At 44.6% G+C, this 72,089-nt stretch overlaps 2 protein-coding genes across 3 annotated transcripts in view; both read right to left on the bottom strand.

Annotated features, from left to right (window-relative positions):
- The window catches only part of LOC117732101 (sodium channel protein type 4 subunit alpha B-like), a 47,284-nt gene extending 35,677 nt beyond the window's left edge, over positions 1-11,607 (bottom strand). The window contains exons 1-3 of the mRNA XM_034534769.1: positions 11,433-11,607; positions 4,394-4,571; positions 4,104-4,238 (exon numbers count right to left, since the gene is read on the bottom strand). Of these exons, the coding sequence (XP_034390660.1) occupies positions 4,104-4,238; positions 4,394-4,571; positions 11,433-11,536 (417 nt within the window). The 5' untranslated portion in view covers positions 11,537-11,607. The remainder of the gene's footprint in view (positions 1-4,103; positions 4,239-4,393; positions 4,572-11,432) is intronic.
- A 5,100-nt stretch (positions 11,608-16,707) lies between these two features.
- On the bottom strand, positions 16,708-68,026 carry lamb1a (laminin, beta 1a). Of its 2 annotated transcripts, XM_034535901.1 has the most exons (34): positions 67,700-68,026; positions 65,869-66,083; positions 58,534-58,672; positions 57,897-57,970; positions 52,846-53,034; positions 52,635-52,698; positions 52,336-52,538; positions 51,960-52,080; positions 51,189-51,377; positions 49,433-49,609; positions 48,514-48,626; positions 48,076-48,155; positions 47,454-47,589; positions 46,896-47,054; positions 45,612-45,739; positions 44,770-44,890; positions 42,428-42,626; positions 41,804-41,947; positions 41,235-41,466; positions 40,226-40,386; positions 39,402-39,626; positions 39,019-39,236; positions 38,761-38,857; positions 35,818-36,187; positions 34,129-34,313; positions 31,342-31,583; positions 29,794-30,003; positions 29,516-29,660; positions 19,564-19,771; positions 19,298-19,439; positions 18,867-19,043; positions 18,509-18,668; positions 17,298-17,483; positions 16,730-17,259 (listed from the first exon to the last, which is right to left on the bottom strand). In XM_034535901.1, exons 1-33 carry the CDS (start codon positions 67,728-67,730, stop codon positions 17,344-17,346), a joined length of 5,394 nt encoding a protein of 1,797 aa, XP_034391792.1. In that variant the 5' UTR covers positions 67,731-68,026; the 3' UTR covers positions 16,730-17,259; positions 17,298-17,343. The 2 variants fall into 2 exon arrangements, with proteins under 2 accessions (XP_034391791.1, XP_034391792.1); XM_034535900.1 differs by having other exon boundaries at positions 16,708-17,483.
- Positions 68,027-72,089: the final 4,063 nt, after the last annotated feature.

Genomic DNA, 72,089 nt, shown 5'->3' with positions numbered 1-72,089 from the left:
ACAGACAGGTCAGAGAGAGAGAGAGACAGAGAGACAGATAGGTCAGAGAGAGAGACAGACAGGTCAGAGAGAGAGAGAGACAGAGAGACAGATAGGTCAGAGACAGAGACAGACAGGTCAGAGAGAGAGACAGAGAGGTCAGAGTGAGAGACAGACAGGTCAGAGAGAGAGAGAGAGAGAGAGAGACAGATAGGTCAGAGAGAGAGACAGACAGGTCAGAGAGAGAGAGAGACAGAGAGACAGATAGGTCAGAGACAGAGACAGACAGGTCAGAGAGAGAGACAGAGAGGTCAGAGAGAGAGACAGGTAGGTCAGAGTGAGAGACAGACAGGTCAGAGAGCGAGACAGAGAGACAGAAAGGTCAGATAGAGAGAGACAGAGAGACAGACAAGTCAGAGAGAGAGAGAGACAGAGAGGTCAGAGAGAGAGACAGAGAGACAGACAGGTCAGAGAGAGAGACAGAGAGACAGACAAGTCAGAGAGAGAGAGACAGAGAGGTCAGAGAGAGAGACAGAGACGTCAGAGTGAGAGACAGAGAGACAGACAGGTCAGAGAGAGAGACAGAGAGACAGACAAGTCAGAGAGAGAGAGACAGAGAGGTGAGAGAGAGAGACAGAGAGACAGACAGGTCAGAGAGAGAGACAGAGAGACAGACAAGTCAGAGAGAGAGAGACAGAGAGGTCAGAGAGAGAGACAGAGACGTCAGAGAGAGAGACAGAGAGACAGACAGGTCAGATAGAGAGACAGATAGGTCAGAGGTCAGAAGATGTTTCCATTAGTTTTTCTAATAGATTATATTATACTGTATTCATCCCCAGGGGGAAATTTCTTGAAGCAGCAGAAAAACATTTTTTACAAATATACAATACAATAAAATAAAATAAAATAAAAATAGCAAATTAAGAATTAAATAATAAAGGAAATTAAAATGTAAAAAATAAAATAAGAATTAAAGTGTATACAGTGTATCTAAAGTATAAAGTGACAGTGGTGCAAGGTTTGTTGATGTTCAGATTCAGGAGGATCTGGCCAGAGGAGATTTATTATGAAGTCTAATAGCAGTGGGCAGGAATGTTCTCCTGGATCAGGAATGTTCTCCTGTATCTGTCCTTGTGACAGTGGAGCTGAATCAGTCTGTTGGAGAATGTGATCCGCTGTCCCTGCAGCAGGTGGTGGAGAGGGTGGTCCGGGTTATCCAATATGGACAATAGTGTCTTCAGTGTCCTCCTCTCCACCACCTGTTCCTGATAGTCCTGTTTGCAGCCAATGATGGATCCGGCCTTCCTCACCAGTTTGGTGAGTCTGTTGGTGTCTCCGGCTCCAATGCTGCTCCCCCCCATCAGACTACGGAGAAGTCCAGAGCACTGGTCCAACAGCTGGTAGAACATCTCCAAACATCTCAGAGCACTGGTCCAACAGACTGGTACTACATCTCCAACATCTCAGAGTACTAGTCCAACAGACTGGTAGAACATCTCCAACATCTTGCTGCAAACATCGAAGGATCCAAGAGTGTTGATGTTGGCCTTCCAGTTCAGTCTGTTGTCGATGGAGACACCCAGGAACCTGTACTCCTAAACCATGTCCACATCCTCCTCCATCATGTCCACATCCTCCTCCACCATGTCCACATCCTCTCCCAGAACTCTCAGCAGTTGTGGAGCCGTTGTCTTCCTCCCGAAGTCCACCACCATCTCACTGGTCTCTCTGGTCCACATTCAGAAGCAGGTGATTTCTACCGGCCCGCTCCACAAAGTCATCCACTAATGCCCTGTACTCCACCTCCTGTCCATCCTTAATACACCCGACCACTGCAGTCATCAGAGAACTTCTGCAGATGCAGATGAGTTGTACTGGAGGTCAGTGGTGTACAGGGTGAACAGGAAGGGAGACAGAACAGTTCCCTGTGGGGCTCCAACATCACTGACCACCGTCCCAGACAGCACAGGACCCAGTCAGACATACCGTGGTCTGCCTGTGAGGTAGTCGGTGATCCAGGAGACGGTGGACGCGTTGACCTCCACCACCCACAGCATCTCACTCAGCAGCAGTGGTTGGATGGTGTTGAATGGAGAAGTCAAAGAAAATGATTCTCTCAGAGCCACTGGTTCCATCCAGGTGGACTGGGTTCGCTGCAGCAGGTAGTTGATGGCGTCGTCCACTCTCACACGAGGCTGGTAAGCAAACTGCAGAGGGTCCAGTGAGGATTTCACCTGAGGTCTAAAGTGAGCCGAGACCAGCCTCTCCAGCACCTTCATCACATGGGATGTGAGGGCAACTGGTCGGAAGTCCTTGACTTCTTTGGAACAGGGATCAGGCACGACGTCTTCCACAGCACCGGGACTTCGTCCTGTCTCTCAGGCTCAGGTTGTAGAGATGCTGCAGGACATCCGACCTGGTCACTCGTCACAGAGAAGGGGGGGGGGGGGGGGGGGGGAGTGGAAGAATCCTTTGTGCAGTTCACCAGGAGGGACAGTAGGGGAAGGTGTGTTGTGTGGGGGAGACAGATGAGGAAGAAACAGTTTAGCCCGTTGGCCCTCTCCAGGGATCCCCCTGGTTGTCTCCCTCCAATCTTGAAGCCAGTTATTTGCTTCATCCCGGTCCACACCTCCCTCACATTATGGTGGAGTTTGGCCTCCAGCTTCCTCCTGTAGGAGTCCTTGCACTCCCTGAGCTTCACCTTCAGGTTGCGCTGGACTCTCCTGAGCTCGTCCCTGTCCCCAGACCTGAAAGCTGCTTTCTTCTTATTAAGAAGTGCTCCCAGGTCACTTGTTGTTCGGGAAGCAGCGTACAGTCCGGGATGGTCCGTCATGCTGTTGATGTCCTCCCCATGTGGTCCACACAGCACATCCAAGTCTGTTGACTCAAAGCAGTCCTGTAGGGCGTCATTATCCCCCAGAGACCCTCTTCTAACAGTCATGGTGGTCACAGGCAGCCTCTGCACCAGAGGAACATACAGTACTTGGGTGCCAACAGGACCAGGTCGTGATCAGACCTGCCAAGGGGGAGAAGGGCAGGGGCACTGTATGCATCCTTAGCATTTGCATACAGTAGGTCCAGAGTTTTATTGTTCCGTGTGGGGTAGTCAACATACTGGTGAAAAGTGGGCAGGGCTTTATCCAGGTTGTACCAGGATGTTGACTCAGCAGTCCAGACACAGTAGAGTGGATGGTGTCCACTGCTTCCTCTGCGTCAGCTGATGGAAGCACGTAACCAGACACAGTAGAGTGGATGGTGTCCACTGCTTCCTCCAGGTGATGGAGGCACGTAAACTGCGACAATAATGGTGGACATGAACTCCCTCGGCAAATAACACACACGCATCCCCACAGCTAACAGTTCAATGTTCGGGCTACAGAAGCACTCCTTCACATACGTGGTCGGGATTGCACCACCTGTCGTTCACAGACAATGCAACCCCGCCACCTCTTACCGCTCTGTATAGCATCTCTGTCTGCCCGAACAGTCCTGAAGACGGGCATCGACGCACTGTGATCCGGAAAGTCCGCGTGCAGCCAAGTCTCCGTGAAACACATGAGGCTCCACGTACGGAAGTCCCTCTTAGTCTTAACCAGCACGCAGAGCTCGTCCGTCTTATTCGCCAAAGACGTCACGTTCTCCATTACAATCGCCGGTATCAAGGGTTTGTACTTCCTCGCCTGAGCTCTCCATTTAGCACCTGACCGGCAGCCTCAAACCCTTCTCCGCAGCTCCTCTGGGATCTCAGGCCTGGCGCCGGGCAGAAACTGCAGTTTGCTCAACGCAATCAGCTGATTGCGGGAATAGAGCATGGCCATTACGTGTAGCTCCCCGTTATAACCAGAAAGTAACAGAAAAGCCACGAAAAAAAAGTTACGGTCTGTTTTCCCACCGTAATTTAAACCAAACGTGAAAGAAAAGAGCGGAAAAGTGAAAAAAAGACAATAAATTAAAACACACACAGGCAGCCGCTGCGACAGGCAGCCGCTGCGACAGGCAGCCGCTGCGACAGGCAGCCGCTGCGACAGGCAGCCGCTGCGACAGGCAGCCGCTGCGACAGGCAGCCGCTGCGACAGGCAGCCGCTGGCACGGCGCCATCTTGCATTTTTAAGAGAGCGACTGACCTTTGATTGGTAGAAGGGATCCAAATCCTCCAATGGGGTGTTCAGAAGCTCAGGGGGTGGGTTTCCGTAGAAGAATGGGAGGAGCTTCCCAGCCTCCAGGTCAATGGCTGGTTTGGCCTGGTTGTTCTTTGTTACCTGTCAACCAGAGAGCCAGACAATCAGAGAGGAGGATTTGGTTTCACGTGTTAATGAACTGTAATATAAATGTACATTTTTAAACTTAAAGATATCCTTCTTCAGGCATTAGTCAGCATTGAGTTTGGACTCCTTGTGATTGGTGTGTTTTGCACCTCATTGCTTCTCCTCGTCTGTAGCTCCACCTCCTCAGCTTCACATTGTTGTTGTATCTTCCCAAGTGAAGCCAGTGTCAGGCGTCTGAAGACCTCCGCACCAACAGGGGGCAGCAGAGACGCCGTCCTGGTGTTCTGCAGCGCTGCTCGAACCCCACTGTCCCCCAGCAGCAGCCTCCTGTGTGGAGACAGACAGCTTCACACGGGACATGGACAGAGGTCTCCTGGACCAACACCTGTGTGGACTTTCTGTACCCCCTACCTGTATTTAAAGGGAACGTGTTTGAAGGCAAACCGCTGTCAAAGTCCCAGAGCGCAAATGAGATCCAAGCGCGTAATTTACTTTGATGAGCCTTTTACATCACAGCGTGAACTTTTAACCTCCACAAGTGGGCGGAGCTAGTCACCACCGTATCTCTACATCTAATTGGACTAAAGTTGCTAGTAAAGATCGGTCAATAATTACAGAAAATGGGGGAACCAGTCTGAGGCTGACCACAAGGAGGTAACGAATACATAGCTTCTAAAACCTGATTATTTCGTAGGTGATTGGTGTTACATAGTTTATCATGTTCTTTGCTTTACAGTTAACTACGTCATTTTAATATCTCTCTTTGGGTTAACACGCCATCAGAAGACCGTGAAACGGCTGTCCGCTGTGATATCCAGCCAATCCAAAGACGAGGATTGTAACCAATTAGATGTAGAGAAACAATGGTGACTGGCGGCTCCGCCCACTTACTGTCAAATAGAGAAGTTTTGGGAGCGAGCAGGCTAAAAAGTGCAAGCGACTTTTGCTCGCTTGCATTAAATAATCATTAATTAATTATATTAAAAGCGAAGAGTGCATATAAAATACTTTCAGTTGTCAAATAGAACCGTTTTCAGCCTGGATTTAAACATTGTCAGAGTTGAGGCCTGTCTCATATATTCTGGAAGACTGTTCCAGATTTTAGCATAAAAGTGAAACGCAGCCTCTCCGTGTTTAGTCCTGACTCTGGACCAGCAGGAGACCACTCCCTGAGCTTCTCAGAGCCTGAGATGGTTCATATGGCTCTAACATGTCACCCATGTACGTTGGTGCTAGACCATGAAGAGATGTGTACACAAGCAGAGCTGTTTTAAAGTCTATTATCTGAGCAACAGGAAGCCAGTGCAAAGACCTGAGCACTGGACTAATATGGTGGTATTTCCTGGTTCTAGTCAGGACTGGAGCAGCAGCGTTCTGGATGTTCTGCAGCTGTCTTACAGTTCGTTTAGAGCCCAGTGAGCAGGCCGTTACAGTAGTCTAACCTGCTGGAGAGAAACGCATGGATTAGTCTCTCCAAGTCTGGTTTAGACACTATTCCTTTGATTTTGGCAATGTTTTTTAGATGGTAAAAAGCTGTTGAAGTTATTGATTTAATGTGGCTGTTAAACTTCATTTATATAGTCCAATATTACCCCTAGATTTCTAACCTGATTTTTAGGTTTTAGAGAGAGTCTCAAGGTGACTGATAACACTTTCTCTTTGTTTCTGTGGGCCACAGACAATGATTTCAGTTTTGTCTGAGTTTAGCTGGAGAAAATAGTTTTGCATCAACACACTATATATATATATATATATATATATATATATATATATATATATAGTGTGTTGATGCAAAACTATATATATATATATATATATATATATACTATATATATATATATATATATATATATATATATATATATATATATACAGTATATATACACTGATCTGTTCGATACAGTGACAAAGTAAATCTACAGGCCCATATTCACCTGCCGTCAGTGAGACCTCTGTAATAAGATCCCATGGTCAACTGTGTCAAAGGCAGCGCTCAGGTCCAGCAGAACTAAGACTGAGACTTTGCCTGCGTCTGTGTTCAGGCGGATATCATTTGTCACCTTGATCAGAGCTGTCTCAGTGCTGTGGTGGGGCCTAAAGCCTGATTGGAAAGTATCAAAAGCATTGTTAGACAGGAGAAAGTCAGTAAGCTGTTGGTATACAACATTCTCTAGGACTTTGCCTAAGAATGGCAGGTTTGATATGGGCCGGTAGTTGTTCAGTACTTTGGTATCCAGACTGCTCTTCTTTAGAAGAGGTTTAATGACAGCAGTTTTTAAGGACTTTGGAAATGTTCCAGTCTGGAGTGAGATGTTGACGAGGTGAGCGAGTTGTGGTAACAAACTGCTCAGCACAGACTTTAGAAATCTAGTGGGTAAGTCATCAAGGCAGCACGTCGATGGACTCAGACTGCAGATGATCTCTTCGACTCTGTTGTCAGTGACAGGTATGAAATGTGTCAGCTCTAGGTGTCTAGCTGGCTGCAGACTAGATATTTGTGTCGTGGAATTTATGGCATGTTTAATGCCTTGAAATTTGTCATTAAAGAATATTGCAAACTTATTACACTTAGATATAGAATTGAGTTCTAAGGGCAGTGAAACAGGAGGGTTTGTTAATCTGTTTACTGTAGCAAACAGGTTTCTCGAGCAGTCCAGACGCTTTTCTGCTTGCTCCTCATTTTTCTACATTTTTTTCTGCTTTCTGCTTTTATTTTCTGCTTTCTGCTTTTATTTCTCTTTCTTTTTTGTGAAAATCTATGAGGGGATTACTCAATCTTCTCAACATGCCTGAAGGAGTAATGCAAACAAAGTCTCCCTGTGAAAGCTGTTGGATATGTCAACAAGAAATGTGTGCGCTACAGGGACGGATTTTTGCCTTAGAAACCGAAAAAGGACTTCAGGAAATGCTCCCAGCGGAATCCAGTGGTAAGAAGTCCACATTTACTTCCAAAGGAAAGGGTGAAAAAACTGCCACTTTCAACCTAAATCTAAATGATACTGTGTCTTTACCAAGACTCTGTAAATACACTTATAATGGACTTGGTGCTAAGCCGAAGCGAAGTCAAAATGTTGGTATCAATGGAGGATACGTAACATCACCCGGAATAAAGTTGACGAACAGATTTTTACCACTGTCAGAGCCAAATGTGACTGAGTATTACAAACAGAGAGGAAACTATAAAACCACTGAGAACCATGAAGCCAGTACAAAGCAGCAGATCGATAGAATAATTGTGCCGAGTGTCAAGGTCAAAGATACTCTTGTGCTTGGAGATGGAGCCATATCTAATATAAACATAAACAGAACAGCTACTTGCAGCTATCCAAGTGTCTCTGACATCACAAAAGTACTTCCTGAGGAACTGGCAAAACACCAAGGGGTGAAACAGCTGGTTGTGCACGTGGGTTCTGTGGATACCAGAAAGGATCGGTCTGAAATCTTAAAAAAAGACTTTAATAAACTATTTGAGAGTCTTGATGAAGTGGCAATACCCACGTTCATTAGTGGACCTCTCCCAAACGTCGACAACAGGATAAACAAATTCAGCCGGCTGCTTCAGTTGAACACATGGCTGTCCAAAGTATGCAAATCCAGAGGACTGCACTTCATTGACAACTTCAATTCTTTCTGGCAAAGAGGCGATCTGTTTAAAGGAAAAGGCCCACACCTGAACAGAGGTGGAGTGAGACGACTGACAGATAACCTCCTCCACGCTCTGAGGCGTCAGAAAAGGCCTAGACCGGATCCTGTGCTGCCATCGAGAGAAGAGGGGAGCGAGAGAAGGGCTCCTGCCTCGCCACCCAAGGCCCCAGTGAGGGATTCGATCTCAGCAACCACAGCAGCTCCTGCAGCATCCCGAACACAGGATTCAGATGCAGCAGCTCCTCCATCACCTTCACCACGGCCCTCACCACAGGCCTGGAACCCACCTACTGCATCTACATCCTCCAGAGACGCTTCACTTTTGTTCTTGTCTCCACCGTCACCCATGAAGCTTCCTGATTATCTTGAAAGCTTGGTAAAGTCAGGGATTAAAATGGTTCCCCTCACTCCAGACATGGCAAGATCAAGGATTCGTTGTCACACATGTATGTCAAGTTGGGTTTTTGTCCTGTCTCCATGTTTGTTTTGTGACTTCCTGTTTTATTTTGGAAATTAACTCTCCTCTCGTTTCAGGTTCCTTGCCCTTCCTCATGTGTCACCAGTCCGATTGTCTTCCCTGATTCCTGATTGTGTCCACCTGTTTCCCCACTTCCCTCATGTGTACTTATAGTCGGTGTCTCCTCTTGTCCTCGTCTAGTGTGTCAGGTCCTTCGTCCTGCACACACGCCTTGTGTCATGGTCAAGTCCAGGTCTCAGTATTGTCTAGGCCGAACCTAGTTATAGATTATTATTTTCTCCTTCCATCGCTGCGAGAGGGTTTTTGTTGGCTTCCCGTTTTGTTTAGCATTTCCTCGTTCATCCCTCTTCGGAGGAATTATTTGTTTCCAGGATTTTCCCTGTGATTTTCTGTTGAAAATAAATGATTGTTAGGAAAACCTCTACTCTGCGTCCGAGTCCTCCTCAACAGTTCCCGCTCCGTGACATTCATTCCCCAAAAAGGAATCACGCCCCTCTCCCTCCTCAGCCTCCTCCACCAGCCAAGACCACCCCAGCTCGGCCCCCACCACTGGTGCCCACAGCTGCTATTAACGGCGTCAATGCTGTTGTCTAGGACGCTGAGGGCCTCTGCGTTGCTAAACCCCATATCAACCGGAGGTCCAGGGAGAGAGTGTCTAAAACAATAACTACTGTCCAACCACATAGATTAGATAAGAGAGGGACACTCAGACTGTCTGATCAGAGAAATCTAATCCATATCCCCTGCAAGAACACAGCGTCCAGTTCAACTTGAGCTAATCTCAAACATGCAGTACTCAATGTCAGATCTTTAATTAACAAATCTTTTTTTAATTAATAGTTAATATCACTATTTACAAACCACCACAGAATTGTTTTATTGATGATTTTACTGAATTACTTTCAGTTGTGTGCACTGATTTTGACTGTTTAGTCCTTACAGGGGACTTGAATGTGCATGTGGATGTAGCCAAAGAACTCACTGCTGTCCTTGATATGAGCCCACCCACAACAGAGGGCACCCTCTAGATGTGCTCATTACCAAGGGTGTTATTATTTAAATGTGAATGTCGTTGATGTTGCTTTATCTGACCATGTTTGTGTTTTCTTTGACTCGTCTGTTACACCCAAACCAGCAGTTAGTCTGCAGTTGTTGGAAAAAGACTCATAAATGACGGCACAGGGACACCGTTTATGGAAATGATTAGGTTTGAAAACCCCATGTTCTAATGTTGATGATCTGTTGAACTCTTATACATCAAGTGTTTTACATGTTTTGGATACCATTGCTCCTGTCAAGGTTAGAATGGTTAAAAGTAGGCAAAAGGCACCGTGGAGAAAAGAAGACTCAGGACACAGAGAAGGGATTGCCGGAGAGTCAAAGCTCCCTGGTTCATTATGAGATTTACAAAGAAAGGTTATGTGCGTTCAACCAGACTGTGCGTAGAACAAGGGAGAGTTATTTTTCTGAAATCATCACCACCTACTTCACCATCACTACCTCCTCCACAATCACCACCTACTGCACCATCACCACCTAGTCCACCATCACCACCTACTCCACAATCACCACCTACTCCACCATCACCACCTACTCCCCAATCACAACCTACTCCACCATCACCACCTACTTCACAATCACCACCTACTCCACCATCACAACCTACTCCACCATCACCACCTACTCCACAATCACAACCTACTCCACAATCACCACCTACTCCACCATCATCACCTACTTCACCATCACAACCTACTCCACAATCACAACCTACTCCACCATCACCACCTACTTCACCATCACCACCTACTCCACAATCACAACCTACTCCACAATCACCACCTACTCCACCATCACCACCTACTCCACAATCACCACCTACTCCACAATCACAACCTACTCCACCATCACCACCTACTCCACAATCACAACCTACTCCACCATCATCACCTACTCCACCATCACCACCTCCTCCACAATCACAACCTACTCCACCATCAACACCTACTCCACCATCACCACCTACTTCACCATCACCACCTACTCCACAATCACAACCTACTCCACCATCACCACCTACTCCACCATCACCACCTACTCCACAATCACAACCTACTCCACAATCACCACCTACTCCACAATCACCACCTACTCCACAATCACAACCTACTCCACAATCACCACCTACTCCACAATCACCACCTACTCCACAATCACAACCTACTCCACAATCACAACCTACTCCACCATCACCACCTACTCCACCATCACCACCTACTCCACCATCACCACCTACTCCACCATCACCACCTCCTCCACCATCACCACCTACTTCACCATCACCACCTACTCCATCACCAACTCACAGATATAAAGACCTGGATGCAAACCAACTTCCTCAAACTCAACAGCAACAAATCTGAAATCTTCATCCTCATCTCCAAATCACTGAAGAAATCCAACCACAACTTCTCTCTCTGCATCGATGGCTCCTCTGTTTCTGCTTCCACAGACATCTCTAACCGTGGTGTCATCTTTGATCCAACCCTCTCATTTGAACGCCACTCAAGCACATCACATAAAACACCTTCTTTCATCTTAAAAACATTGCCGATCTAAGCCCCTCCCCCTCCTCTTCAGCCACCCAAACAATCATCCTCGTCTTCATCAGCTCTCGACTGGACTACTGCAACAGCATCCAGTATGGCACATCCACCATAAACATCAACAAACTACAATACATCCAGAGTTCAGCTACCTGTCTGCTCTCCCAGTCCACCAGAGATCACACCTCCCAGTCCTTCAAAACCTCCACTGGCTCCACCATACAGTAAAGAATTCAGATCAAGATTCTCCTCATCACCAACTGTGATGATGTCATCGCTTGTTTATATTGTTGTTGCTTCTGTTGCTTCTATTTTCACCAAAGTGAGCACCTTTTAAAGCACTATACAAATAAAATGTGTTACTATTATCATTATTATTTTTAAGGTAACATGAGCTCTATATATCATATACAAATATACATATATTTATTTTCTATATTTAAAGGGAATCACACTTACAGCTGCGAAGGACGAAGTCTCAGCTGATTGGCTCTCTTGAGAAGCTCCCCTCTCTCCTTCTTGCTCCTCCACATCTCAAAAAAGGACATTTTTCTACTTGTCATGGATGCACCCGTCTGTCCTCTGCATCCACCTGTTCACCGGTCCTGCCTGTCTGCCTGCCTGTCTTGTTGAGTCTCCAGTTGTCTGCTGCTCCTCATCTCAATGCACTGTTTTTATGTTCAGTCCACTCCTCTAGACTAAATGTCTGCAGCGTTAGGTCATCTCACACACACACACGCCTTGTTTTTGACATTAACCGACTTCCTGTTGTCTGCATATCTTCATCAGAACATAGTAATTTTTTCCTGGAAACAGCACGCACACACGTGCACGCACACACGTGCATGCACGCACGCGCACGCACGCACACACACGCACGCACAGAAATAAAGATCCTCTTTGTTTGTAAAATGAGAACGTGTCTCTATTCACTGCCAACATTCATCTGTTCGACACACACACACACGCACACACACACACACACAACCCTTAAATGCAGTTTACATCAGTTTCTGGTCTCTCACTGACTTTTCCTTTATAGGGATCATAGTGTGTTCTATAATTTACATAGTTGTAATATATTATACTCACTGTTATGATGTAATATAATCAGAATCAGAACCTTTTATTACCAAGTATGTTTTCACATACAAGGAATTTATCTTGGCGGGTGGTGCAACAATAGACAATAACATCAACAACAATCAACAACAATCAACACAGTGGGGTACCCGGGCTCTGTTAATGAGGGTCAGTGGGGACCCGAGCTCTGTTCATGAGGGTCAATTCAATTCAATTCAGTTTATTTTGTATAGCCCAATATCACAAATTACAAATTTGCCTCAGAGGGCTTTACAATCTGTACACATACGACATCCCTGACCTTTGACCTCACATCGGATCAGGAACAACTCCCCAAAAATAATCTTTGACAGGGAAAAAAGGGAAGAAACCTTCAGGAGAGCAACAGAGGAGGATCCCTCTCCCCGGATGGACAGATGCAATAGATGTCATGTGTACAGAATGAACAGAGTTACAGAGTTACATAAACACAATGTATGAATGGAACTCCAATCCATGAAACAGAAGGAGGTAGAGAGGAGGGGGGGCGGGGTGATCAGCAGGGCCAACGCGAGACCGGCTCACCAGGCATCAGACACCTCCAGGTCCAATGGACCCTATGAAATGTGAAGTCACAAAAACTCCGGGGAAGAAGCAGAGTTAGTAAGGTGCAATGGAGAGATGTAAATTCATCCATAAGGAGAGAGAGAAGAGGAGATAGGTGCTCAGTGTATCCTAAAACATCCCCCAGTAGCCTATAAGCCTATAGCAGCATATCAAGGGGCTGGACCAGGGCAAACCTGATTCAGCCCTAACTATAAGCACTATTAAAGAGGAAAGTCTTAAGTCTATTCTTAAATGAGGTGACTGTGTCTGCCTCCAGGACTGAAAGTGGAAGCTGGTTCCATAAAAGAGGAGCTTGATAACTGAAGGCTCTGGCTCCCATCCTACTTTTTTGGACTCTAGGAACCACGAGTAGCCCCGCATTTAGTGAGCAGCTCTCTAGTGGGGCAATATGGTACTACAAGCTCATTAAGATATGATGGTGCATCACCAATCAAGGCTTTGTAGGTGAGGAGAAGAATTTGAAATGTGATTCTTGATTTTACAGGGAGCCAGTGCAGAGCAGCTAATACAGGAGTCATGTGATCTCTTTTCTTAGTTTTTGTGAGTACACAAGCTGCAGCATTCTGGATCAACTGGAGGGACTTAAGAGACTTATTAGAGCAGCCTGATAATAAGGAGTTGCAGTAATCTAGTCTGGAAGTAACAAACGTGAACCAGCTTTTCTGCATCTTTTTGAGACAAGAAATGTTACGTAGATGAAAAAATGCAATCCTTGAGATTTGCTTAACATGGGAGTTAAAGGACAAGTCTCGGTCAAAGATAACTAGAGATTCTTCACAGTGGTGTTAGATGCCAGGGCAATGCCATCTACAGAAACCACATCACCAGATTATTGATCTCAGGGCCAGTAAAATAACTTCAGTTTTGTCTGAGTTTAACATCAGGAAGTTGGAGGTCATCCATGTTTTTATGTCTTTAAGACATGCTTGAATTTTAGCGAGCTGATTGGTCTCCTCTGGTTTGATCGATAGATATAATTGAGTATCATCTGCATATCAATGGAAGTTTATGGAGTGTTTCCTGATAATATTGCCCAAAGGAAGCATATATAAGGTAAATAAAATTGGTCCAAGCACAGAACCTTGTGGAACTCCGTGATTAACGTTGGTGGTCATTGAGGCTTCATCGTTTACAAATACAAATTGAGATTGATCTGATAAATAGGATTTAAACCAACTTAGTGCGGTACCTGAAATGCCAATCGACTGATCCAGTCTCTGTAATAGGATGTCATGATCAATGGTCTCGAACGCAGCACTAAGGTCTAACAAGACCAGTACAGAGATGAGTCCTTTATCTGATGCATTAGGAGGTCATTTGTAATTTTCACCAGTGCTGTCTCAGTGGTGTGGTGTTTTTCTAAATCCTGACTGAAACTCCTCAAATAAACTATTCTGATGTAGAAAGTCACACAACTGATTTGCACGTACTTTCTCGAGGATCTTAGAGAGGAAGGGAAGGTTAGAGATCGGTCTGTAGTTAGCCAACACCTCTGGATTAAGAGTGGGCTTCTTCAGGAGAGGTTTAATTACAGCTACTTTGAAGGAATGTGGTACATGCCCTGTTAGCAAAGACACATTAACAATATCCAACAGAGAGGTGCCAATTAAAGGCAACACGTCTTTAAGCAGCCTCGTTGGGATGGGGTCTAAGAGACAGGTAGACGGTTTAGAAGTAGAAACCGTTGAAGACAATTGGTCTAGGTTAATGGGAGAAAAGCTATCCAAATATACACCAGGGCATACAGCCGTTTCCCAGGCCACTCCTCTTGAGGACAGATCGGCACTGGTTGAGGGCAAGAGATCATCAATCTTGCCTTCCATCCATCCATCCATCCACTATCACCCGCTTATCCGGGGTCGGGTCGCGGTGGCAGCAGGTTCAGCAGGCCGACCCAGGCTTCCCTCTCACCCGCAGCACTTTCCAGCTCATTCTGGGGGATCCCGAGGCGTTCCAAGGCCAGCCGGGAGATATAATCCCTCCAGCGTGTCCTCGGTCTTCCCCGGGGCCTCCTACCAGTTGGTAGGAGGCCCCAACTGGTAGGAGTTGCCTTGCCTTTAATAGTTCAATTCTTTTTATTGAAGAAGTTCATGAAGTCATTACTACTGAGGTCTATAGGAATACATGGCTCCACAGAGCTGTGTCTCTCTGTCAGCCTGGCTGCAATGCTAAAGAGAAACCTGGGATTATTCTTATTTTTCTCTATTACTGATGGGGGACCCAGGCTCTGTTCATGAGCCCATTGCCGACAGGAAGAAACTGTTTGTGTGGCGTGAGGTCCTAATCCTGATGGACCTCAGCCTCCTGCCAGATGAAGGGACTCAAACAGTTCTTGTCCAGGATGAGAGAGTCAGCTTCAATCTTTCTTGCTCTTCAGGGTCCTTTAAGCGAACAAGTCCTGAAGGGACGGCAGATTGCAGCCAATCACCTCTCAGCAAAGCAGATGATACGCTGCAGATGATTTGCCCCACTGTGACACAAGTTCTGCTTTGACTCTTGCCAAATTTGCAGCTTTCTCCTTGGCTTCCTTATATATTTCCTCCACCAGAGCTTTCAAAGCCTAAAGGAAATAAGAGAACACTCTTGGAATGGCAAATATGAGGAAATAGGGAAAATGCTTCATGTACTCATATACACACCTGCCTAGTGGGGAGAACATAGGTAGGGTTGAAAGCTTTAACAAGCTTTCTGAACTCTTTGTCCTCGACAATAGTGAAGGGCTGGGAATCCTCAATCACCATATTACATTTCATTACATATCATTTAGCTGACGCTTTTATCCAAAGCGACATACAATAAGTGCGTTCAAACATGAGTACAAACTTAGAACAAGAATCGAGAAAGTACAATTTCTTCAATAAAGTTAAACTACAAAGAGCTATTAGTAAGAGCTATTTAAGTGCTGCTAAAGTGCTAAACTACAAAGTGCTATCAGTAAGAGCCATTTAAGTGCTGCTAAAGTGCTAAACTACAAAGTGCTATCAGTAAGAGCCATTTAAGTCCGGGAGGCAGACACAGTCACCTCATTCAAGAATAGACTTAAGACTTTCCTGTTTGATAGTGCTTATAGTTAGGGCTGAATCAGGTTTGCCCTTGTAGGCTTATAGGCTGCTGGGGGGAGTTTTAGGATACACTGAGCACCTATCTCCTCTTCTCTCTCTCCTTATGGATGAATTTACATCTCTCCATTGCACCTTATTAACTCTGCTTCCTCCCCGGAGTCTTTGTGACTTCACGTCTCGTAGGGTCCATTGGACCTGGAGGTGTCTGATGCCTGGTGAGCCGGCCTCCCATTGGCCCTGCTGATGCCCCGCCCCCCCTCCTCTCTACCTCCTTCTGTTTCATGGACTTGATGTTTTAGGATACACTGAGCACCTATCTCCTCTTCTCTCTCTCCTTATGGATGAATGTACATCTCTCCATTGCACCTTACTAACTGCTTCCTCCCTGGAGTCTTTGTGACTTCACGTCTCATAGATTTGGACCCCAATTTCATACAACAATGTATGTATGAAACAGAAGGAGGTAGAGAGGAGGGATGGCAGGGGGGGCCCTGCCATCCCTCCTCTCTACCTCCTTCTGTTTCATACATACATTGTCATATTCATGTAATGTGTTTATGTAACTTTGTAACTCTGTTCATTCTGAACACATGACATCTATTGCATCTGTCCATCCGGGGAGAGGGATCCTCCTCTGTTGCTCTCCTGAAGGTTTCTTCCCTTTTTTCCCTGTCAAAGGTTATTTTTGGGGAGTTTTTCCTGATCCGATGTGAGGTCAAAGGTCAGGGATGTCGTATGTGTACAGATTGTAAAGCCCTCTGAGGCAAATTTGTAATTTGTGATATTGGGCTATACACAATAAACTGAATTGAATTGGACATTTAGCCACTGAAATGAAGAATATAACAAAACCTAAAGGTTATGCTACAGCAAGTCAGCACCTGGGACAGAATCAGTCCTCCTTAAGCAACAACCAGCCAGAGTCTCCTTTCAGCAGCTTCATAGACGTATTCACTTGTGGAATTAGGAACCGTGGACTCACTGGGATTTTACCTAGAAGCGTTTATTAAAAATCATTTAGGTTCAAAGTTTTGGCCACAGAGAAATGACAAAAGAAAACACAGGAAATATAAAAGGAGTAAGTAATTCACATGGTTTTAACATTCACTGTGTCATAACTATAAACTTAAATGTTCGACAGTTTGTTACTTTGATTTATTACAGTCACAAAGATATTAAAAACTAAAAAGCACAAATTAAAAAACTTTACTGAAGCTATAGGAAAGGTTCTGTTTTAATATCAAGAATAACATAAACCAAGTGCTGCTTTATATTTTATAGCTACTTAACATTATCTGTGTGTGTAAATGCAGCAGACTGCACATTTTAAAAACTAGCTGAAAGTTAAACATTGAATAGCTTTGTTTTCATTCAAACACGCTCATTTGATTTTTAAATGAACGTCTCTCTCCTTGATTATTAAAAGAGGTCACTACAGATTTGTTGATTCAAAGGTCAACAGGTCGTTCATTTATGACTTCATGATCGAGAAAACAATTTCACCAAAAACAGCAGACAGGTGGAGTAGATGCAACCTTTGACCCTAGAACAGACAGGTGGAGTAGATGGTGACCTTTGACCCTAGAACAGACAGGTGGAGTAGATGGTGACCTTTGACCCTAGAACAGACAGGTGGAGTAGATGGTGACCTTGTGGCTGATCTCCTGAAGCAGCTCCTTCACGGCCACCTCCAGGTCCACCAGCTGCTCCGCCTTCACCTCCAGAGTCCGCTGGTTGTCTTCGTGAGACTTCTCCAGGTCTGTAAAACACAAAAACTAAACCTTTAACACTACAGTTGGCTGATTTTCCAATTTCACCACAATTGTAAGCAAAATAGCTGAAATGGCATTTATTTAAAAAAGAAATATAGATATATATATATATATATATATATATATATATATATATACTGTATATAGCTCCCGAGAGGATGGCTGGCTAGTCAGCTAGCTAGCTAGGTGTTCTTCTAGCAGAGAGGGGTTCTCAGGGTTCTCCTAACAGAGAGCGGCAGAGAGGGGTTCTCCTAGCAGAGAGGGGTTCTCTGTGTTCTCCTAACAAAGAGGGGTTCTCCTAGCAGAGAGGTGTTCTAGCATAGTGGTTCTCCTATCAGAGAGGGGCAGAACGGGGTTCTATTAGTAGAGAGGAGCAGAGCGGGGTTCTCCTCGCAGAGAGGGGTTCACAGGGTTCTCCTAACACAGAGCGGTAGAAAGGGGTTCTCCTAGCAGAGAGGGGCAGAGAGGGGTTCTCTTAGCAGAGAGGTGTTCTCTGTGTTCTCCTAACAGCAAGGGGCAGAAAGGGGTTCTCCTAGCAGAGAGGGGCAGAAAGGGGTTCTAGCATAGAGGGGTTCTCCTACCAGAGAGGGGCAGAAAGGGATTCTCCGAGCAGAGAGGGGCAGAGAGGGGTTCTCAGGGTTCTCCTAACAGAGAGGGGCAGAGATGGGTTCTCCTAGCAGAGAGGGGTTCTCTGTGTTCTCCTAACAGAGAGGGGCTCCCCTAGCAGAGAGGGTGAGGCAGAGAGATTGTTGGACCCAGTTCTGCTGCTGGCCAATGTCACGTTAGCATGAATGTATTGTGGAATTAGCAAGTCAATAAATAAATAAATAAATATAATTTAAAATAAAAGAGGCTCTCCAGAGCCTACAATCACATGACATCATCTCAAATGTATGTGATTATGATTGTGTCATCAACAACAGAGCAAGATGACACATTTGATGAGTAACTTTAGCCCTCTACTGATGAGTCTTTCCTTTGTTTAGCCTGGAGACATGAGGTGTGATGTCACCTTTGAGCAGCTGCAGTTTGTCACTGGCCTTCAGCAGCAGCTCTTTGGCTTCTAGCTGCAGTGACTCCGCCCTCTTCTTAGCATTAGCCACGCCCCCTGCCTTCTGAGCAATCAGCTGCTCCACTTTGGCATACTTCTTCTTCACCTCCGAGTCCAGATCCTACACACACACACACACACACACACAGCTGCTGATCAAGATGCAGATGTGACATGTCTTTCACAGAGCGACCTGTCTGGTGTATATGTATGGAGTCTGGTGTGTATATATATATACATATATATATATACATATATATATATATATATATATATATATATATATATATATATATATATGTTTGACAGGTGAACTCACCTTCTTCACTTCCTCAGCCACCTTTCTGATGCTCGCTGCGTCCTGATTGGTGCGTTCAGTGCTCACAGTGACATTCAGATCTTTGTCTCTCAGCAGCGTCACGTCCTGCTCGAGCCTCTGCAGCCTTTGGGTGGCGTTAGTCAGCTTCAACTCTGCCTGGGCCGTCTCCAACTGCACCTGAATGTAGCACAGACAGGCATTGTGTAACCTTCATGTTTCTAACGTCAGTATACAAATCCGGGATGTCAGTGAAGTAGACATTTAGTACACAATGTGATGGGATGTCAGTGAAGTAGACATTTAGTACACAATGTTACGGGATGTCAGTGAAGTAGACATTTAGTACACAATGTGACGGGATGTCAGTGAAGTAGACATTTAGTACACAATGTGACGGGATGTCAGTGAAGTAACCGTGTGTCAGTACTGACCGTGGACACCAGCTGGTTGGTGGTTTGGATGTCAGCGGCAGCCTGCTGGATGGCACTGTTGGCGGCAGTCTGAGCCCTCTCAGCTTCCTCTAGAGCGCGCTTCACTTTCACTGCAGAGTCCTTCACACCTGCTGCCTCCTCACTGACAAGCACAGGAAGTCACATTCCATCATCCTCCTCCTCCTCATCCTCCTTCTCATCAGGTTGTGTAAAATAATGAATGTATGGAGGTCGTAAATGGTCTCGGCTGAACCGGTAGGACCCACCTGGCTCGGCGGGCCTGGTCCAACAGGTTCTCGGCTCTCTGAATGTCGGCGGCGCTCTGCTGCAGGATGCTCTCCACGTTTCCCAACTCTCCCACCTTCTGCCGGATGTCGTCGGTCAGGTTCTGCAGCTGAGCCGGCGTAGTTGGCATCTGCATGGCCAGAACCTCGTTAGCCACTAACTCGATGCTCTCCAGGTCTGCAGCGTCCTCTGAAAGCACACAGACTGATTGGATCCAGACTCACAACCAGACTTCTGTTTCCTATCTGAGGCTAGGCACTGGGCTTATAGCTGGAGGTCCTCAAATAGAATAATTAAATTCACTGCTGCTCTTATTATGGTCATTATATTGTATATTATTTGCTGTCCTGAAGGTTTCTTCCCTTTTTTCCGTGTGAAAGGTTATTTTTGGGGAGTTTTTCCTGATTCGATGTGAGGTCCTGGGACAGGGATGTCGTATGTGTACAGATTGTAAAGCACTCTGAGGCAAATTTGACATTTGTGTTATTGGGCTATACAAAATAAACTGAATTGAATTGAATAATCCCATACAAGGGCTGGCTAGGCTAACATATTTATATCCCCAGGGGACTATAACCCAATACAAGGGATGGGTAACATAACTATATCACCAGGGACTATAACCCAATACAAGGACTGGGTAACATAACTATATCACCAGGACTATAACCCATACAAAGACTGGGTAACATAACTATATCACCAGGGGACTATAACCCATACAAGGACTGGGTAACATAACTATATCACCAGGGGACTATAACCCATACAAGGACTGGGTAACATAACTATATCACCAGGGGACTATAATCCCATACAAGGACTGGGTAACATAACTATATCACCAGGGGACTATAATCCCATACAAGGACTGGGTAACATAACTATATCACCAGGACTATAATCCATACAAGGACTGGGTAACATAACTATATCACCAGGACTATAATCCATACAAGGACTGGGTAACATAACTATATCACCAGGACTATAACCCATACAAGGACTGGGTAACATAACTATATCACCAGGACTATAACCCATACAAGGACTGGGTAACATAACTATATCACCAGGGGACTATAACCCATACAAGGACTGGGTAACATAACTATATCACCAGGGGACTATAATCCATACAAGGACCGGGTAACATAACTATATCACCAGGGGACTATAATCCATACAAGGACCGGGTAACATAACTATATCACCAGGGGACTATAATCCATATAAGGACTGGGTAACATAACTATATCACCAGGGGACTATAATCCATATAAGGACTGGGTAACATAACTATATCACCAGGGGACTATAATCCATATAAGGACTGGGTAACATAACTATACCACCAGGGACTATAATCCATACAAGGACTGGGTAACATAACTATACCACCACGGACTATAACCCATACAAGGGCTGGATAACATATCCTGTCATTTGTAATTTAAATATGTTGTACGATGAGAGCGTACGTGTAACCAGAGTCAAATTCCATGTATGTGCACACATACATGGCCAATAAAGCTGATTCTGATAACTATATCACCAGGGGACTATAACCCCATAGAAGGGCTGGGTAACATAACTATATCACCAGGGGACTATAACCCGTACAAGGGCTGGGTAACATAACTATATCACCAGGACTATAACCCATACAAGGACTGGGTAACATAACTATATCACCAGGACTATAATCCATACAAGGACTGGGTAACATAACTATATCACCAGGACTATAACCCATACAAGGACTGGGTAACATAACTATATCACCAGGACTATAACCCATACAAGGACTGGGTAACATAACTATATCACCAGAGGACTATAACCCATACAAGGACTGGGTAACATAACTATATCACCAGGACTATAACCCATACAAGGACTGGGTAACATAACTATATCACCAGGACTATAACCCATACAAGGACTGGGTAACATAACTATATCACCAGGGGACTATAATCCATACAAGGACTGGGTAACATAACTATATCACCAGGACTATAATCCATACAAGGACTGGGTAACATAACTATATCACCAGGACTATAACCCATACAAGGACTGGGTAACATAACTATAACACCAGGGGACTATAATCCATACAAGGACTGGGTAACATAACTATATCACCAGGACTATAACCCATACAAGGACTGGGTAACATAACTATATCACCAGGACTATAACCCATACAAGGACTGGGTAACATAACTATATCACCAGGACTATAACCCATACAAGGACTGGGTAACATAACTATATCACCAGAGGACTATAACCCATACAAGGACTGGGTAACATAACTATATCACCAGGACTATAACCCATACAAGGACTGGGTAACATAACTATATCACCAGGACTATAACCCATACAAGGACTGGGTAACATAACTATATCACCAGGGGACTATAATCCATACAAGGACTGGGTAACATAACTATATCACCAGGACTATAATCCATACAAGGACTGGGTAACATAACTATATCACCAGGACTATAACCCATACAAGGACTGGGTAACATAACTATAACACCAGGGGACTATAATCCATACAAGGACTGGGTAACATAACTATATCACCAGGACTATAATCCATACAAGGACTGGGTAACATAACTATATCACCAGGACTATAACCCATACAAGGACTGGATAACATAACTATATCACCAGGACTATAACCCATACAAGGACTGGGTAACATAACTATATCACCAGGACTATAACCCATACAAGGACTGGGTAACATAACTATATCACCAGGGGACTATAACCCATACAAGGACTGGGTAACATAACTATATCACCAGGACTATAACCCATACAAGGACTGGGTAACATAACTATATCACCAGGACTATAACCCATACAAGGACTGGGTAACATAACTATATCACCAGGACTATAATCCATACAAGGACTGGGTAACATAACTATATCACCAGGGGACTATAATCCATAGGACTGGGTAACATAACTATAACACCAGGACTATAACCCATACAAGGACTGGGTAACATAACTATACCACCACGGACTATAACCCATACAAGGGCTGGATAACATATCCTGTCATTTGTAATTTAAATATGTTGTACGATGAGAGCGTACGTGTAACCAGAGTCAAATTCCATGTATGTGCACACATACATGGCCAATAAAGCTGATTCTGATAACTATATCACCAGGGGACTATAACCCCATAGAAGGGCTGGGTAACATAACTATATCACCAGGGGACTATAACCCGTACAAGGGCTGGGTAACATAACTATATCACCAGGACTATAACCCATACAAGGACTGGGTAACATAACTATATCACCAGGACTATAATCCATACAAGGACTGGGTAACATAACTATATCACCAGGACTATAACCCATACAAGGACTGGGTAACATAACTATATCACCAGGGGACTATAACCCGTACAAGGGCTGGCTAAATGCATTGAAGAAATCAACAACTGGATGTGCCAGAACTTTCTTCAATTAAATAAAGATAAAACAGAAGTAATTGTTTTTGGTCCCAAAGATGAACGATTGTAAGTCAGCACTCAGCTTCAAATCGCTGATGTTAAAAACCACAAACCAAGCCTGAAGTCTAGTTGTAGTTCTGGATTCAGACCTTGACCTGAACAGCCATACAACCTCACGCCACACAAACAGTTTCTTCACATTGGCAGTCGGGCTCATGAACAGAGCCCGGGTCCCCCACTGACTGACTGTCATCCCCAGGACAATTTCCTACCGGTCACTCCCCTGCACATCACTTAATTTTTCACTTTAAATACACTTTTAAATGTACACTTACATTTCACTGTTTAAATAATGTTACATGTTAGTCTGTGGACTTTATTTTATATTCTACTGTAAATGTAATATGTTTCAATTGTGTTGATTGTTGTTGATTGTTCAATGTTATTGTCCAATGTTGCAACACCCGCCATGACAAATTCCTTGTATGTGAAAACATACTTGGCAATACAAGGTTCTGATTTTGATATCAAGATATTTACAAAATCAGCCTACCATCACCTGAAGAATATATCAAGGATTAGAGGACTTATGTCTCAACAGGATTTTGAGAAACTTGTCCATGCGTTTATCTTCAGTTGACTTGACTACTGTAACGGTGTGATCACAGGTCTCTGTAAAAAGTCAATCAGAAAGCTGCAGCTCGAGTCATCACTAAGACCAGGAAAGTGGATCACAACACTCCAGTTCTGAGGTCTTTGCTCTGACTTCCTGTCCAACAAAGAACTGGTTTATGAAGCACTGAATAGTTTAGGGTGTGATGTGCTGCTACCTTATGAACCATCCCGACCCCTCAGGTGGTCTGGGACTGGTCTACTTCCTGTTCCAAGAGTCAGAACTAAACATGGCGAAGCAGCGTTCAGGTCTTCTGCTCCACATATCTGGAACAAGGTCCCTTAACCCTTGTATGGTGTTCGGGTCTGTGGGACCCGTTTTCATTTTTCATCGAAACAAAAATAATGATTCATTATTTTTTTAAGCTCAAACTTAATGGCCTTGGCTCATTTTCTGCGAAGAACATATCAGATAACATTTTCATCGACCGCACACCGTAACCCCCCCCTACACATTTATATTACACACAGGGTGTTCGGGTCCACTGGACCCGGGATAATAAAAGTGTGGAAATTGTAGGTCCTGTGTACCTTCAGTCTGTCCTCCTCATGTCTGGGCCTGCTGTAAGTGTGTGTGTGTGTGTGTGTGTGTGTGTGTGTGTGCGTGCGCGCTCGAGAGCCCCCGCCGTTCCCACACAAGTTTGCAACATTGTTGCAAAAGTCAAGCACTTACACCTGCCTGCTCTCACATTCCCACACGTTTTACCCTCTGTGTGTGTGTGTTCACGCGCCCGTGCGTGCGTGTTTGTGGGCCTGCTGTAAATCAGTGTGTGTGCGCACACGCACGCACACGACCGCTGTTCCCACACAAGTTTGCAACATTGATGCAAAATTCAAGCACTTACACCTGCCTGCTCTCACATTGCCCCCTCTGTCTCACGGGAACCAATCCTTATTTTCTAACCCAACTGAAAGTTTGGGGCGGGACACTATAAATATAGCTTTGCCAGTGTGGTTCCTTATCACACTGATCAAGATGGCCAAAAGATTCTCTGTTGAGAGGGCCTTGGAATTGATTTTTGAAGAGAGAGAAGATGGTGATGAAGTAGATGAAGAAGTGTCAGAATATGAAGATCATATTTCTGAAAATTCAGAGTCTGACTTAGAAGAAGAGGATGAGATTGAGCATCAGCCCAAAAGAAGACGAGCCACAGGACCAGCCCATCAGCAGCCAGCCCCAGCCCGTCAGCAGCCAGCCCATCAGCAGCCAGCCCCAGCCCATCAGCAACCAGCCAGTGAAGAAATATGGATGTCAAAGAATGGAGAAATTGAATGGTCTTTTTGCCCAAGAAGTAAGCCACCACGCATGGCTGCCAATGTGATTAGGATGCAACCAGGGCCAACACGAATGGCAGTTTCTCATGTGCATGACATCATGTCTTCTTTTGAGCTTTTCATTCCAGATGTCATCCAGAAAATTATTCTGGATTGCAATAATTTAGAAGGAAGACGTGTTTTTGGCGAGAGGTGGAAGGAGATGGACCAAACCCATTTATATGCCTACTTTGGGCTTCTTATTCTTGCTGGAGTTTTCAGGTCCAAAGGGGAATCCACAGAATCCCGGTGGAATGCGGAAACTGGCAGAGAACTTTTCCGTGCAACAATGTCTCTGCAAAACTTCCAAATAATTTCCCGGACCATCCGGTTTGATAACCGAGAAGACAGACTAGCTCGACGGCAGGGAGACAAGCTAGCTGCTATCAGGACAGTGTGGGACAAGTGGGTGCGACGCCTCCCCCTGTTTTACAACCCTGGGCCTAATGTCACCATTGATGAGCAGCTGATGCCATTTAGGGGCCGCTGCCCCTTCACACAGTACATACCATCGAAACCTGCCAAGTATGGTATAAAGATCTGGGCTGCCTGTGATGCGACTTCCTCTTATGCTTGGAATTTACAAGTATACACTGGTAAAGCTGATGGAGGACGCCCTGAGAAAAATCAAGGGATGAGAGATGTCCTGGACATGGCTCAGGGACTCAGTGGACATAATATCACATGTGACAATTTTTTTACATCGTACAAGCTGGGACAGGAGCTTCTAAAGAGGAAGCTGACCATGGTAGGAACAATGAGAAAAAAACGGTCTGAGCTCCCTCCTCAATTGCTGCCTACAAAGAACAGGCCTGTCAACTCGTCCAAGTTTGTCTACACGGCTGACACGTCCCTGGTATCCTATGTGCCAAAGAAAACCAAGAATGTGGTACTCATGAGTACACTGCACAGGGATGGAAGAATCTGTGGCCTGGAGCATCAGAAACCAGAGATAATCATGGACTACAATGCCACAAAAGGAGGGGTGGACAACATGGACAAGCTGGTGTCTGCCTACAGCTGCAAGAGGAGGACCCTACGCTGGCCACTGGTGATTTTCTTTGACATTCTGGACATCTCGGCGTACAACGCCTTTGTCATCTGGATGGCATTGAACCCAGAGTGGAACAGGGGGAAGCTCCAGAGGAGACGCCTCTTTCTCGAGGAACTTGGAAAGGCACTGGTGAAACCACAAATCCTGAGAAGACAGCATGTTCCGTGAACCTCAGCCTCTGCAGCCACCCAACCTACAGAACCACCATCTGCAGAGCCTGAGGTAAGTGTGTGATGCTGTTGCAGTATATGTTTGACACTCATACCTTGCGAGACAGAGGTTTTAGTAAAATTCATGATCTTTTCATCTTTCTAGGTTGCGGCCGGCAGCAACAAAAAGAAACGCTGCGAAGTGTGTGGACCCAAGACGGACAGAAAGACGCAATATACATGCATCAAGTGCAAGAAGTACATATGTAACACACACACAGTAAAACTCTGCCACTCATGTGTTGAATAGGCTGGTGTTGTATAGGCTGGTATGAAAAGGTAATGTTTTCAACAATGTAATGTGTTCAATGTAAACTGTGTGTTGTGTTATGTAAAATGACCTGATTACTAATGAAATTCAGTGAAATTCAAATAATAATATCAATAGTTATGAACAACCTTGCTACATTTGTAAATGTGTTGAATTTTGTCCACTCACATCTTGATTATAATTGATTTTCTTGATTTTATCAACAAAACCCCAAAAAACGAGTAGCACTTTAATTTGTAAATGTGTGATAACAAAGTTAAAGGGCAAATATTAACCATATTTGCTGTTTATATTGCTTCTAATTGGGTTGAAGAAAACATCTGTTGAGTATTTTAACATAAAATAGTTTGATTGTGTTGAATTAAATACACCCAAAAATACGGCGGGTCCAACAGACCCACAACACCTGCTGAGTAACAAAACAATGAACACCATACAAGGGTTAAAGCTGCAGGTCTGCTGAGACCCTCATAGACCCTCAGAGGCCCTCAGCTCCTTTAAATCCAGATGGAAGACTTTTCAGTTTGCTGTTGCCTTTAAGTTAACCAGATTCAGATTTATAGGCTTATAGGCTGCTGGGGGGCGTTTTAGGATACACTGAGCTCCTATCTAAAAAACCCTCTGAGGTAAATTCGTAATTTGTGATATTGGGCTATATAAAATAAACAGAATTTAATTAATATGGTCTTAATATGGTGATAATACGATGTTATTAGTTAATATTGTCTTATTATTGTCTTAGAATGTGACTATTGTTGTCTGCCACAGATTCTGCATCTCTCTCTCTCTCTGAGCGTGAGCACGGAGGTTGGGAGCTGAGAGCGGTGTGTCGTGAGTTAATGGTGGTTTCCGTCTGTTTTTTCATAGTGAGAGTAGTAGACAGAGAGCAGTGTATGTGGTGGTGTTGTGTGGGGTTAATGTGTGCACAAAGGGGTTTGGTGGGTTCCTGTGTATGTGTTGGCGCAGCCGGCCGGCGCGTGCTAACGGCGCTATGGACCTGAGCTGGCTGACGCGGAAACATGGCGTACGGATCGCGCCCGGCTTTCCGTGCTCAGTGGAGGACTGCAGCCTGGCAGTGGCGGAGGTGGTCGGCCACGTGGTCATTTTCCTGGAGAGTGTGAGCAAGGCCAACACGGTGGTGGAGAGAGGGGTCGTGGTGTTTGATACGCATGTCCCCGCTTCTCCTCACACCCGCAGTTATGGTGACGGTGGCGAACGCCCCGCCGTTCGTTAAGGACGAGGTTTTAGTGAGAGAGCTGTCAAAACATGGGAGGGTTACATCCCAGGTGAGGAAGCTGTCTTCTGGGTGCAGGTCTCCATTATTAAAGCATGTGGTGTCGCACAGGAGACAATGCTTCGTGGTTCTCAGCAACAGGAATGAGGAAATGAACATCTCATTCACAGTGAGAGCTGATGATTTTCTTTTTGTCGGTTTTGCAACGTCTAATAATATGAAATGTTTTAATTGTGGGAGGGAGGTACATCTGAGCAAAGCCTGTCCTCAGAAGAAAGCTGATGGGTAGGATGGCGCCAAGAAGAACGAGGACGGAGGGGACAAGGAGGGGGGTCAGGAGCAACAACAGAAGGAGGTGGGTGGGGTGCAGCAGGTGAGCACAGAGGGGGGAAGTGGGGTGCAGCAGGCCGAAGTAGAAGGGGCAGAGGTGGGCCAGCAGGGGGAGGAAGAAGGGCCAGAGGTGGGCCAGCAGGTGGTGGAAGAAGAAGGGGCAGAGGTGGCCAAGGAAATGGAGGAGGAGAGGGCAGGTTTTGTACGGCAGGTGGAAGAAGAGGGGGCAGGGGCAGCCCAGGGGAGCACACATATTCAGGAGGACAGCCAGGGGTGTACCGGAGGGCAGGTGGAGGTGGTCAGGAGACAGGAATTAGGAGGAGGGGAGGAAAAGTGTGGGCAGGACAAGGAGGTACTGTTAAAAGACAGTGAGGTTGGCATGGAGGAGGGTGAGGAGAAGCTTCACCGTCTGAAGAGGACAATCAGGGAGGACGAGGAAGGCTCACAAGCAAAGAAGGGGGCTTCGGGCAAAGGGAACGCACAGGCTGAGTCCAGTATGGAGGAGGACTCTGAGTCAGAGAGTGGATCCTCTGATAACAGTGACTCTCCAAGAGAGTATAGTTTGGGCAGACTGAAGTGGTTTCTCTATGACACTAAGAACAAGAAGTGTAACGATAGAGAACCACTTCTCTAATATGCAGAAACTCTTGAAATCTATGCGGCTCCACATGTACAACAAAACCAAGAAAGGTTTTACACCTCAGGAGATCTACAGACTGGACTGGGAGATCTACAGATCGGGGCGAAAATTAATAAAGAGCTGAAGGAGGAGGCTGCACGTCAAGCACAGGGGGCCGGAGATCCAGAGGAGCAACCGTGAGGAGCGACCTTGAGGAGACTGATGCAGGTAGCCGGTCCTGGACTGGGAGGCGTGTCACGGTGGCTTCCCTGCTCGGAGGACAAGGACGAGGAGGAGGACGAGGAGGAGGACGAGATGGAGATGCTGCAGGAGGGTGACGGGAGAGGAAACTCCCGACTCCACAGAGACTTTACCGGAGCTGTACAACTGAGTGGGGTCTCAGGACCACCGCTCAGGGACATGAATGGTGTGACGGTGCACAGAAACGCCAGCGAGCCAACAGTGAAGGCAGAAGCCTTTAGTTGTTGTTGTTTGTTTTTTATTTGTTATTGTTATTGTATATTTTTGTATGATGTGTATACAGGCGGTTTTATACACTGAGTGATGATTTCTTTGGGTCTTTGGTTTGATGGTTGTCAGACGGATTCAGAGATTCTCTCTGTTAAAAAAAATGTTGTGCTGAATTGTGAAGAACCAACTTGATCTACAACAGCAGAAAGTCACATGACTGAACAGCAACAGCAAGAAGTCACATGACGTACGTGTGAGGAAGTCCCGGATCTGCCTGATGAGGCCTCTCAGCTCCTCGTTGCTCTGCTGGACTTTCTGTTTGGTCCTGTTAGTCTTCATCAGGACGTCCTGAGCACTCAGCTTTGCCTCGTCCGCTTTCTCCTTGGCCTCCGACACCTGCAGACAACACACAGGTGAGAAAATCCCCACAGTCTACTTGAACCAGAACCAGCTCAGACCAGAACCTGTCAGAACTAGCACAGATCAGAACCGGTCAGAACCAGCACAGACCAGGACCCGTCAGACTCACCATCTTGGAGAGTTTCTCCACTTCCTCCATGGCACTGATGATCTCCTGCTCAGAGTCTCGGGTCTTCCTCCAGATACTGCTGGCCGCCGTCTTCACGCCGTCACACCCATCACCTCCACACCAGGTCCAATCCTCAGAGTCCACACATCCCAGACCTCCACAGGGAGAGGACCAGCATGAGTGCTGACCTGATGATGGACTGCCGCAAGTCTTTGAGAACCAGGACGGACCAAAAAATAAGTGTTTAAAAGTTAAGATTTAAACTTAAAATGTTAATACTCCTAACATAAGTATAATATATTGTATGTTTAGAAAACCAACAAATAAAAATAATGAATGGAGACACTCAGATTTCATCTCTAATGAAGATTGATTTGATAAAATGAAGTTCCGAACAAACTTCACAAAGGAATACAAAGTTAACCTAAAGTAAGTCTGAATACAGTATAGATACAGTGATTACAGTATAGATACAGTGATTAAAGTATAAATACAGTGATTAAAGTATACATACAGTGATTAAAGTGATTAAAGTATAGATACAGTGATTAAAGTATACATGCAGTGATTAAAGTATAGACAGTGATTAAAGTATACATACAGTGATTAAAGTATACATACAGTGATTAAAGTATACATAGTGACTAAAGTGATTTAAGTATAAATACAGTGATTAAAGTATAGATACAGCAATAAAAAGTATAGATACATTGATTAAACTATAGATACAGTGATTAATTCAATTCAGTTTATTTTGTATAGCCCAATATCACAAATTTGCCTCAGAGGGCTTTACAATCTGTACACATACGACATCCCTGACCTTTGACCTCACATCGGATGAGGAAAAACTCCCCAAAAATAAACTTTCACAGGGAAAAAAGGGAAGAAACCTTCAGGAGAGCAACAGAGGAGGATCCCTCTCCCCGGATGGACAGATGAATAGATGTCATGTGACCAGATGAACAGAGTTACAGAGTTACATAAACACATTACATGAATATGACAATGTGTGATGATTAAAGTGATTAAAGTATAGATACAGTGATTAAAGTGATTAAAGTATAAATACAGTGATTAAAGTATACATACAGTGATTAAAGTGATTAAAGTATAAATACAGTGATTAAAGTATAGATACAGTGATTAAAGTGATTAAAATATAAATACAGTAATTAAAGTATACAAACAGTGATTAAAGTATACATACAGTAATAAAAAGTATAGATACAGTGATTAAAGTATAAATACACTGATTAAAGTATAGATACACTGATTAAAGTATAAATACAGTTATTAAAGTATAAATACAGTGATTAAAGTATAAATACAGTGATTAAAGTATACATACAGTGGTTAAAGTGATTAAAGTATAAATACAGTGATTAAAGTATAGATACAGTAATACAAAATATAGATACACTGATTAAAGTACAGATACAGTGATTAAAGTATACATACAGTGATTAAAGTATAAATACAGTGATGAAAGTATAGATACAGTGGTTAAAGTGATTAAAATATAGATACAGTGATTAAAGTGCTCACCTTGTGGCTGATCTCCGAGAGGTCCAGAGTCTGCAGCTCTCCGGCCAGGTCGTCCAGTCTCTGAGCATGCTCAGTGTGTCTCCTCAGGAATTCCTCTCTGGTTTGGTTCAGTTTGTCCACTGTGAGTTGCCGTAGAGCGCTGGAGGTTTCCACCGCGCTGCCGGGATCAATGGTGGAGGCGTTCGCTCGGACTTCAGCTGCCAGAGACTTCTCTAAGTACTTTGAGACGCTGTCTGTGGCCCCTGGGGACATACAGGAAGTGCACATCAGATGATTGCTCCACAGTTTAGTGAAGATATATATATAAATACACACATACACACATATATACAAGACTGGAACATTTAGAATTAAAGGAACCGCAATAAGTTGGTTTAAATTCTGTTCATCAGTTGGTTCTCAGATTGTAAACGATGAAACCTATATAAACAACAATGTTAGTCACGGAGTTCCACAAGGTTCTGTGCTAGGACCAATTTTATTCACCTTATATATGCTTCCTTTGGGCAATATTATCAGGAAACTTTCATTGTAATGCAGATGATACTCAATTACTATTATTATACCTATCAATAAATCTATTATTATATATATATATATATATATATATATAACATTGTATTTATTATTAAATCTATTATTACATCTTTCATTATATCTATTATTATAACTATTATTATATCTATTATTGTATCTATTATTACATATATTATTAAATCGATTATATATTATATCTATTATTACATCTATCATTATATCTATTAAGATATCTATCAAAATATCTATCATTATAATCTATTAATATAATAATAATAATTATTATTATAATTCTAATAATAATTAAGAAGGTTGGCGTACAGATGAAAAAAAAGTTTTTCAGCCAACAAACCCTCACAGACGACCTGAACGTCTTCTACTGCAGGTTTGATAAGCCCACTTCCAATGCCTCCACCTGTCAGTGGATCAGTAACTTCCTAACAGACAGGAGCAGGTGAGGCTGGGAAAAACCACATCCAGCACCCGGACCATCAGCACTGGCGCCCCCCAGGGATGTGTGCTCTCCCCACTGATCTTCTCCCTCTACACCAACGACTGCACCTCAGAGGACTGTCTGTTAAACTCCTGAAGGTCTAAGACACGTCTGTTAAACTCCTGAAGTTCGCAGACGACACAACGGTCATCGGCCTCATCAGGAACGGTGATGAGTCTGCGTACAGACGGGAGGTTGAACAGCTGGTTCTCTGGTGTGGTTAGAACAACCTGGAGCTGAACAAGCCCAAAACTGTGGAGATGACAGTGGACTTTAGGAGGAGCCCCCCAACACTGAGGAAGTACAATATGCCTCAGGAGCTGCTGATCCTGTTCTACTCCACCATCGGCCACTAAACAGGACCGAGACAGACCACAACGGATAGTCAGGTCTGCAGAGAGAGAACTGTGAAGGGTCTGTAGTGATCTTTCCAGCCCGCTTCCTGACTTGGTTCAAGCCTGATAGAGGGCAGGCTGGAACCAAGTCAGGAAGCGGGCTGGAAAGATCACTACAGACCCTTCACACCCTGGACACAAGCTGTTCCAACTCCTCCCCTCTGGGGGCGCTACAGAGCACTGTACGCCAAAACCCCGACATAGGAACAACTCCTCCCCTCTGGGGGCGCTACAGAGCACTGTACTCCAAAACCAGCAGACACAGGAACGGCTTCTTTCCATTGGGAGGCGCTACAGAGCACTGTACGCCAAAACCAGCAGACACAGGAACAGCTTCTTTCCACTGGGGGGCGCTACTGAGCACTGTACGCCAAAACCAACATCCATCTGCACTATCACCACTTTCTGCACTAACTATCCCCAATTCATTGTCACTGTTGTTGTTTTTATATTGCACATACATGTTGCTACTCTGTTGTCTTTAATGTCTTTTTATATTCATCCTGTTATTTGTAATTTAAATATGTATGTACGACGAGAGCGTTCGTGTAACCGGAGTCAAATTCCATGTAAGTGCACACATACATGGCCAATAAAGCTGATTCTGATATCTATTATTACATCTATTAATAAATCTATCATTATATCTATTATTATATACTATTGTCATATCTATCATGATATATAATAACATATCTATTATTATCTATCATTATATCTAATAATATATCTATTATTATATCTATCAATAAAGCCAGATTAAAAACCAACCAGTTAGTTAAACTTCCAATCACGTGAATGTGGTGTCTAAAAAAGGGTAATAATAATAATAATAATTCTCTCTGTACCTATATTTCCTGAAGGCAGCGTGGCCGTTCTGATGTGAGGTTAAAAGGTCAGGGATGTCATATGTGTTCAGATTGTAAAGCCCTCTGAGGAGTGTTTGTGATTTTGGGCTATACAAAATAAACTGAAATGAAGTCCTCAGCCTTCTTTGTTATGCTGTCACTCATGATGCCACGCCCCTCAGTGGATGCCAGGCCACATTAAGGCCATAAGTCTAAAACTGAAGCAAACCAATCTAACATTTGCTAACTCAAATATTAACATATTAAATATTACAATTAAAATAAGTATTTTATTCAAAACAGTAGTAGTAATAGTATTAGTGGCAGTAGTAGTAGTCGTGTTGTAGTCAGTCCTCACATACAACACAATGAGTAAAGCCTCTGGTCCAGTTTAACAGTTTGACAATAACAGGTTCCAGTATGTTTCCAGGCCAGAAGAAGAACTAAAGAGATTAATTAAAACCGTCTGGTCACAAGAACCCCCAACTGACCCTTGACCTTTAACCCCTCTCACCTTTGATGTCAGAGTTCTTGATGAACTCAACCTGATCCTGCAACTCTTGAACTGTCCGCTCCAGTTTCTGTGCATCCGACGTCACAGATTCCAGTTTAGTTTCTGCAGCCGAGTCTTCGTCCTCCACCTGGACCAGAGTCTGTTCAGTGTGGTTCAACATCCGGCTCAGGGCCCCCATCAGGTCACTGAGACAAACACATAGATACAACACATTAGGCCAGTTGCAGGTCGTTTAAATTCTAGATTACTCAATTATATCTATCGCTCAAACCAGAAGAGACCAACCAGCTCGCTAAACCAGCTCGCTAAACTTCATGCATGTCTTAAAGACATAAAAACATGGATGACCTCCAACTTCCTGATGTTAAAGTCAGACAAAACTGAAGTTATTTTACTGGCCATGAACACCTCAGAGATCAATAATCTGGTGATGTGGTTTCTGTAGATGGCATTGCCCTGGCATCCAACACCACTGTAAAGAATCTCTAGTTATCTTTGACCGAGACTTGTCCTTTAACTCCACGTTAAGCAAATCTCAAGGATTGCATTTTTTCATCTACGTAACATTTCAAAAATCAGGCACATCTTGTCTCAAAAAGATGCAGAAAAGCTGGTTCACGCGTTTGTTACTTCCAGACTAGATTACTGCAACTCCTTATTATCAGGCTGCTCTAATAAGTCTCTTAAATCCCTCCAGTTGATCCAGAATGCTGCAGCTTGTGTACTCACAAAAACTAAGAAAAGAGATCACATGACTCCTATATTAGCTGCTCTGCACTGGCTCCCTGTAAAATCAAGAATCACATTTAAAAAAATTTCTTTTCCTCACCTACAAAACCTTGATTGGTGATGCACCATCATATCTTAAGGAGCTTGTAGTACCATATTGCCCCACTAGAGAGCTGCGCTCACTAAATGCGGGGCTACTTGTGGTTCCTAGAGTCCTAAAAAGTAGGATGGGAGCCAGAGCCTTCAGTTATCAAGCTCCTCTTTTATGGAACCAGCTTCCACTTTCAGTCCGGGAGGCAGACACAGTCACCTCATTTAAGAGTAGACTTAAGACTTTCCTCTTTAATAGCCCTTATAGTTAGGGCTGAATCAGGTTTGCCCTGGTCCAGCCCCTAGATATGCTGCTATAGGCTTATAGGCTGCTGGGGGATGTTTTAGGATACACTGAGCACCTATCTCCTCTTCTCTCTTTACTTATGGATGAATTTACATCTCTTCATTGCATCTTACTAACTATGCTTCTTCCCCGGAGTCTTTGCGCCTTCTCGGCTCATAGGGTCCGTTGGACCTGGCTGTGTCTGGAGCCGGCCCTTGCTCCTGCGCCCTGATTCCTTGCCCCTGCTTCCTGCATCCTACCCCTGGCCTGGACCTTCCTCATTGGTCCAGCCTCATTTTTGCATGACTCCTGCCATGGCCCTGCTGATGCCTGCCTCCTCTCTACCTCTTTCTGTTTCATGGATTGTGGAGGTCTGGATCGTGGTCCATGCCTACTACTCATTCATAATTTCTGTCATATTCATTGAATGTGTTTATGTAACGCTGTTCATCTGTACACATGTACCGATGTGAGGTCAAAGGTCAGGGATGTCGTATGTGTACAGATTGTAAAGCCCTCTGAGGGGAGTTTGTAATTTGTGAATTTGGGCTATACAAAATAAACAGAATTAAATATAATCCCACCTGGCTTGTTGCAGCAGCTCCTGGGTCTCAGTCAGTGGTTGAGAGGCCGGGTTCTGGTTCAGGAGGACCCAGACGTCGGCGACACTCCTCTCCATGCTCTCGATGGACTTCTTGTATGGTCCGCTGCCTCCGCTGGCTTTCACGGCGTTGACCTTGTTGACGAGACGGTGCGTCTGATTGGTCAGCTGACCGATGATGCTGTCCCACTCGCTGAAGCACTGATGGCAGCGGTGGCAGTCGGGGAAGGTTCCAGAGAAGCCGCGGCTGCATACATCGCAGCGTGGACCAGAAACCCCGTCCACACAAACGCAGTGACCGCTGGCTTTGTTACACTGCGGCTCGGAGACACCGCGAGGATCACAGTCGCACGCTGAGACAGAAACACATTAAGGGTTAGAAGGTTACACCGGTAACCACACAAACATAAATACCTGGCTCAACCCTCCTCTGTGGTTCCACCTGCAGATGATGACTCACTAAAATGAAAGGAAATGAGGGGCCGGGGGCGCTGGGGCCGATCCCAGCTAACATTGGGTGAAGGCAGGGAACCCACGCTGCCACAGGGAGAATGTGGAGGGAACCCACGCTGCCACGGGGAGAACCCACGCTGCCACGGGAAGAACGGGGAGGGAACCCACGCTGCCAAAGTGAGAATGTGGAGGGAATCCACGCTGCCACAGGGAGAACCCACGCTGCTCCGGGGAGAAAGAGGAGGGAACCCACGCTGCCACGGGGAGAACGAGGAGGAAACCCACGCTGCAACAGGGAGAATGTGGAGGGAACCCAAGCTGCCACGGGGAGAACGAGGAGGAAACCCACGCTGCCACGGGGAGAACGAGGAGGAAACCCACGCTGCCACGGGGAGAACGAGGAGGAAACCCACGCTGCCACGGGGAGAACGAGGAGGAAACCCACGCTGCAACAGGGAGAACGTGGAGGAAACCCACGCTGCCACGGGGAGAACCCACGCTGCTAAGGGGAGAACGAGGAGGAAACCCACGCTGCCACGGGGAGAACGGGGAGGGAATCCACGCTGCCACAGGGAGAACCCACGCTGCTCCGGGGAGAAAGAGGAGGGAACCCACGCTGCCACGGGGAGAACGAGGAGGAAACCCACGCTGCAACAGGGAGAATGTGGAGGGAACCCACGCTGCCACGGGGAGAACCCACGCTGCTAAGGGGAGAACGAGGAGGAAACCCACGCTGCCATGAGGAGAACGAGGAGGAAACCCACGCTGCAACAGGGAGAACGTGGAGGAAACCCACGCTGCCACGGGGAGAACCCACGCTGCTAAGGGGAGAACGAGGAGGAAACCCACGCTGCCATGAGGAGAACGTGGAGGAAACCCACGCTGCCACGGGGAGAACCCACGCTGCTAAGGGGAGAACGAGGAGGAAACCCACGCTGCCATGAGGAGAACGAGGAGGAAACCCACGCTGCCACGGGAAGAACGAGGAGGGAACCCACGCTGCTACAGGGAGAACGAGTAGGAAACCCACGCTGCCACAGGGAGAACCCACGCTGCTCCGGGGAGAACGGGGAGGGAACCCACGCTGCCACAGTGAAAATGTGAAGGGAACCCACGCTGCCACGGGGAGAACACATGCTGCTCTGGGGAGAAAGAGGAGGGAACCAACGCTGCAACAGGGAGAACGTGGAGGGAACCCACGCTGCAACAGGGAGAACGTGGAGGGAACCCACGCTGCAACAGGGAGAACGAGGGAACCAACGCTGCTACGTTGAGAACGAAGAGGGAAACTTAAACCGTATTTTATTGTCATATTACATATACATATATGAAATTTGTCCTCTGCATTCAACCCATCCTTAATTATTAAGGAGCAGTGGGCTGCGGTGAAGCGCTCAGGGAGCAACTGGGGGTTCAGTGTCTTGCTCAAGGACACTTCGACATGCAACTAATGGGGAGAGCGGGGATCGAACCGGGTACCTTCTGGTGACGACCACTCATCCCCATGAGCTACAGCCGCCCCCCAACAGGGAGAACGAAGAGGGAACCAAGCTGCAACGGGGAGAACGAGGATGTCAGAGTTTAATTAAACACAGACTGTTCAACTTCCTGTGTGTGTGTGTGTGTGTGTGTGTGTGTGTGTGTGTGTGTGTGTGTGTTCAACATCCTGGTTTTATTTAAACAAACTCCTTCAAGCTGCAAAAACAACAAAACTGAATTCACTTTGAAGAGATAGAGATAGAGACAGAGGGAGAGAGCGAGAGAGAGACAGAGGGAGAGAGAGGGAGAGAGACAGAGGGAGAGAGAGACAGAGGGAGAGAGAGGGAGAGAGACAGAGGGAGAGAGAGGGAGAGAGACAGAGAGAGAGACAGAGGGAGAGAGAGACAGAGGGAGGGAGAGGGAGAGAGACAGGCAGAGGGAGAGAGAGACAGAGGGAGGGAGAGGGAGAGAGACAGGCAGAGGGAGAGAGAGACAGACATTAGCCCCCTGCTCTCAGCAGGTCCAGTTCACTAACAAAGCCTCTTTGTGGATCAGACAGATCTCTGGTCTTATCTCCATGGCGACGGAACCGTCAGGTCGCCGGGACATCTGGACTTAATATAAATAGCAGCAGAAGATGCGGGGTCAGGAATGTTCCAACAATGCAACGGGGTGGCACTCAGCCATCAACTGTCTCCTTCACGTCCACATATGTACGTATGTATCTGAGACACACACACACACACACACACACACACACACACACGCACACACACGCACGCACGCACGCACGCACGCACGCACACGCACGTTTGTTTTGTATACGGCTTTTCTGCCGGAGTTAAGTTTATCCTTTTTCTAAATACATAATTTTGAGTTGGAAACCACTGCTTGTCGTCCTGTTTTGTGCACCCACGCCTCACAAGCCAATCCCGACCTCTCAAGACATCATAATACATACATGTATCTATCTATCTATCAATAAATAACGTACCGTGACATTGGACCGCTGGGTCTCCCCAGAACAGCTCTCTACACTCGCTGCATGTTCTTCCTCCAAAGCCGGGCTGACAGGAACACTGGCCGCTGACCTGTGGAACGAACAAAGAAACTGTGAACCCTAGATGACTGAAGGCCCAATGACCCAGCTGAGGACTGGGGACTAGTTAACCCTAAGCTTGGACCAAACAAACATCTGACCCAGCTGAGCTTTGATGCATCGACACAGAGTTTCATATCGTAACCCCCTCACCTCATTGCAGGACGTCCCGTACGAGTGTGCGGAGGCGCAGCCGCAGCTCTGGCAGCCGTGTCCGCTCGCCAGGTTCCAGGTGTCTACTGCACAGCGGTCGCAGTGCTGCCCGGTGACGTTGGGTAGGCAGCGACACCGACCGCTGCTACGCTCGCAGGGACAGCTGCCGGGTGACGGACAGCCAGAGGAGTCGCTGCCCAGTTGGTCACAAACACACTCTGTGGACGAGGGTTGATATTTTACTCAGAGTTGAATCTGGATTCCAGACTTCATTGAGACTGGATCAGAGTTGAATCCGGATCCAGACTTCATTGAGACTGGATCAGAGTTGAATCTGGATCCAGACTTCATTGAGACTGGATCCACATGCACAGTGTACTTACTCCTGCAGTCCTGCAGCAGTGCGTTGCCGTAGTAGCCCTGCTTGCAGCTCTGGCAGCCGGCACCCTCACTGTGGTGAAGGCAACGCAGACACTCGCCGGTTCGGCCATCGCAGGACTCCGGGTCCAACACGTCGATGTTGTTGTTGCACTGACATTGCTGGCACTGCCCCCCCGCCTCCCCGGGGTTTCCATAGTAACCAGGTGAGCACTCGTCACAGCGAGAACCTGCAGAGAGAAGACGTTGTTTTCTATAAAAGTCTAAGTCACTTTTCATTTCTGTTTCCATCTGATGGAATTATGATTGAAGAACCATTGCTTCACTTGTATTACTTCAACGATGATAATCTGTTTGTTTAACTGCCAAAATACTGTCATGAATGATGTTGCTCTACTTTCAGTAGTGACTGACACTACTTTTACTCTTCAGCACTTAAGTGTCAGCACACAAGCTGACAATTCAACTACTTTTACTCTTCAGAGCTTACACACAAGCTGACAATTCGACTACTTTTACTCTTCAGAGCTTACACACAAGCTGACAATTCGACTACTTTTACTCTTCAGAACTTACACACAAGCTGACGTTTTGACTTTTTTTTCCTCTTCAGCTGCAGCACTTACACACAAGCTGACACTTCAACTACTTTTACTCTTCAGCTGCAGCGCTTACACACAAGCTGACGCTATCAGGAACAGTTTAACTCTTCACACTTCATTTAACTCTTCAACTGACAATGCAGATTACATTTCTTCCCCTTCAACATACAAAGTGATCATTAAGTCTGAAACTTAATATTAAATGAATGTGTTAATAAAGGTTTCACCTCTGTATCCGGTGTTGCAGGCGCAGATGGTATGCTGGGAGTTACCGTCATAACAACTTCCTGCGAACTGCCGCAGGCTGGCGGGGCCATCGGGACACATGCAGGGATGGCAGTGGTCACCTGACCCCAACACCGGGTCCCCATAGTAACCATCCAGACACCTGAACAGTTATGAGGGAAAGTTATTGATTCAAATTCTGACTTTCAGCATCATCACAGGTGAAGCACACCTGCATCTAGTAACTAGCAATGTAGAAGGCCCTGTCCCCCCAGGTCTGATGCTTGGACAGAGTAAGAGGGTTGGCGTCTGCAGATCTGAGGGAGCGTGTCGATGCAGGAGGTCAGAAAGGTATGAAGGGGTTCAGGGTTGTGAAGGGCTTTGTTGGTGATGAGGAGAATCTTGATCTGGGTACTTTGCTGTATGGGGAGCCAGTGGAGGTTTCAAAGGACTGGGGGGATCTGGTCTATGGGGCTTAATAAAGCTTTCTAATCTAATCTCCTTCCTGCCTTCATGGGTGAAAACCTACTCCTCGGTCTTTGGATGATTTCTTGCCACGTCAGACCGAGGTGCTCAACTCAGAAAAGACTTATCTCTGCAACTGTGGATCAATGGTGAGCAGGGTCGTCCCTCAATCAGAGTATCGGCCATTCGATCCCCAGCCATGTCGAAGTGTCCTTGGGCATGACACTTAACCCTAAATTGCTCCGGCATGTTGTTTCTGCGGTTTGTGAATGTGTGTGAAGGCTGTATGAATGTTAGTTAGTCCTGATGGGCAAGCGGCACCTTGCATGGTAGCTCCTCCCATCCAAGTATGAATGGGTGAATGATGACATGTCGTCTTAAAGTGCAGTCCATTTACTTTGAGTTGCTAATTTTGGGAAAGTTGCACTAACAATTGTTGATAATGTTTAGCTTATATAAAAAGCGCTATATAAAATTAAATGCATTATTATTATTATTTTGTACCTTTTGAATTTGAAAACACTTATTGCAAATCATGTAACTCACCTGTCACAGGTGTGCCCAGTGCTGTGGTCCCGGCAGTTGATGCAGCTTCCGGTGTCGGGGTTGCAGTCTTCGGTGTGTCCGTTGCAGGAGCAAGGTCGGCAGGAGGGGAAGCCCCAGTGCCCCGGCAGACAGCGATCACACTGCCGACCGTACGCTCCCAAAACACAAACACACTGACCAGTCAGCTGGTCGCAGAACAAACTCTGTGAACCCTGAGGGTCACAGGCACATGCTGCAAAAAATATAAAGAAAAAGACAGTCGGTATATACTTTATGTTCATGACTGTAGGAAACTGAAAATATAGAGGTATCATCAGGAGAGCAAGCACAATATACAACATAATGTTCATTATCATTTCCCCAACCCTATGTTCTCATACAATTTAAAGTCACTGAAGCCATCTGGATCATTTAATGACAACAATCTGAAGTATTTTTTCACCCACAACATTTCTCTGGAAGTCACTAAAAGCACATTTACAGTATATATTCACAAGTCTTTTACAAGTATATATTGATGATTATTATCAGAATGTTTGGATTATAAATCATGTGATCAGGGCTCTGACCTCTGCAGCCGTTGGGTCCGAACTGGAATGTGCCCGGAACACATCGGTCACAGTTCCTGCCGACCACGTTGGGGCGACACTGACACTGACCCCCACTGGGATCACACACGGTGCTAAGGGAGCCCTGAGGATCACAGTGGCATTCTGGGAAATGGAGTCCAACACAAGAGGCATGTTAGACAACCGACAAGCTTCAACAGTGCAAGAAAACAATGCATTCTCTACAGATCCTGTCTTAGAGAGTTATGATGACAGATTTATGAGGTTTGAAGAAATGTGAAGAAGAAACTAGTCGAGTCTTGTTCAGGAAGTTGTGGATTAACATGACAGAAACATTCAACAACAGGAAAGAAAGAAGAAGTAATTATGCTGTAGTGTAACCCGTCCGGGTACCGTTCGCTATGTAGTACTACGACTATAAAGAGAGAATATTGTGCTTCCATTCATTCGGTGACACAAACAGAACTCTTGATGAATCATCATGCTGTGTCATAACTGCTGGATGTGGAAATAAGTTAATAATAATAATGTTGTTTGTTAATGTTCATGACACCAACACACCTTGGACAGGACAGGGTGAGATTATTAAGGTGGACCCGTCAGATTTAAGGTGGACTACAGTACCTTTAGCTCCCTGGTGCAACATGGCTGAGATGCTGAAGATGAAGTTCCTGCAGATGTCGGTCATCGGCGACTTGATTATGCTCTGGCTGTTCTCCAGACAACGATAACGCTGAAAAGTTTCCCAACCACTGTTCACACTGGAGTCTCCTACTGAATCTGAGAATATCTCCAGGTTCTTACAGTGAGGCATCAACACGATCTGAGGATGAAGAAAGCCATGAGACTGACTGAAAGCTCACTATCTACTTTTTTTGTACATCCAGGCAGTGGCGGCTAGCCAATAGAGGGCCAGGGGGCCTGGCCACCCACCTTGAGCCACAAAAAAAGTATTTAAAAAAAAAAAAGTAATAATAATAATATTACACCAGGACACACATGAGAACATGAGAACACCAGGAAACACATGAGAACACCAGGACATGCATGAGAACATCAGGACACAGATGAGAGCACCAGGACACACATGAGAACACCAGGACACACATGAGAACATCAGGACACACATGAGAACATGAGAACACCAGGACACACATGAGAACACCAGGACACACATGAGAACACCAGGACACACATGAGAACACCAGGACACACATGAGAACATCAGGACACACATGAGAACACCAGGACACACATGAGAACATCAGGACACACATGAGAACATCAGGACACACATGAGAACACCAGGACACACATGAGAACATGAGAACACCAGGACACACATGAGAACATCAGGACACACATGAGAACACCAGGACACACATGAGAACATGAGAACACCAGGACACACATGAGAACACCAGGACACACATGAGAACATGAGAACACCAGGACACACATGAGAACACCAGGACACACATGAGAACATGAGAACACCAGGACACACATGAGAACATGAGAACACCAGGACACACATGAGAGCACCAGGACACACATGAGAACACCAGGACACACATGAGAACACCAAGACACACATGAGAACACCAAGACACACATGAGAACACCAGGACTCACATGAGAACACCAAGACACACATGAGAACACCAGGACACACATGAGAACATCAGGACACACATGAGAACACCAGGACACACATGAGAACATCAGGACACACATGAGAACACCAGGACACACATGAGAACACCAGGACACACATGAGAACACCAGGACACACATGAGAACACCAGGACACACATGAGAACACCAGGACACACATGAGAACACCAGGACTCACATGAGAACACCAGGACACACATGAGAACACCAGGACACACATGAGAACACCAGGACACACATGAGAACACCAGGACACACATGAGAACACCAAGACACACATGAGAACACCAGGACACACATGAGAGCACCAGGACACACATGAGAACATGAGAACACCACGACACACATGAGAACACCAGGACACACATGAGAACACCAAGACACACATGAGAACATGAGAACACCACGACACACATGAGAACACCAGGACACACATGAGAACACCAGGACACACATGAGAACACATGTGAGAACTCCTCAAGCAGCTATATTGGGCAAAGTCAACGTCGCTACCAGCTGGACGACAGACTCAGGATTGAGGTGAAGAAACACAACGAGGAAGTGGATAAAAACAGGCTCACTTTAACCCTAACAAGGTTCATAGGGGCATCTATATATATATATATATATATATATATATATATATATGAATATATATCATATACATATCATATATTAATACAAGATGTCCTTATTATGTCAGTGTTGGAATAAATGTTAAATATTTAACTACAAAGTAGAAATGCGTGTTTGATACTTTTTTGCATTGAATCATACTGGGATGTTTTCTGAAATTGATTGGATGGCCCTACCAAAAATAAATTCCACCAGCCGCCACTGCGTCCAGGTTCACTGCCTAGTCTCGGTACTTCATGTTGAGGAGTCCGTCACCAGGTCAGAGCCAGCAAACATCAACCTCTGTCTACATTTACACAATAATATACCTGAACGACTTTTACTGAAGACAAGGTTCTGAATGTCTTGTGAACATGTTCTTAGCTTCATATGGTGTATTAAACAGAAGATACTGTGAAGTAACTCATCACTCGCTCAGCTGCAACACTTTAATTAGTGTTGGGAAGTTTATTGGAAGAAAACAGTCATCTGTTTTAATGAATAGTTTCAGTCAATTTTCAAGCATAAAATGAAGTCATTGTCTGGTTCCAGCTCTTCTACTGGTTCTCTTTGTGTTTGGACAAAACAAAACACTCAAAAGCATCATTGTGGTTGATTCATCGATAACATAAATACATTCTCAGAGTTTGAAGATCAGATTGTAGTTTCCTCACCGAGTCAATGAGTGTATAAGGAGACAGGACGTCACTGAGGGCTGAGTACAGAGCCAGACTGAGGCGGACTGTGTAGTTCAGACCCGATTCAAAACAAACGGGTCTGGGAAGAGCCACATATCTGAGGGGAGAGACAGGAAACAGAACGGGGAAGTTTGAAGACTGCTTCTTATTCAGTAATGAATGTAGTTTTATACTCAGAGCAGAAGAGCTGCACATAAAAACAGGACCAGTAAACAGACATCAAATGTCAGGCTCGGGTTGGTCATCTTCTTCAGAAGTTGTTTTTTTTGTTCACTAAAAGAGAAAATAAATTCTATATTCTTCCTGGCATGCCTGTGATATCAAAACAATCAAAGACATATTCTCACCTTACCAACAACAGAAGTGTTCCTAACGTACCACCTTTCTGACTAACAGAACCATTGATTGTAAATATTCAATACAATCTATCTTGATGTTTGTCGAACCATCTGCAATCACTGCCTTAATTAGGAGTCACTCTCACGTCTGCAATATGAGACTGAACCAGGAACTTTATGCGTGATTTGTCTTTAACCTCAACAAAACATGTCGTCTCCATCTGAGAATATGTGAAGATGAGATGACGCCTGGCAGTGCATCCAATCATCTGCAGGTGTATGCTTGTTTATATTATATTAAATGCATTTTACAAGTTTTCTAAAGTTTCAGACTCTCACGTCCGGCGTAGCACCTTTTGTTGCTTTGGATACCGACACACTTAAGGAAAGTCTTTCACCTTTCGCAAACCCAAAAACTGGAGTCAGGAGAAGGTTCAGGAGGAGAATTGGTTCAAAATGTCTTTGTTTGCAGAAGGTTACCGTGAGCCGGGATGGAGAGAGATCATCTGGTGGTCGTCGTCTGGCACGGTGTTGACACAGCGACTGTCTGCTCTGATTGGTCCTGGCCTCATCACCGTCATCAGAACCTCCTCCCATTGGTCAGGCAGCTGCAGGACCAACAAACACATCACAGGTTTGATGGTTTAAACTTTTATCTTTCACTGCAACATGTCTTTTTTTATATTGGTTCTTCAACTTTTTAAAATTAGTATTTCTTTTATATCTTTTTCTTTTCTTCCTGTTGAACACATTTGACTTGTATTATCACTACTATCACTATAATTAACTATTATTTGCTGTTGTTTCCATTTTTCTGTTCGGTGTACTTTGCTTTATTGCAAATGCACAATATAAATTGTGAATTTATATTGAATAATGGTGAAATCTTGATCCAACGTTTTGTCTTTTTGAACCTCACACTGGGGTTTTTTCTACAGGAATTGACATCTCCCTGATGAAGGTCTAGATAACGAGACGTTGTCACTAGGTATCTCTGAATGAAAGTGAAGAAGAGCTTTTTTGTTCTAAATTGTCGAACCAGGGCGTGATTTCATGAATCTGTCCTTCTTTAAGATATGGTAACTGGAGTTACTGGCTGTAGAATAATTTGACACTTTGTCTACTTTTAAAGAATGATGTGAACTGATGTGTTAACAGGTTATTTACAGACTGACTGGATGAGAAGAGATTTGCATCTCATCTATCTGCTGCTTCTAGACTTGATCTGATCTGAGGGTAGTGATAACCTGTCAGGGCTGATCCAGCTTCTGGTGAACAATATGGACGGTCTATTGGTCAGAAGTGGTAATATGGGTGTGACTGAGAAGGTAGAGCGGGTTGTCCCTCAATCAGACGATCGGCAGTTCGATCCCGGCTCCTCTAATCCATGTCGGTGTGTCCTTGGGCAAGACAGTTAACCCCAAATTGCTCCTGCATGCTGTGCCTACGCTGTGTAAATGTGTGTGAATGTTGGTAAATTGGGGAGATGGGCAGGTGGCAGGTTAGTGTATGAATGGGTGTGAATGGATGAATGATGACATGTCGTGTTAAAACACTGAGTGGTCGAGAGACTACAAAGGAGTTATACAAATACATTCCATTTATTATGTCTGGTGATTATGTCCATATTATCAGCAGGTCTGATTTAACTTCACAATGTCTCCATCAATATCTCTTTATCTGAGAGTGACACCATCATCCAATCCTCACCATGCTTTGGGTTTTGCTGGTGGATGGGACCACACCTTACTGACATTATCCTACCTGAGGCTCGTAGCGGATGAGGATGTCGTATTCCATGGAGTGGGGAATGTTGTCCACAGAGAACTCCAGGAAGGCCCCCTCTGGTATATTGACCAGGCCAATACCTGTCCATGTGGGACTGCGATCCAGAGGATGGGGTCTTGGGACCACTATCACTCCCTAAATAGACATGAAAACAGATGAAACACCATTTTACGAGCTCAAATGTGGTGGTGAAGTCTTTTTACATTTTTTAAAAGAAAACTAAGAAGCAAATTTAGCCAAAAAATATACAACAAGTAGTGTTGAAGCGAGTGGACGGAAGACTAGAAAAGTGCTATACAAGTAGTCTATTTACCATTTACCTTCTCTACCCTACACTCCCTCTACTCTACGAGATGTTTAAATTAAGCATACTTTTCACTTTTACTGGAGACGAGTTTTAGAGGAAAATCATTACTTTTACTCTGTTACATTTGGATGCATTCGCTGCAATACTTTTATCTTCTAATTATTTGATCCATTGGTAATCCCTTCAGTGGCAAGGCTTTAAAATGGTTTAGGTGAAATACGACTCACAGGTCCAAACTTGGCGTCCTCTGCCTCATAGGTGTAGTGATCCAGAGCGATGAAGTAGAATCCAGACTCGACCTGATCGCAGCGTCGATCGAACATGTGATCTCTGCAGACACACTGTCCACTCACCTGATCACACCTGCCGGATGACAAATGAAGAAACAAAAGAAATAACTGAAACATAGTAAACAGGAAGGAAACTGAGGTAAATAAAGAAAAAAAGGGAAGCAGGACAGGATGATTGGCTATAAGAACACCAGAAAGAACCATTGTACTTCTGTCCATCCTGATAGAGGGATCCTCCTCTGTTGCTCTCCCTGAGCTTTCTGCCCTTTTTCTCCCGTTACAGGGATTTTGGGGGAGGTCAAAGGTCAGAGAATGTCATATGTGTACAGATTGTAAAGCCCCTGAGGAGAGTTTGGGATTTTGGGCTCTTCAAAATGAAGTGTGCATGCAACTTGAGCTTTGTCATAGCTTCGGATCGGTCTGCAGAGAACAGCTTAATTTGGAAGTAATTTGGAATTTTTTTAAGTAATTTTATTTTATAAATAAATAAATATATTCTATGTTCACAAAATAGTTTTGATTTTCCCAGGATTAATCTCTAATTTGGATGTGGACTTACTGGTTGTTGATGGCTCCTCCAAGGTCACAGTCACATGGTCTGCAGCCATCCATATCATTACTGAGACCCCAGTGTTCAGACTGATAAAAACACACACACACACACACACACACACACACACACACACACACACACACACACACACACACACACTCAGTGCTTCCTGTCTCTTCAGTTTACAGTCAGCTTTTTAATCTGTCTTGTTAAACTTCTTGCAAAGCAGAATAATGGTTTCTTATTAAAATATGAGACTTTACATATAATATGTTAAGTTAAACTCCTATACTCAGAAGTCAACAAACATCATTCTTAAATTTGAAATGCCTTTTACTGAACCTTTGTAGAAAAAAATGCTGAACTGGTCGGACTGTACCAGGATCAGGACTGTTGTAGAACTGGTGGTCTCACTGTGTTCTAACAGTAAATGTATGTTCTCACCACACACTGGTCACAGTCTTGTCCCGTCACCAGACGTTTACAGAAACAGCTTCCTGTTTCACTGTCGCAGGGATTTCCTCCAGGAAGTGTTCCCACGGAACTGCAGCTACACGCTGAAACACAACGACAGTGAAAGTATGGTACAAATACTACAAGACTGTAACCATATTCTCTCCTGTGTGTCTGTAACTGTTACACTTCCTGTCATCCTTGTGCTGTGTATATCTGTATATCTGTGTGCAGGTGTTGTGTGTATTTGTGTGCAGGTTTTGCGTGTATTTGTGTGTAGGTGTTGCATGTATTTGTGTGTAGGTGTTGCATGTATTTGTGTGCAGGTGTTGCATGTATTTGTGTGTAGGTTTTGCGTGTATTTGTGTGTAGGTGTTGCGTGTATTTGTGTGCAGGTGTTGCGTGTATTTGTGTGTAGGTGTTGCATGTATTTGTGTGCAGGTGTTGCGTGTATTTGTGTGCAGGTTTTGCGTGTATTTGTGTGCAGGTTTTGCGTGTATTTGTGTGCAAGTGTGTGTGTATTTCTCTGCAGGTGTGTGTGTACTTCTCTGCAGGTGTGTGTGTATTTCTCTGCAGGTGTGTGTGTACTTCTCTGCAAGTGTGTGTGTATTTCTCTGCAGGTGTGTGTGTACTTCTCTGCAGGTGTGTGTGTATTTCTCTGCAGGTGTGTGTGTACTTCTCTGCAAGTGTGTGTGTATTTCTCTGCAGGTGTGTGTGTACTTCTCTGCAGGTGTGTGTGTATTTCTCTGCAGGTGTGTGTGTGTGTACTTCTCTGCAGGTGTGTGTGTATTTCTCTGCAGGCGTGTGTGTATTTCTCTGCAGGTGTGTGTGTATTTCTCTGCAGGCGTGTGTGTATTTCTCTGCAGGTGTGTGTGTATTTCTCTGCAGGTGTGTGTGTATTGTGTCGTACCCTTGCAGCCTTCCGGCTCGTCGCCCATCCCGTAGTGCGCCGGCTTGCAGCGCCCGCATCGCTCCCCTTCCACGTTGTCTTTACAGCGACACTGACCGGCAATCAGACCGGCTCGCACGTCCGTCGTCCAGTCACAGGTTCCTCCGCTCAGCGAGCCCTGAGCGTCGCAGTCACAGGCTGTGGAAACACACGCAGGGCAAAATGCTTTGTGAGGCAAAGACTGCACTGCAGACAACAGGTTATAACCAAGACTTCATATTTAATAAAATCACAATACATTATTGCCCTTTATCACCGGCCCTGTTCGGGACTTTCACGGACAGGATATTTAGGCGTAGCCGGGGGGCAGAGAACGTCGGGTTCAGGGTCTCGGGATCGCCTCTCTGCTGTTTGCAGATGATGTGTTCCTGTTGGCCTCCTCGGACTGTGACCTCCGGCATTCACCGGGGCGGTTTACAGCCGAGTGTGACAGACGTTGGGGTCTCTGACGTCCCTCTTTAGGTGTTGGTAGTTAACCGGTTTATTAAAGTGTGGACTCACATTGACAGACGTTGGGGTCTCTGACGTCCCTCTTTAGGTGTTGGTAGTTAACCGGTTTATTAAAGTGTGGACTCACATTGACAGACGTTGGGGTCTCTGACGTCCCTCTTTAGGTGTTGGTAGTTAACCGGTTTATTAAAGTGTGGACTCACATTGACAGACGTTGGGGTCTCTGACGTCCCTCTTTAGGTGTTGGTAGTTAACCGGTTTATTAAAGTGTGGACTCACATTGACAGACGTTGGGGTCTCTGACGTCCCTCTTTAGGTGTTGGTAGTTAACCGGTTTATTAAAGTGTGGACTCACATTGACAGACGTTGGGGTCTCTGACGTCCCTCTTTAGGTGTTGGTAGTTAACCGGTTTATTAAAGTGTGGACTCACATTGACAGACGTTGGGGTCTCTGACGTCCCTCTTTAGGTGTTGGTAGTTAACCGGTTTATTAAAGTGTGGACTCACATTGACAGACGTTGGGGTCTCTGACGTCCCTCTTTAGGTGTTGGTAGTTAACCGGTTTATTAAAGTGTGGACTCACATTGACAGACGTTGGGGTCTCTGACGTCCCTCTTTAGGTGTTGGTAGTTAACCGGTTTATTAAAGTGTGGACTCACATTGACAGACGTTGGGGTCTCTGACGTCCCTCTTTAGGTGTTGGTAGTTAACCGGTTTATTAAAGTGTGGACTCACATTGACAGACGTTGGGGTCTCTGACGTCCCTCTTTAGGTGTTGGTAGTTAACCGGTTTATTAAAGTGTGGACTCACATTGACAGACGTTGGGGTCTCTGACGTCCCTCTTTAGGTGTTGGTAGTTAACCGGTTTATTAAAGTGTGGACTCACATTGACAGACGTTGGGGTCTCTGACGTCCCTCTTTAGGTGTTGGTAGTTAACCGGTTTATTAAAGTGTGGACTCACATTGACAGACGTTGGGGTCTCTGACGTCCCTCTTTAGGTGTTGGTAGTTAACCGGTTTATTAAAGTGTGGACTCACATTGACAGACGTTGGGGTCTCTGACGTCCCTCTTTAGGTGTTGGTAGTTAACCGGTTTATTAAAGTGTGGACTCACATTGACAGACGTTGGGGTCTCTGACGTCCCTCTTTAGGTGTTGGTAGTTAACCGGTTTATTAAAGTGTGGACTCACATTGACAGACGTTGGGGTCTCTGACGTCCCTCTTTAGGTGTTGGTAGTTAACCGGTTTATTAAAGTGTGGACTCACATTGACAGACGTTGGGGTCTCTGACATCCCTCTCTGGATGTTGGTAGTAGAACGGCTGACACTGCTCACAGTTGTGTCCGGCCGTGTTGTGCTGACAGCCATCACATACTCCTCCGCTGATGTTTCCTGAAGCCACGAACACGGCTATGTCGAAGTGACACGAGGAGGAGTGCTGGTTACAGTTACACTCTACAGACACCACAGAAGAAGAAAAGATTCAGTCAGTTAGCTATACACAGACGTCAAGTCAAATAGATCTCTAAACTGATAGTTGCAGCTGTTGTTTCAGATGATCAGAATATGAATTCATACAAAGGGATTGAAGCAGGACCTAAACGAACACATTTCACAGACGTCTGAGCTGTTAAAGCCAGTTCACCAGACACCAGGAGAGACTGGGTTTGTACCAGAGCTGTAACTACTCCATGATGACTAAGGATCAGTGAAGTAAATTCTTTGCATTGAGGCTTGTTTTCTACCTCGCCATTAAATGTAATCTTGTAAAATGTAGACTCTGGTTAGAAACTTGAATAAATGCAGTGGTTTAAAAGAGATGTTTTCACAGCAATATAAAATAGATATTAGAGATTAATTATCACATTAATTTCCTGTAGACCTCCTCCTTGTCTTTTGTATATTCACAAATGCTCCTTTAAAAAAAAGTCTGATTGCTTGATTAATCAATGGCATAATCGCAAGAATTCTCCATTCATAAAATGATCAATAGCTGCAGCCCTAGTTTGTACTCGTTTTCTTCCAGTATGGACTCACTCTTGCAGGCGTTAGTGTCGCGTCCCTCGGCTGGTCTCCACGGCAAGTCGTGGTAGAAATCCTGACACTTTTCACAGTTCAGACCTTTAGTGTTGTGGTTACACATGCAATGACCGTGAACCTAAAAGACACAACACACACATTCACATCTGATCAACTGATATAATAATCAATATTAACATGTTGTTACTGCACTACTTCCCTATAGGACTCACTCTATAGAGCTCACCATACCCCTTATAGGACTTACCCTTTAGAGCTCACCCTACAGGACTCACCCTTAAAAGCTCACCCTACCCCCTATAGGACTGACCATTCCCCCTTTAGGACTGACCCTTTCCCCTTCAGAGCTCAGCCTGTCCACTTCAAGACTCACCATGCCCTCACTGCTATGGCCGGCTTCTTGGATCGGGGCACACTCAGAGGCATGTCCATAGCAGAAGCAGTTTCCTCGGACCACCATGTCAAAGATGGCGTAATAATACTTCTCTTTAATCTCCATACGAGAGTCCAGCAAGTTATCGCCGAGCGTGTGCAGTCTAGTGAACTTCACCCGTAGGTTGGTGATCTTCAACATGTCTGAACAAAAGATCAATAACAGGTTAATGATAGATAATACCTAATCAATAATTTCTAACAGATCATATAGTTATTGTCTGGTGTGAGGGGACATACTCTGGATTCTGGGGCTGTAGGGATCATCGATCCTGAACGCTGGGTCCAGAACTCTGAAAATTACCTGGAATCACCAAATGTTCCACATTTTATTAAAAGGTGTAACAGTTAAAAAGATGACATCACAAGTGTAATATGATCATTTCCTGTCCTCTACAACACTGTGGTTCCCAGACCAGCTGTTGGTGACAGCCTCAGAGTACTGCAGTACCTCTCCTTCAGTGGACGGCTCGATGTCGGAGTAACGCGAGTCACAGATGACGTCATCGACTTTCTGCATTGGTCCCTGGGAAACAGAGGGGAAGGAGGTCTCACAGTCGTAGGCGAAGTAACGATAAAGCTGCCACGTTTTCCCGAAGTCAGCTGAGCGCTCGATCACCATGGCAGCAGGTCGAAACGTCTGAGGAGAGAGAATGTTGATGTTACAATGAATGATGTTAGAATGTCTGTGTTGTTCATGTGATTTACTATAAAAACATGTATAAAAACATTTAAGACAGGACATTCTGATTTAAAAACAAGACATTTAAAAATACATTTAAATTCAATTCAATTCAGTTTATTTTGTATAGCCCAATATCACAAATTACAAATTTGCCTCAGAGGGCTTTACAATCTGTACACATACGACATCCCTGACCTTTGACCTCACATCGAATCAGGAAAAACTCCCCAAAAATAACCTTTGACAGGGAAAAAAGGGAAGAAACCTTCAGGAGAGCAACAGAGGAGGATCCCTCTCCCCGGATGGACAGATGAATAGATGTCATGTGACCAGATGAACAGAGTTACAGAGTTACATAAACACATTACATGAATATGACAATGTATGAATGGAACTCCAATCCATGAAACAGAAGGAGGTAGAGAGGAGGGAGGGCGGGGCATCAGCAGGGCCAATGGGAGGCCGGTTCACCAGCATCAGACACCTCCAGGTCCAATGCACCCTATGAGACGTGAAGTCACAACGACTCCGGCGAGGAAGCCGAGTTAATAAGGTGCAATGGAGGGATGTAAATTCATCCATAAGGAGAGAGAGAAGAGGAGATAGGTGCTCAGTGTATCCTAAAACATCCCCCAGCAGCCTATAAGCCTATAGCAGCATATCAAGGGGCTGGACCAGGGCAAACCTGATTCAGCCCTAACTATAAGCACACAAATAAAACATATTATTTCACACTGTCCGGTGTGAGCTGGGTGGGTGTGGTGGGGGTAATGGAGGAAACCGCTCTGGGGAAAAAGCTGTTCCTCAGCCTGTTAGTCCGGTTTTTAATAGTCCTGAATCTTCTTCCTGATGGCAGTGGATCAAACACAGAGTGCCCCGGGTGTGTAATGTCTGTGTTGATGTTTCTGGCTTTCTTCTGGAGGCGGCCCGCATACATTGTGTCCAGGTCAGGGAGGGTAACTCCCACAATCCTCTGTGCGGTTCTAACCACCCGGGCCAGGTCCCTCCTGTTCTCTGCTGTGCAGCTGGAGTACCACACAGTAAAGCACTAGCAGATGATGCTTTCTATTACACTTCTGTAAAAGTTAACCAGAAGTTCAGGGGGCAGGCCAGTTTGTTTCAGCTTCCTCAGGAAGAAAAGCCTCTGCTGGTCTTTCTTCACCAGGTGTGATGTGTTCAGGGCCCAAGTGAGGTCTTTGGTAATGTGGAGTCCCAGGAATTTGATGCTGTCCACCCTCTCCACCTCCTCCCCACTTATGTAGAGTGGAGAGGGTGTGGTCTTCCTGGATCTCCTGAAGTCCACTATGACTTCCTTGGTCTTGGTGGTGTTCAGGACCAGGTTGTTGTTCGAGCACCACTCAACCAGATGTTGGACCTCCTGTCTGCAGGGTGTCTCATCATTGTTTGAGATGAGTCCCACCACAGTGGTGTCGTCGGCAAACTTCACTCTTTTGTTGGAGGAATAGATGGGCGAGCAGTCCTGGGTGAAGAGAGTGAAGAGGGCCGGTCTGAGCACACAGCCCTGAGGTGCACCAGTGTTCAAGATGGTGGTTGTCGATGTCAGGTTCCCCATCCTCACATTCTGTGCTCTGTTTGATAGAAAGTCAGAAATCCATGAACAGAGTGATGTAGAAAGTCCAAGGTTTTTGAGTTTATGCACCAGTTTATGGGGGATGATGGTATTGAAGGCCGAGCTGAAGTCAATGAAGAGCATCCTGACGTATGTGTTAGGGTGCTCCAGGTGAGACAGCTGTATGAAGGGTGATGGAGACCGTGTCCTCCGTAGACCTGTTTGCTCGGTAGGCAAACTGGTGGCTGTCTAGATCTGCTGGGAGGACGTTCTTGATGTGCGATAGGATCATCCTCTTGAAGCACTTGGTGATGACTGGGACCAGGGCGATTGGGCGGTAGTCGTTGAGGCAGGTGACTGCAGACTTTTTCGGGACAGGGACAATGGTGGTGGCTTTAAGGTAGGTGGGGAATACTCCGCTCCACCGCGACCTTCACTGGTTACCGGTGGCCACCCGCATCCGCTTCAAAACATTGGTACTTGCGTACCATGCTGCGATCAGATCGGGTCCGGTCTACATCCAGGACATGGTCCAACCTCACACCCCAGCTCGTTCACTTCGCTCAGCTTCTGCCAATCGGCTCGTAGCTCCTTCACTTCGAGCTAAACACTCAACAAAGTCACGACTGTTTGCTGTGCTGGCTCCTCAATAGTGGAACGAGCTCCCCATTGACATCAGGACAGCAGAAAGTCTCTACATCTTCCGTCGCAAACTAAAAACACATCTTTTAAAAAAAAAAAATGTATATACCTTGAATAGGGAAGGTAGCGCCGCAGTAGCACTTTAGTAGCACTTAAATGGCTCTTACTGATAGCACTTTGTAGTTTAACTTTATTGAAGAAATTGTACTTTCTCGATTCTTGTTATTCTGAGTTTGGACTCATGGTTTAATGCACTTATTGTAAGTCGCTTTGGATAAAAGCGTCAGCTAAATGACATGTAATGTAATGTAATGATGGTGGCCTTAAGGTAGGTGGGGACTGCAGCTTTTTGCAGGGAGAGGTTGAAGATGTTAGTGAACACCCCTGCCAGTTGGTCGGCGAGGTCTTCAGTGTGCGCCCCGACACTTTGTCTGGTCCCGCTGCCTCGGTGATGTTGATCCTCAGAGCAGACCTCACCTGGTGGTGCTGGAGGAAGAGTGTCTGCTCCTCCTCCTCGGGCTGGGTCTTCTCAGCTGTTGTTCCACCAGGGTGCTGTCTATCAAAGCGGGCAAAGAAGCGGTTCAGGGTGTTGGGGAGGTCCCTGTCCTGACTGATCTGTGTGGTGCTGCTCTTGTAGTCAGTCAAGGTTTTAATTCCTCTCCACATACTCCGGGGGTCGTTATTCTCAAAATGTCTGTCAATGCGTTGTTTGTATCTGTGCTTGGCCTCCCTGATGCCGTTCTTCAGGTCCTTTTGCGCACTTTTGTAGGCCGGTATGTCACCAGACCTGAAAGCGGCGTCTCTTGCTCCAAGCAGTAGCCACATGTTTTCTGTCCAGCCAGGGTTTTTGATTTGGAAAAACTTTGAAGGTTTTGGTGGTGTAGGTGTAGGTAGCCCAGGACAGCTGAGGTGTACTCCTTCAGGTCAGCTCCCTGTGCAAACACTTCCCAGTCAGTGCTTTCAAAGCAGTCCTGTAGAAGTGAAGCAGCATCCTCGCTCCATACTTGAATGGTTTTGACGGCTGGTCTTGTTTTGCGAATTATTGGTTTATATGATGGAGTCATTATCAGAGAGAGGTGGTCTGATAAGCCGAGGTATGGAGATGGTACAGCTTTGTATGCTCCCGAGATGTTGGTGTACACCTGGTCTAAAATAATATTGTCTCTGGTGGGGAAGCTCACATTTCTGTGAGCTTCCAGCAGAGCTAGTTTACTATCAGACCTGCAGCAGTAACTCGTTTACTATCAGACCTGGAGCAGTAACTAGTTCACTATCAGACCTGGAGCAGTAACTAGTTCACTATCAGACCTGCAGCACTAACTAGTTTACTGTTAGACCTGCAGCAGTAACTAGTTTACTATCAGACCTGGAGCAGTAACTAGTTTACTATCAGACCTGGAGCAGTAACTAGTTTACTGTTAGACCTGCAGCAGTAACTAGTTTACTATCAGACCTGGAGCAGTAACTAGTTCACTATCAGACCTGCAGCAGTAACTAGTTTACTATCAGACCTGCAGCAGTAACTAGTTTACTACCAGACCATTAGCAGTAACTAGTTTACTATCAGACCTGCAACACTAACTAGCTTACTATCAGACCATTAGCAGTAACTAGCTTACTATCAGACCTGCAACAGAAACTAGCTTACTATCAGACCAGTAGCAGTAACTAGCTTACTATCAGACCTGTAGCAGTAACTAGTTTACTATCAGACATGCAGCAGTAACTAGTTTACTATCAGATCTGTAACACTAACTAGTTTACTGTTAGACCTGTAGCAGCAATTAGTTTACTACAAGACCTGCATCAGTAACTAGTTTACTATCAGACCTGCAACACTAACTAGTTTACTATCAGACCTGCAACACTAACTAGTTTACTATCAGACCTGTAGCAGTAACTAGTTTACTATCAGACCTGCAACACTAACTAGTTTACTATCAGACCTGCAACACTAACTAGTTTACTATCAGACCTGTAGCAGTAACTAGTTTACTATCAGACCTGTAGCAGTAACTAGTTTACTATCAGACATGCAGCAGTAACTAGTTTACTATCAGATCTGTAACACTAACTAGTTTACTGTTAGACCTGTAGCAGTAATTAGTTTACTACAAGACCTGCATCAGTAACTAGTTTACTATCAGACCTGCAACACTAACTAGTTTACTATCAGACCTGCAACACTAACTAGTTTACTATCAGACCTCTAGCAGTAACTAGTTTACTATCAGACCTGCAACACTAACTAGTTTACTATCAGACCTGTAGCAGTAACTAGTTTACTATCAGACCTGCAACACTAACTAGTTTACTATCAGACCTGTAGCAGTAACTAGTTTACTATTCAATTCAGTTTATTTTTGTATAGCCCAATATCACAGACCTGCAACACTAGCTAGCTTACTATCAGACCTGTTATTAAAACCAAAGCTGGTGTGTTGTATGTGTGTCAGTGATGTGAAAGCTTTATCAGACTTCAGAGTTCAGGACAGCCACAGAAGACATTAAACAACTCTTATATATGGGCTGAAAAGTACTAACAATGAGCAATAAACTCTTTGATTACCCAGAATCCTCTACTGTATTTATCTGTAGAGCTCACCTTGAAGGTCATAATGAGATGTGTGAAATGAAACTCGGCCTCCAGGTTCAGCTGTAGAGTGACGTTCTCCAGACCTGCAGACAGCACAACAGACAATTACATAAATAGATAATCAATAATCTATTGAAGTATACCGACACAGAACATTAGTACACTGATCAGCTCTACATCAATATAAACAGAAGACATGAATCCATAGTCATTGATTTCCTTGAGCAGGCCCAATGTGATCATAATAAGCAGATTAATAGTATTATAATATCAAATAGTATTGATCAAGCTGATCATCCAAATATAAGCACATCCTCAGTATCTATGTATAATATATGCGGGATCGGCAGGTCATATTGCATTTCCTGGTCGGCTGAAGAAAGAAAACGAATGTCAGTTAATTCCAGCTCACCTTAGACGGAGCGCAACATGAAACACAGCCATTTTCTGGGGCACTGCAATGAGGTTTGGACTAGCAGAGCAAGATGAGTAAACATCACATCAGCCTGGACCTTTTAGTTCCTAGAACCTTCTGAACTAAAAAGGAGCTATTTGTTTTTGACCAGATAAGTAATAATCTCTTGATCTGTAATCGGTTAATCAAACCAAGGTCGTTTGACTGACTCTGACCTCTGAGTGATCTCACCGTTCTCAGACTGCCACCAGGTCTTCAGTCTGTTGGGAGCAAACGTGGTGACAACGTTCTCGATGCGATGGCCGCTGGTCGGACTCCTCAGCACGTCATACGGCGAAGAAGAGTCACACATGAAACACTTCTTCTCCTCCTAGTTCATGACAGACAGACATATTACCATATTAAGGGACGCAGTATATCTTCAATGGTATCATTATTTTCCTAAGTTTACTTTAATTATTTAGATGTATTTATTCTTACTTATTCTCTTATGCTTTAGCAACACAAGTGTATTGAGACAGAGAGAGAGTAATAGGCAGATAGAGGGGGAGTAAAGGGTTAATAACGAGGTGAATTCCTCAGATTCTTCTGTGGTCTCGGTCAGTGGAGATAAGAGGAAACTGCTCAACACAGCGTTTCCGCTTTTATAAAACAAACTGCTGATCTTGGATTAATTTCCTGTTTGAAACAAACTTTATAAATATTGACTTAATTTAATCAGAATCAGTTTTATTGGCCATGTATGCATACGCATATGCATATAGGAATTTGACTTTGATTTTCTGTTACTCTCAACATACATACACAGAAATAGATAAACAAAAAAGGACAACAAAGTAGAACAGAGGTAAGCATAAACATTTAGCTACCATGTACAAATATAAATGTATTTACAAAAGTGTATACAGTATATATGAATAAAAACACAACTGACAGTGAAATGGAGGAAATAGTGCAAAATTGAGGTAATGGGGCAGTAGGACTGATTAAGTGTTCATTAGAGTGAACAATAGGAAGAAGCTGTTCTGGTGCCTGGTGGTTTTGGGGTAAATAGCTCTGTAGTGCCCCCCAGAGGGGAGGAAGTGGACCTGGTTGTGTTCGGGGTGGGATGGGTCTGCAGTGATTCTTCCTGTAGGTTTCCTGACTGGATGAGTACAAGTCCTGAATGGCGCACAGGCCTTGATTTTCTCTGCAGACCTGACAGTCTGTTGTGATCTGTTCCGGTCCTGTACGGTGGCGTAGAGAGAGAAGAGCAGTGGGGAGAGCGCACATCCTTAGGGGGCGCCGGTGCTGATGGTCCGGGTGCTGGATGTGGTTTTTCCAAGCCTCACCTGCCTTGTCCTGTCTGTCAGGAAGTTTGTAATCCACTGCCAGGTGGAGGCTGGTACGCTTAGCTGGGAGAGTTTGGGGTGAAGAATTCCCAGGGTTGATGGTGTTGAACGCAGAGCTGAAGTCCACAAACAGACCCCTTGCATATGTCCCGGGGGAGTCGAGGTGTTGCAGCATGTAGTGCAGTCCAATGTTGACTGCATCAACCACCAACCCGTTTGCCCGGTAGGCAAACTGCAGGGTGTCCAGCAGGGGGGCCTGTGATGTCCTTCAGGTGGGTTAACTCCAGTCTCAAATGGTTCCATGACCACAGACATCAGGGAGACATTAATTTAATCCTGTTATGAAGGATTTTGGATTGGGATGACCGTGGAGCGTTTGAAGCAGGAGGCGACTTCACTTAGCTCGAGTGAGCGGTTGAGGATCTGCTTGAAGATCAGGCAGCTGATCAGCACATACCGCGTGTAGCCCCCTCCTTGGCCTGGTTGTATCGGATCCCGTCTCCACTTCCGTAGGCCTCCTCCTTGGTTTGGTTGTACCGGATCCTGTGTCCACTCCTGTAGGCCTCCTTCTTGGCTTGGTTGTACTAGATCCCGTCCCCACTTCAGTAGTTCTCCTCCTTGGCCTGGTTGTACCGGATCCTGTCCCCACTTCAGTAGTTCTCCTCCTTGGCCTGGTTGTACCGGATCCTGTCCCCACTTCAGTAGTTATCCTCCTTGGCCTGGTTGTACCGGATCCCGTCTCCACTTCCGTAGTTCTCCTCCTTGGCCTGGTTGTACCGGATCCCGTCTCCACTTCCGTAGGCCTCCTCCTTGGTCTGGTTGTACCGGATCCTGTGTCCACTCCTGTAGGCCTCCTTCTTGGCTTGGTTGTACTAGATCCTGTCCCCACGTTTGTAGGCCTCCTCCTTGGCCTGGTTGTACTGGATCCTGTGTCCACTCCTGTAGGCCTCCTCCTTGGTCTGACGAAGTTGCCTGAGTCTTGCAGTAAACCAGGGTTTATTATTGTTGTATGTGCAGGAGGTTTTAATCGGCACACACATCCTCACAAAAACTGATATATGATGTCACAGTGTCAGTGAGCTCGTCCAGATATGTAGCAGCAGCCTCAACAACACTCCAATCAGTGCAGACAAAGCAGGCCTGTAGCTCCAGCTCTGCCTCGTTAGTCTATGTCCTCACAGTCTGGATCACAGGCGTTGCAGATTTTAGTTTCTGCCTGTAAGTTGGGAGAAGATGAACCAGACACTGATCAAAGAGTCTCAAAGCTGCATGAGGGACTGAGCAATAGGTGTCCAGTGTTTTTTTGTTCCTGCTGCTACATTTAATATGCTGTCTGTATTTGGCCAGTCCTTTGCTGAGGTAAAGGCCCCTTAAGAACACTTAGCAGGGAGTCTGGGTGTTTGTGCTCTATGTTAGTAATCGGGTCAGCCAGATGTTAGAGCTTCTCACTAACAGGCCTGATGTGGGATGTAAACATGATCAGAATGAATGAAGAGCGCTCCTGCGGTGAATAAAAAGGGTTACAGTCCATGAGGAGGGTTTGAATTTGATTTCATTTCTAAGTGAGGGCTGCATGATTCTTCAACACTGTGACATCTGTACACCAACCCCTGTGAATGTAAAAGCAGGTTTCAGTGAAACAGGGGGCGGCGTGCTCAAGTCCTTGTTTGCGTTGTTAAGGGAGCTGCAGTTCATCCATCGAGTTGGCCAGAAAGCGGACATTCGCCAGATGGATTGACGAGCGCTCCTGCTCGCTTCCCCCGTCGCCATCTCCGTTAAATCCCTCCTCCAACTAAAAGCTCTGTAAAACTTTCAGGTTCAATGAACAAGTTTGACCAGTGGATTGACGGATGTTTAAAAGTTCCTCCCTGCTGAATATAATCAGAGAAGGATAGCTGGAGACAAAACAAATAAACAAAAATAGAGGACAGTACAGCGGCTGCCCTCCGCGGCGTCAATTATTATATTTAATAAACTGCGTGAGACATGCAGTGAGTCACTCACTACAGTTAATATTCACGTTCAGACTTTGTAGGAGTAAAGTTATTATGTTATGTTTGACTAATATTTTACTTTTTATTTGTGTTTTATTAATATGATAATATCACAGCCACAAGACAGAAAGCGGTTTCCTCCTACTGTCGAGCTCTGAGCACCGAGTTCAGACTGAAGTAGAATCAGCTTCACAGAGATGAAACCAGTGTGCTGATGGTTTCACTGGAACAGGAAGCTTTGTCGTCAATACATGTTTGAGTCCTTCAGTCAATTCAAACAGTATAAAAAACAGATTCCATCTACAGTAACGGCTTCACACTGAGTGTGCTCAGTTTACTTCTTCAGTTTGAAGAGTGTTCTCAACAGAAACATCTGGACAAACATCTGTCTGCTGTCAGAGCTCAGTGTTTCCTTCTAGGGAGGTCATTTACACAGGAAACACTGCAGACTGTAACACAAACACACACACACACACACACACACACACACACACACACACACACACACACACACACACACACACACACACACACACACACACACACACACACACACACACACACACACACACACACACACACACTTTAACTAAACACACTGATCGTCCAATCAAAGTTAAGAAACAAAAACACTGTGGGGGTTAGTCACCGTGGGTGTGTGTGTGCTGAAGAGGTTATTCAAAGATTCTTAAAGAATAACATCTCTCTCGAAATGATCAGCCAGTCTGAGTAATAGATTTTTGAAAGTCTCCAATGATGTGTTGAGGGGTTTGGTGGACCAGAGTGTTAATGTGTTGTTTACCTGCATGTCATGTGTTGTTTACCTTCATGTTGTGTTGTTAATGTGTTGTTTTCCTGCACGCTGTATTGTGCAGGAGATGATCATGAACGCATATGAGGAATTCCAGACCATTATCATGGAACATCTAACACCGCCACTGTTGTGAGGGCTAGACAAGAAGCATGGCAACATGTCAGACAAGTTAAATGCATAATGCTGCATTCACATGAATATTCACAACGCTTTACTCGCGTAAATATACTCGCCCGACTATTTGTGGTTTATTCATTCACTTCACTCATGCTGGAGAGGGGGCGTGGCTTCTCTCCATGGAAACAGTTATCATTTCCGCCATCCACCATGGAAGAAATAACCACTATTTCTGCTTTATACTTGTTGTGGCCCTTCCACAAACGCCCTTGTGTCTGGGTTCATAACATTAATATCACATATACATATAATAAATAAATATATATTCTCACACACACACACACACACACACACACACACACACACACACACGTGTTGTGAAAATGTATCGGCTAATTTTAAGTGCCTCATCACCCCAATCAATCCAATTATATTTCTTTAAATGTGCCTGCTGGCAGTCGGCTTAATGGCATGCATCATCCAATGAGATCTAAAAAAACTCTCTCTACTCTTTCAGAACAAGGAGATAATATATGTGTATATACATGTATGCAGAGATGACCATATAAAACTAGGAGTTTGAGTATGTGTGTGCGAATCTGTGTATGGGCAGATCAGTATGTATGTATAGTTTTGTTAGACCTTAGTGCTGCGTTCGACACCATTGATCATGACATCCTATTACAGAGATTGGATCAGTCGATTGGCATTTCAGGTACCGCACTAAGTTGGTTTAAATCCTATTTATCAGATCGATCTCAATTTGTAAACGATGAAGCCTCAATGACCACCAACGTTAATCACGGAGTTCCACAAGGTTCTGTGCTTGGACCAATTTTATTTACCTTATATATGCTTCCTTTGGGCAACATTATCAGGAAACACTCCATAAACTTTCATTGCTATGCAGATGACAATTATATTCATCCATCCATCCATTATCACCCGCTTATCCGGGGTCGGGTCGCTGTGGCAGCAGGTTCAGCAGGCCGACCCAGGCTTCCCTCTCACCCGCAGCACTTTCCAACTCATTCTGGGGGATCCTGAGGCGTTCCAAGGCCTCCTACCAGTTGGACGTGCCCGGAAAACCTCTAATGGGAGGCGTCCAGGAGGCCTCCTGACTAGATGCCCGAACCACCTCAGCTGACTCCTTTGGACACGAAGGAGCAGCGACTCGACTCCAAGCTCCTCCCTGATGTCCGAGCTCCTTACCCTATCTCTAAGGCCGAGCCCGGCCACCCTACGGAGGAAGCTCATTTCGGCTGCTTGTATCCGAGATCTCGTTCTTTCGGTCACGACCCAGAGTTCGTGACCATAAGTGAGGGTTGGAACGTAGACCGACCAGTAAATGGAGAGCTTTGCCTTCCGGCTCAGCTCCCTCTTCACCAAGACGGACTGGTACAGCGCCTGTTTTACTGCTGCAGCCGCACCGATCCGCCTATCGATCTCCCGCTCCACCTTACCCTCACTCGTGAACAAGACCCCGAGATACTTGAACTCCTTCACAATATATTCAATTCAGTTTATTTTTTTCTGTTTATTTTGTATACCATATTGCCCCACTAGAGAGCTGCGCTCACTAAATGCGGGGCTACTTGTGGTTCCTAGAGTTCAAAAAATTAGGATGGGAGCAAGAGCCTTCAGTTATCAAGCTCCTCTTTTATGGAACCAGCTTCCACTTTCAGTCCGGGAGGCAGACACAGTCACCTCATTTAAGAATAGACTTAAGACTTTCCTCTGTAATAGTGCTTATAGTTAAGGCTGAATTAGGTTTACCCTGGTCGAGCCCCTAGATATGCTGCTATAGGCTTATAGGTTGCTGGGGTATGTTTTAGGATACACTGAGCACCTATCTCCTCTTCTCTCTCTACTTATGCTGATCAGCTCTGCTGATCGCCCTGCCCCCCCCTCCTCTCTACCTCCTTCTGTTTCATGGATTGGAGTTCCATTTGTGTAACTCTGTAATTCTGTTCATTCTGTACACATGACATATATTGCTTCTGTCCATCCGGGGAGAGGGATCCTCCTCTGTTGCCCTCCTGAAAGTTTCTTCCCTTTTTTTTCCTGTGAAAGATTATTTTTGGGGAGTTTTTCCTGATCCGATGTGAGGTCCTGGGACAGGGATGTCATATGTGTACAGATTGTAAAGCCCTCTGAGGCAAATTTGTGATATTGGGCTATACAAAATAAACTGAATTGAATGTACAGCATGTATTATTCATAATCAGAAATGCAATCAATTGAAGCAGTGAAAATAAATAACTGGATGGATGATTGCATGCAATTCCATAAAAGTACTCTTTTATTGCATTTACTGGGACATGGCCAGGGAATGTAATGAACACATCCATAAGTTTCTTAAGCGATAAATAAACTTTACGAACACCACGGCATGCAGCGGCTTTCCCAATGTTCTGCATCGCCAACACTGTACAACAATGTACCACAATATACCACACTGTACAACAATGTACCACAAGGCTCTGCATATATACTGGTCATTTCACGCCTAGACTACTATAACTCCCTCCTTGCAGGTCTACCTGCTAAGGCCATCCGACCTCTGCAGCTCATCCAGAATGCAGCAGCTCGACTGGTCTTTAACCTCCTAAATTTACCCACACTACTCCGCACCTCCTTGTGACTCCGTCACTGCGAGCTAAAAACTCAACAAAGCTCATCAATGTGGAACGAGCTCCTCAATGGTGGAACGAGCTCCCCAGTGGTGGAATTTCAATTCAATTCAATTCAGTTTATTTTGTATAGCCCAATATCACAAATTAGTACAATCTGTACACATACGACATCCCTGTCCCAGGACCTCACATCGTATCAGGAATGTGAGGTTCCTTATCGGTGGAGCGCGTTCCACCATTGAGGAATGAGCTCCTCAATGGTGGAACGAGCTCCCCACTGACATCAGGACAGGAGAAAGTCTCTACATCTTCCGCCAGAAACTAAAAACCCATCTTTTCCAACTATACCTTGAATAAAAAACGATTAGCACTTCAGTGGCACTTGAATGGCACTTACTTAGGGTACCTTTTGTAGTTTGGGCTTTCTTGAAGAAATGTAACTTTCTTGATTCTTGTGTTGTGAATGTGTCGTTTACCTGCATGTCATGTCTTGTCTACCTGCATGTCATATTGTTCATGTGTTGTTTACCTGCATATCATATTGTTCATGTGTTGTTTACCTGCATATCATATTGTTCATGTGTTGTTTACCTGCATGTCGTGTTGTTACTGTGTTTTTTACCTGCATATTGTGTTGTTGTTGTATACCTGCATGTTGTGTTGTTGTTGTTTACCTGCAGGTGGCTGACGATGCAGAATGGTTCGGGTCGATTCCTTCCACAGGTGGAAGTGGATGACAGTTGGTGGGCTCTGCCAATCAGAAGGTCTCCTGTTGCTGGGTAACAGCTGCCCTCTGTGCACACGTCACTGAACCCTGGAAGGCTGACATCATCCTGAGCGCTTTTTCCTGAGGCCCCCCCATCCTGAGCGTAGATGAATACCTGCAGGACTGAAAGCAGAGGTTCGGGTGAACGTGGTTCATGTGATGTAGGTGGTTCACATGGTTTAGGGGTTTTTCGTGGTTTATATGGCGCAGGTGGTTCATGTGTGGTTTAGGTGGTTCATGTGGTTCACATGCTTTTTGTAGTTCAGGTGGTTCATGATCTTTAGGTAGTTTAGGTGGTTCAGGTGGTTCATGTGGTTCATGTGGTTCAGGTCATACAAAATATGATATTAATATCAATACATATTCTTCATAATTTGATGTAATGGACCATTAAATATTGATTGCGATAGGAAATACCACATTAACTATGACAGTAAAGTAAATATCTTCGGATAGAACCAAACCTGCCGATGTTATCCCAAGGTTTATTATTTTATGGACCAAACGATGAATCAATAGATTCATCAGTCAAATATAATTATTTAGATTAGCATTTATCAATGAAGGTGGTACCGCCGCCCATAAATGTTTAGAGAACGGAATATTTATTGTGCTTCTAGTGTTGAATATTTATTGTTCTTCTAGTGTTGAGGTGTTCTGGAGGCGTTTTGTGTTTCTTTGAATGCCACTTTCGTCAATGAAATCCACATTTTCATAACTTTATGCCAGACTTGCTTTCACCGCCATCATCTGAAGATTATTTTCTATGATTTTGTGGCTTCACGTGCTTCTGAAATGCGTCACTTTATTATTAGGTGGTGATGATGAGATGTCTCCTGTAGTTCTACTTCTCCACCTCTACAGAAGCAGCTGTAAACGGTCTCCACGGCAGCGAGACAGTTTCTCTTTGTTCTTTTTGAATATTATGACTTTATTCTTTCCCTCTCTGATAAACCATCATAAAGCATCATTAATGTTCTCATTGAAAGACAAAACCATGGAGGTGAACCATGTGTGCCGACACAATACACAATACATAATACACGATTATCTACCGTTGTCCTGTTTTCCTCTCCAAAACGTAAGATTTCCACAGAATGCAGGAAATGAGGAGTTTGACCCCTTCTGAATATAAAATAATCATTATATTGATACAATGTTCAAAGGGGGTTTCTGATTGGCTGCTGGTTACAACCTAATTAGTTCTTTGTTTGATTAAAATAATAAATATTGACTATGAGAAAATAATGATAAAGATCCAGTTTAATCAGACAAGTAGCCATGGGCATGCTGGGGGGTGGGGGTCTTCCGGTGTGGCTCAGTGACGTCATCAGTGACATAGCGTCGTTTACATACAGATCCTTAATCAGGATTAGATTTAAGGTTTCTTATTGATGAAATAACAGACTAATCTCAGATCAGATATCATCACAGAAATAATTTTAAACATTTAATAAGTGAACTCATCATCTGATCCAAATCTATTTTTAATTGTTATTGTTTATTTTATGACAATTTTAATCATTTAAAAAAACACAACACAATGAATTAATTAAAGTGTCAAGTGCACAAATACTTCAGTCTTTCTCTCACCTTTCTGATTAAAGCAAGACGTGTATTAACATGATCGATTGACTATTTAATTACTAAAGTATTTAAATATTAAAGTATTTCATTATTACAGTATTTCATTATTAAAGTATTGCATTGGCCTTTAAAGGGTTTGCAGGTAAACTCACCGAGCAGCACCGAAAGCTGAAGCTCCCACATGCTGCCGGTCTCCAATCTGGTCTCCAATCTGGTCTCCGATCTGGTCTCCGATCTGGTCTCCGATCTGGTCCTCAGGAGACGCAAGAAAAACTGATGAAACCTGGAAATCCGACAAAACTTCAAAACCACCGAAACCTCCGAGTCGTCCAACTCTCAAGACCTGTAAAAGTCTTCGGACCTCTAACCCTCTCAAGACCTCTAACCCTCTCAAGACCTCTAACCCTGTTCAGACCTCTACAACTCTGCGGACTTCTGCACGCCTGTAAACCCGCAGTGACCGGCAGACCGTCTCAGACCTGTTGGGACTCCGCCTGCTTCTATCCACCGGTACCGACACCTCAGGACATGACATCCGGGCTGACTTTCAAAATAAAGCTGAGTGAGATGGAACATGCCGCGTTGATATGTTTATGTATATTGATAAATTACATGTGGATCAAATAAGAGAACACATAGGACATAACTATTGTATTGTGTGAATATTCTGTCCTCATATTAATATATTCTGTCGTAAGTGTATATTGTGTATATCATGACCAAATTGCACAGCGTAAAAACTAAAAGTACAAATAATAAGAGATGAACACAAAACAATCTGATTACAAAACAAAACAAAAAATGTGCCTCTGATTGAGATCCAGTTTTAGTCAGTCGATTTTATTCTGAAAATAAATAACTCTCGCTCTCTTGGACCAAAGTATGTGATCAGGTTGTGTTGCTGGTCTCAGGGTCTCAGTTCCAATGAAGAGAAACATCAAAGCTACAGCATACAAATGGACGCCTGTCTGTCTGTGTGTCTGTGTGTCTGTCTGTGTGTCTGTGTGTCTGTCTGTCTGTGTGTCTGTGTGTCTGTCTGTGTGTCTGTCTGTCTGTCTGTGTGTCTGTCTGTGTGTCTGTCTGTGTGTCTATGTGTCTGTCTGTGTGTCTGTCTGTCTGTCTGTCTGAGTGTCTGTGTGTCTGTCTCTCTCTCTGTCTCTCTGCCTGTCTCGCCATTGCATATATTAACTGTGCTGATTAGTAAAAGTGAAATTATGTGTATTACTTGTATTTGACAAGAGTTACCTCACAGAATGCAAAATTATATTATTGATTACTTATTAAGTTACAGTTTTTATAGTTTTCTCATTGGTCAGTTGTGACTGTTTGAATTGTGGTTTTAAAATGTTCTATTTGTATAGAATTTTACATATAAAAGAAATAAGTGATTCTTCTTCTGCAGTTCCGAGGTGACTCCCCCCCACCCCCCAGGGCTCTACAGACAAAAAACATTCCTGAGCCTCCCCCCAAGACACACACACACACACACACACACAGAGTCCTCCCCCACAGTTAAACCTCACCTGCAATAACAAAGGAGTAGGTGTGTGTATTTTGGGGGCAGAGGGGGTTTGGGAATCCGACCCCACCAGAACATCTGAAGACTCATTCAGAACTGCATGCCCTGTTGCATCGTGGGTAATGATTGTGAACGTGTGGTGGCCTGCAGAGCTGAGCTCTTAGTCAATCAGAGATTGTCTGATCTGTCTGATGACATTAACAAAAGAATGGAAAGCACGTTTGTGTGTGCACATGCTCATGCACACATACACATCTGCATTTAACTCATCCAAAGTTATTATACTCTATTCAATTTAATTTATAGAACTCAACATCCCAAACTCTCCTCAGAGGGCTTTACAATCTGTACACATACGACATCCCTGACCTTTGACCCTCACATCAGAACAGGAACAACTCCCGTAAAAAATCTTTAAGGGGATAAAAAGGGCAGAAAGCTCAGCGAGAGCAACAGAGGAGGATCCTATCAGGATGGACAGTAGTACAATAGATGTCATGTGACCAGAAGTACAATATACAGGTATGTCATGTAACCAGAAGTACAATATATGTCATGTGACCAGAAGTACAATATATGTCATGTGACCAGAAGTACAATAGATGTCATGTAACCAGAAGTACAATATATGTAATGTGACCAGAAGTACAATATATGTCATGTGACCAGAAGTACAATAGATGTCATGTAACCAGAAGTACAATATATGTAATGTGACCAGAAGTACAATATATGTCATGTGACCAGAAGTACAATAGATGTCATGTAACCAGAAGTACAATATATGTAATGTGACCAGAAGTACAATATATGTCATGTGACCAGAAGTAGAATAGATATCATGTGACCAGAAGTACAATAGATATCATGTGACCAGAAGTACAATATATGTAATGTGACCAGAAGTACAATATATGTCATGTGACCAGAAGTAGAATAGATATCATGTGACCAGAAGTACAATAGATATCATGTGACCAGAAGTACAATAGATGTCATGTGACCAGAAGTACAATAGATGCAATGTGACTAGAAGTACAATATATGTAATGTGACCAGAAGTACAATATATGTCATGTGACCAGAAGTAGAATAGATGCAATGTGACCAGAAGTACACACGTCATGTGACCAAAAGTAAGATATATGTCATTTGACCAGAAGTACATATCTCATGTGACCAAAGGTACAATAGATGTCATGTGACCAAAAGTACAATAGATGTCATGTGACCAGAAGTACAATATATTCAATTCAATTTTCAATTCAGTTTATTTCATATAGTCCAATATCACAAATTACGAATTAGTCTCAGAGGGCTTTACAATCTGTACACATACGACATCCCTGACCTTTGACCTCACATCGGATCAGGAAAAACTCCCCAAAAATAACCTTTGACAGGGAAAAAAGTGAAGAAACCTTCAGGAGAGCAACAGAGGAGGATCCCTCTCCCCAGATGGACAGAAGAATAGATGTCATGTGTACAGATGAACAGAGTTACATAAACTCATTCAACGAATATACCAGAATGTATGAATAATTCGTAGTAGGCATGGAACACAATCCAGACTTCCACGATCCATGAAACAGAAGGCGGTAGAGAGGAGGGGGGGGGCGCATCAGCAGGGGCCATGGCAGGAGGCATCAGACACAGCCAGGTCCAATGGACCCTATGAGCTGTGAAGTCACAAAGACTCGGGGGAGGAAGCAGAGTTAATAAGGTGCAATGAAGAGATGTAAATCCATCCATAAGTAGAGAGAGAAGAGGAGATAGGTGCTCAGTGTATCCTAAAACGTCCCCCATCAGCCTATAAGCCTATAGCAGCATATCAAGGGTCTGGACCAGGGCAAACCTGATTCAGCCCTAACTATAAGCACTATTAAAGAGGAAAGTCTTAAGTCTATTCTTAAATGAGGTGACTGTGTCTGCCTCCTGGACTAAAAGTGGAAGCTGGTTCCATAAAAGAGGAGCTTGATAACTGAAGGCTCTGGCTCCCATCCTACTTTTTAGGACTCTAGGAACCACAAGTAGCCCCGCATTTAGTGAGCGCAGCTCTCTAGTGGGGCAATATGGTACTACAAGCTCCTTAAGATATGATGGTGCATCACCAATCAAGGCTTTGTAGGTGAGGAGAAGAATTTTAAATGTGATTCTTGATTTTACAGGGAGCCAGTGCAGAGCAGCTAATACAGGAGTCATGTGATCTCTTTTCTTAGTTTTTGTGAGTACACGAGCTGCAGCATTCTGGATCAACTGGAGGGATTTAAGAGACTTATTAGAGCAGCCTGATAATAAGGAGTTGCAGTAATCTAGTCTGGAAGTAACAAACGCGTGAACCAGCTTTTCTGCATCTTTTTGAGACAAGATGTGTCTGATTTTTTAAATGTTACGTAGATGAAAAAATGCAATCCTTGAGATTAGCTTAACATGGGAGTTAAAGGACAAGTCTCGGTCAAAGATAACTAGAGATTCTTTACAGTGGTGTTGGATGCCAGGGCAATGCCATCTACAGAAACCACATCACCAGATAATTGATCTCTGAGGTGTTCAGGGCCATTAAAATAACTTCAGTTTTGTCTGTGTTTAACATCAGGAAGTTGCAGGTCATCCATGTTTTTATGTCTTAAGACATGCCTGAATTTTAGCGAGCTGGTTGGTCTCTGGTTTGATTGATAGATCAGAAGACATTAATATAGATATACAGTAATTGAGTATCATCTGCATAACAATGACAGTTTATGGAGTGCTTCCTGTACAATAGATAAGATTAGATTTTACTTTATTCATCCCCAGGGGTAAATTACTTGAAGCTGTAGCAAAAGATTTTTTACAAATATACAATACAATAAAATAAAATAGCAGGGCATATTACATAGAATTTAAATAATAATAAAGGAAATGAAAATGCAAAAAAAACCGTAGTCCTTTAATACAGAGATGAGTCCTTTATCTGATGCAATTAGGAGGTCATATAACCCCATATTAGTCCCATATTATATATATATATATGATATATTTGA

The sequence above is a fragment of the Cyclopterus lumpus genome, chromosome 6, assembly GCF_009769545.1.
Source record: "Cyclopterus lumpus isolate fCycLum1 chromosome 6, fCycLum1.pri, whole genome shotgun sequence".
In the NCBI taxonomy this organism is placed as follows: Eukaryota; Metazoa; Chordata; class Actinopteri; order Perciformes; family Cyclopteridae; genus Cyclopterus; species Cyclopterus lumpus.
This window is presented reverse-complemented; position numbering and strand designations above follow the sequence as displayed.

What these genes read in the sequence shown, in the direction of transcription:
- lamb1a (XM_034535900.1), bottom strand. Translation starts at nt 67,730, where the DNA reads ATGTGGGAGCTTCAGCTTTCGGTGCTGCTCG. An exon ending in CTACAGCCCCAGAATCCAGA is followed by an intron (nt 52,539 to 52,634) that starts GTATGTCCCCTC and finishes TCTTTTGTTCAG; the next exon opens with ACATGTTGAAGATCACCAAC. An exon ending in GACCAGGCCCGCCGAGCCAG is followed by an intron (nt 19,440 to 19,563) that starts GTGGGTCCTACC and finishes TGTGCTTGTCAG; the next exon opens with TGAGGAGGCAGCAGGTGTGA.